Source organism: Rhamphochromis sp. 'chilingali', assembly GCF_963969265.1.
Source record: "Rhamphochromis sp. 'chilingali' genome assembly, chromosome: 16".
Classification (NCBI taxonomy): Eukaryota; Metazoa; Chordata; class Actinopteri; order Cichliformes; family Cichlidae; genus Rhamphochromis; species Rhamphochromis sp. 'chilingali'.
In genome coordinates this window covers 8,983,267-9,054,700 of record NC_137943.1, presented here as the reverse complement: position 1 = coordinate 9,054,700, position 71,434 = coordinate 8,983,267, and the positions used below count along the sequence as shown (strand labels likewise).

Below are 71,434 nucleotides of genomic sequence, written 5' to 3'. Positions count from 1 at the left end.
TCGACCTAGCCAAGACGCGCCTTCAGGTACAAGGTCAGGTGGGCGATAGCAAGTACCGAGAGATCCGCTACCGAGGCATGCTGCACGCTATAATGAGAATCGGAAGAGAGGAGGGGCTCCGAGCTCTGTATTCAGGGTCAGTAGGACGGACTCGCATGCTAGTGTTGTACGTGGGGTCTCCATAGCCTCGGCTCCCAAACGTAACTGCATTAAGATCTGACAAAGCTTTTCAACAAATTCCTTGTGTGTTTCTGTATGTTCAGAAATTTTTACACTTCCTCTCTTTCGGTACACTTCCTTTTTTGCTGACAGCCACATCAAAACCTCTTCCTCGACTCTCGAAAGAGAAGCTCTGTTTTAGATTAGCCAAAAACCTTCAGAGATACTGCTGAACTGGGTAATGAAAGTAAACTTCCTTTGTTGCAGGATTGCTCCTGCCATGCTACGGCAGGCCTCCTACGGGACCATAAAAATTGGCACATACCAGAGCTTTAAGAGGCTACTGGTTGAAAGGCCAGAGGGTGAGTCTCAGTTTCTCTTTCTCTGTCTGAAACAAACACACACACAACCACACACTCAGCCTGCTGTTTATGGCAACATGTGCACATTCCTCTTGAAGGTCACAGATGAGGCACAGATGTGCACGTGTGTGACCTACTTAAACATGTATCCTCACTTTTCCTCATCTGAGAGCTCTTTGTAACAGTCAGCGCCTGCAGTGAAACACTGAAAACTGACTGCTGCCCAATATCAAACGCAGCTTGTTCACAGTTACAGCCTGCCTCCCACTCGCTCTTCTCTTTCAGACGAGACGCTGTTGACTAATGTGTTGTGTGGCATTCTCTCCGGTGTCATCTCCTCCTCCATCGCCAACCCTACTGATGTGCTTAAGGTAACTATTTACACACATGAGGGTCGTTTCGGATCTTGTGTTCTCTTTATCAGATGGCAGTAGGACACGTCTGACAGGTTTTTGGAACTGTGGTGAGGCCTGGAGCCATTTTTTTTGCAGATACAGACTGCAGCTTTTTCACTTTTGTTCTGTTGTATAAGGAGTTGTAGTCTTGAGGAAGCAATGTCTTCTTTTTTCCCCCAAGTCTTAACTTTTGTTAAGTGGAATGAAGGGCACCGAGGTGTCCCTGTGACCTCAATTATGTGTTATTTATAGAGTGAAACCTCACAGTTTTAGCATAGTGTTCTGTAAATGATATGCGTGCAGGACTGCCAGTGCTTGTCTGTGCTCAGACTGTGTCCTGGCTAGGCGTGGCTTTTTTTAAAACTCCTTGTAAGCCACATGACCTTCTGTCTGCAGTCTATTAAGGGTTAACAGGGTAATACACGGGCCTGCTGTTGGGGAACATTATGTTTTGATCACATTGTGTACTAGCTGCGCATGCCAAGCCTTTCACTGAGCCAAGAAATAAACCAGGCCTGATTTGCTAACAAGTCAAGGATGGGCTGGAGGGTTCTTGGAAGTGGGGATTGGGAAAATACTTTTGAGTACTGAGCTTGCCAAAAACAATTCCAGCAAACTTTTAAATTCCAATAGAAGCCCAAGAAATACACACTCCCCTAAGTTGGCTTTGCAGCGTTACACATCGTTTGTGCACTCTTGCCCTTTTCAAGTTCAACTTCGTAACATTCACCTCTTTCTGTCCTCCCAGATCCGCATGCAAGCTCAGGGAAATGTGATCCAGGGCAGTATGATGGGCAATTTCATTAATATCTACCAGGAGGAGGGGACCAGAGGACTGTGGAAGGTGCAGAGAAGCTTCAAAAATGACAGCAGTATATACAGCATTGAGATAGTACAGGCACCCAACTTTAACCTTTTCTCTCTCCGCATCAGGGTGTCTCTCTAACAGCTCAGAGGGCAGCTATCGTGGTCGGGGTGGAGCTTCCAGTCTACGACCTCACCAAGAAGCATCTCATCCTGTCAGGTTACATGGGGGACACCGTGTACACACACTTCTTGTGAGTTTGAACTGGCTCCTCTTTGGCTATCGTGTCATGTGGTGCAATAACATTCAGGAAATTGCTTGCAAGTGGGGCGTATTCTAATACATTCAGGTGGACTCGAGCCAGAAAAACAGATCAAATACAGATTTTGGCTCATTGTTTGAAAGGAAGGGTTTTTTTTGTTGTTGTTTTTTTGTTTTTTCATAAAAATCCTTAAAATAAAAAGGTCTTCCTGAGAATATCTGTTATACAGACAGGTATTGTGCTGTATTGTAGAGATTACTCAGCACTCCCAGCGGAAACCATTTCACAGTATTCCTCTTAGTTATTTCAGGATGTCTGCTCAGAGCTGCAGTGATGCCAAGTTTGTACCTGCCAGAGACTTCAGTGATTGTATTTATAGCAGCAAATGCCATGTGGGTACTTGGACGAGGCTGAGAATATTTTCTGTTTGTACTGGTGGTGTACACACTACCATAAAGACTGTTTTTAGTACCAGCAACATAGCTAAGGGACATAATGCATTTACCCTTATGGTCAACAGGTCCAGCTTTGTGTGCGGCTTGGCGGGGGCTCTGGCATCAAATCCAGTGGACGTGGTCCGGACACGCATGATGAACCAGAGAGGAGGAGCGCTGTACCAGGGAACATTAGACTGTCTGCTGCAGGTCAGTCAGAACCCCTGAAACGTGCTTAGATTCTGTTGCCCTCTAGGTAAAGAGTTACTCCATCGATTTTTGAATCAAGTCTTCTCATCATGTAAACACAGACACAGTCTTGAAAAAGAAGGCACTTGGACTGCTTTAAGCTTGTGAAGATATTTCAGCTCTCATCCAAGATGCTTCTTCAGCCCTAAAAACAAATGTAATCGATGTTTCAAAGGAAGATTGATATTTCCGTCTGCAGTAATAATACGGTGCTGACCTTCTCGCCCTTTCATTCATGCACATATATGGAAATTCAGAATCAGCATGAAGGCTAATTTGGAGTAGGGTACAAAGTGGCTTGCAGATGTGCAGCAACTGCGGATAAGGTGAAGCAGCTTAAATGCTGTACTTTATATTTGATTTGTCATTAGAATGTGTAGGAGAGCATCGACAGGGCTGTCAGCTGGAGTGGATCGAGAATTAGGCTGAACGTCACTTTGTGACTGGCCTGAACTAATTTTGTGCTCTATTTGTATCACATGTAAAATGTGAGAAAATGATCCCTGATGAAAATTAGTGCAGGGGAGACAGTTAAGCAAAAAGAGAGGAGCATTCTGGGAAGTACAGGATCTAGTGGTTTGGTTTTTCATGCAAAAGCCCATCTTTATTGAGCTGTGGAATACTTTTTAAAATGCAGACATCTTCATGACTTTCAGCAGCTGTGAAGTTTAGACATTTCCATTAGTTGGTCATGTATGATTTTTTTTTTTCTTGATGGTACATAATTACTGTCATAGCAAAGTTGAATATCCAGATCAGACCTTAATTTCACTCGTTCTTCAGTTCCTGTAAATAGATGCGCAGAGTGGGTGATCATCAGAGAGTAAAGAGTGTTTGTTTTCTTCTTTCAGACGTGGCGCTCTGAAGGCTTCATGGCCCTCTACAAGGGTTTCTTCCCCAACTGGCTGCGCCTAGGACCATGGAACATCATTGTATCCTTTCCAACTCCACACAGATGTTGTGATCTGTATATATAGATAGATATCCTCTGTGGTGCGACACCTTCTAAACTGTAGGAAATTCTCTTATGTATTTGCTGCCTTTGTTTCACTGAGGAAGGCTTTGTTAAACGCTCGCTAACTCTTTTATTAACTCTGTGAAACTACTGCCTCACTGCCCGACTGGTACTGATTAGAGGCAAATAGCTGCATGTGATGGAAATAGGGAAAGGTGTGGAGAGTGAACATTATCAAAGGCTAAGACTGGATTAAAGGTGATTGAACAGGGAAATAAAGGCTGGCAGATACTCACTGTGCTCCAACCAGGCCTGAAAGATCTAATGAGATTAGTTCTTTTTGGAGCAGAAATTAAAGTAACAAGAGAGACTCTGTGGTGCCACTCATTCTGACCAAAAAAAACAAAGTCCACTCCTCTTTTTTCTTAAGTTCCTTTACTCCAATTTTCAGTTCTTCCTCACCTATGAACAGCTGAAGCAGATCAGCGTGTGATCAGCAGAACAACATGGCGGAGATGAGTGTGAGCGCACGCTCCAAGAGGAGCTGAGAGGACCAAGATTGGGAAAGCGAGCTTGATGGAACCAGCAAGGGGAAAGGGGAACGCACATGTAGACCTGCTTGAAGGGTCAGAATGTGAATTTGCCAGATTCGTGTCTGGAGTGTCTCCTGAAGCCTATGGTGAATGTGGACACAGCACACACACAGATCCATGTATTTCATACTTTTTCTCATCTAAATGCTACGTCAGGCTAAGCAACTTTACATTTGCTATACAATTCCCTCAGATTCACGTGGCCTGATTTACTGACTGGGAACCAACAGTCCCAGGAACTTTGCTTAAAGGTGGCTCTAAAGTCACAGGGAAAACACGAGGCTTCTACACTTTTTAAGTGCTCTATAACCGAGTGCCTTAGTTTGAGATGCGGGGCTGTCTGAGCTCTACGCTGCATAAGGACAGCAGCTGACAATCGCCATAATCACTCCCTTTATGAATAGATTGAAAAGATGTTTAGTGTGCACGAGGTGACAAACTTAAATGTGAATATTGTATTTGGGTTTTTTTGTTTAGTTTTTTTTTATTAATTTATGTGTTTCTAAATTTAAAGAGACGGGTGTGTGAAAAGGTAAAATTATTTCAAAGAGTTTTCCCTGAGGTGTTTAGCAAAGAGCTGGGAATAATCCTGGCGTGCTGTAATAAATGAGTTTCATAAACGGCTCCTTGTCCATATGTGGTGATTAGTGGTCTCTCATGCCAGCAAGTGGAGACGGTGAGTGTGACCTCAGGCAGCTGAGGGTTGACTGTGCTCCCCGTTATGTTATCATTTGGTCTGCTGGAGGAAAAAAAAGTTACATAAACCTACGTATTATATCAGCTCCAGGTTCAGCCCGCTGAGCCGGCTGCCGTGGCGTTGTTTATGCTTTAAGGCGCCCAAACTGCTGCACGCGAGCCGCAATTAACGCCAAATGTATTTCTATATACTGCATTTGCTGTAAATGTGAGCTTTTATTGTGAGGAATGAATATGCCGCTGGCTGTTATGTGTGTATGCGTGTGTGTGAGCTATTGCTGCTGCCAAAGTATAAGCCAGTGTAACTTTTGTTATACCTTGTTGATGTAAATGCCCCATGTATATTTGAAATGATTAAAAATAAAGGACATGGATTTTTCACAGTATTGTCCTTTCCTGGTACCACAGTGTGGCACTGTGGAGCTACACACTCACCTCAGCATAACTGAATACACCAGTATCTGTTTATTATGAGTTTTTGTTGTTTTAATTCCCAAACCTCAGCTTTGAGGCCACAAATCTAGCACAGTCGTGTTTCTCTGGGATCGCCTGGTTCCTTTCAAACGTGTTCAAGCGGCATCCCACGAACGTTATGAATTTTTCAGGGGGAATATAAGATGTAATTGTTTTATTTCTGTGGGTAAATTCCCCAGTTTTCCCTCATCAGAGCTGTTTGAGGAGCTCAGGGGAGTGGAAGGCGCCGCAGTGAACGCGCAGGTCTCTGCGTGGATCTGTGCCTCGCTGTGTTATTTAGGGAGCGCCACCGCGGGACTTATTACTTGTGTGAGAACTGATACTGTTGGGTCTGCTTCATCTCAGCCACTGAGTCTCAGCGCAGCGTTTGCTGTTGGCGTCCTGAGCGTGGCTGGGTGGAATAGCTCGATTCAAAAACAGTGCAGCAGAGTGTGGCAGGAGGACAGGTTTTAACACTTGGGTACGATCCACCCACAGCACAATTAGACCTCTAGGGCTCGAATCCGTGTCAAATTGAGGTAGAACAAGAATCCATGAGGCGAGGTGTAAAACAGAAATGAGAATAACGTGTGGCTTGATGCCAGGATTCGGCATCTGTAAGTTGGCAATTTAGCCATCTCTGGCACAGTCCTGGACAAGTATGACCACGGGGGATTCCAGCAGTCACAGACATGCTACATTATGGGTATTATTTGATGCCTGGCCCAAATGTGCGGGGGGGGTACCGGCTCTATTGTGTTCCAGGGATCAGAGTGAGCTTTTGTATCTAAGGGATAAGGCTCTATGCTGCTCCAAAACACCCTGCCCTTTTTTTTTTAATTTATTTTTTTCTCTGCCTATTTTTTTTGTTCTTTCAGCCGTTTCTCTAATGAAAATGCTGCAACCCACAGATGGACGAGTGGATGGAAATGCAGACAAGGAGACAAATCTATCGTAGTCTGAGGATCCATTCAGAGCAAGAACTCTGGCGCTCATAAGCCCCACTGTGCTGACAAAGACAGAAATCACAGGCCTATTGCCATTTCTTTTTTACTCACACTTATTTTCAGATATGGGACAAATCTCTTTTTTTTTTTCCCTTGTATTGTCTTGATGCTTATATTTGAGGGAAAAAAATGAATGACTTCCATCCTGAAAGCACATTGTTTGCAGGTCACGGATTTGGCATAACATCAAAATACTGTGCTTAGAGAGATGTCTGAAACATCTCCCCCCTGAAGGGGGGGGAAAAAGTGCAGCCTTCTGTAATTTGAAATCGTGGCTGTGGTAAATATTTTGATAAATTGCACAGCCATACACTGCCCGCGAAGAACAAGCTGACAAAGTGAGGCTTTGGAAGTGAGGAACACAATAGATCGTGCAAAGATGTCAGCTTATTCTTCAGGAATTCTTCCCTGCAAAACCACAAAGATAATTTCGGAGTACATTTCAGAAAAGAAAAATTACAGCAAACCGCTGCAGGATAAGAGAATAAAAAAGAAAACAAAAACTGACATTTTGGGAAATACACTTATTTGCTTTCTTGCTGGAAATTAGATGACAAATATCACTCTGTCTGTAAATATGGGGCTGAAGCCAGCATTTGGTTAGCTCAGTACAAAGCTTTCAAAGTATTTGTGCATAGTATTGCACAAAAGTCTTGAGTTACCCCTGATTGCTTTAGATTTTGCTTCCAAGGAGATGGACTTGTGGTCTTTAGCAAAACGTTGTTGAAAGTTTTCTTTGGACCTTGGCTGCTTTTTCACTCATTTTCAGTCCATTTACTGTACCTGACCATTTACAGAGGAATGTTAATGTGAGCCACTTAACTGACCTTATGAATCATTCAAGCAAGGAAAAGGCAATAACAAGTGATGAACCAGTCTACTGTGTACACATAGCAGAAAGCTTAGCAAAGAATTTATTTTAAATTGTATCTTTAAGCACTTCTCACAAAAACACACAATTTGTTCCCATTTCTTTGTTTGCAACTATGGAAAAAATCTCAAAGATAACACACCGTGACAGGCATGAAATGGTATTTAGCAGTCTCTGAAAAAGAACTACAACAGATGAACTGAAAGTATCTGAATGTCAAAAAGGAAGAAAAATCCAGCAAAGACCTGAGACCAGGATCTGAGAGCTGCTTTCTTTAGAAAGGAAAACAGGGAGAAAAGGCTGAACTGGACTGAAAGCCAGTGGCAATAGGTCTTATGGAGTGACGAATCAGAATTTGGTCGGGAGAGAGGTCAAGACTAATAGAATTATAAACACTGCCAATGCAGTAAAAGTACATCTAGATAGAAGAACATACATTAAAACACTATCAGTCATGGATCGGCCTCCCCAGAGCCCGGATATCAACATTGCTGAAGCAGCGTGGGATCATCTAAAGGCAGCCAACAGCCAAAGAAGAGCTTTGAATGTCCTTCAAGAAGCCTGGAGAAGTATTCCTGAAGAATACCTATAATCATTAAGTATGAATGAAACATGGATGTTGTTTTGTCTAGTTTAAACTTTGGTTGTACTGAAAGAAACTTTGTAAGGGGCAGCCGTTCACTACCTACTCGCCAGTGTTGTCATCCTTTTAAATACAGATTCTTTCCTTCTTTGACTTGATCATCAAAAGGACAATTCGAGAACGGCGCCTCCTTTTTCTGTTACTTTTATAAAAATCTTCAAGTGCCTGACTCAACCGTCCATATTGACTGAAACTCCTTTTCCAAACAAACAACAGGCTCGCTAGATCACAGCGCGGTCGACCTACATTCACACACCACTGGAAGGGGACTGGAACCCCAGGGAGACAGGATCACAAGGATGAGCCGCTGGTAATGCTGCTCCATTGTTCCATTAAGATGAGAACGGGCCAACAGAGTGAATGTTAAAGGAGATAAAGCGTGGGGAGATTTGTTCCGCATGCTGACTTCTTTCACTCTAAGGCTTCAAGAGTCAGGGGAAGTTAAGTCATGTCACTTGTGAAGCTTCTTGACGTCTTTATAAAAGTTAAATGACCTGTTAGTGTGTTCTGCTATTTTCAAAAGAACAGTTTGACATTTTGGGGACTATACAAATTCCCTTTCTTGCAGAGAGTTAGACAAGAAAATTCATCACACCTGAGCCCATGTGCAAATAGCCTGTTCAAAGCCTATTGATGTCATGGGGATGAATCGAGCTGAAAAGCTTTAAACGATTATTTACACCTTCTGTTTTTTAAAGCATTATATGATTGATTATAGGCCAGAACTGAAATCAAACATGATCTTTCCTTTTTTTAAAAACAAACAAAAAGAAACAAAAAATACAGCATCAGATTCGGGATACAGATCATTAGTGGATGATTTTGTGGTGGTCTGGGAGGAATCTTTTGCTGCTGAATGTGAATAAGAGCAGAGATGGTGATCGTCTTCAGGAGGAGGATGACAACTGTGTTGCTACGTGTCTATCCTGGAACAGCATGCCAAGTACCTGGGCATCCACGTCCACAACAGGCTGAACCAGAAGACCAAAAAAAAAAGACACAAGCAGGCTCGGGTTCTTAAGGAAGCCAAGTGCGTTCAGTGTATGATGGAGGTTTTCTGTGACTGAGTTGTGGTAAGCCCAATGTACTTTACTGTGGTGTACTACGGAAGCACTGCTTTGCAATTTTTCCTCGTAAATAAAGCAATTTATTGCTTTCCTGCTATCTAAATTTAGACAGTTTACAAAATATGACTGGATTGATGTGGCTCCGCCCCCCCCCCCCCCCCCCCCCGTGACCCTGATAAGGACAAATGGAGGAGAATGGATGGACGGACTGGACTGAACAGAGCCATCACAGAGCTCTTGTCAGACTCGTTCTGCTTTGTGTAATTCCCAAGCATAAACACTAGGCAGAGCTCATGCACTTTCTTCCCACTAAGACACAGGAGCTGAGGTGTAAACACACCATCTGCCTGTCCCCAACAGCTAGACTCTGTCTCCCCCTCCGTAACCCGCTCAGTCACAGCTCCCTCATTAATATCCCAGTTTCTGATAAGGAATAAATATTCAAATATGCAGCGGTATCAGTTTCCTTGGACGCCTGATTTAAAATTCCCTGCCCTCAGGCGCACAGGCACAGCATGCCCACAGAGTACACACAATCCATACAAAAAAACCCCCACTACACACACACACACACACACACACACACACACACACACACACACACACACACACACACACACACACACACACACACACACACACACACACAGGGGCCTCTGATGTATCCCAGTGGCCTTAGTGGGATTGCTGACACCAGAGCCCTCCCACATACTGTGTGAAGCTGCTGTTCTCCACTTCTGTTTATCTCTGGCATTTTTTTTTAAAGAGGCAGAGGCAATGGGGGGTAAAGTGAGAAGAGTTGGGAAAGACAGGTGAAAGACTTAGGTGGGGAATGGGAATAAAAATGAACTGATGGAATGAGATGTTAGATGGAGTCAACGGGGGAGATATGGGAGGGGGGAACTTTATTGGAACTCAGCTGGCATGGAAGCCGGGGGTGAGCCTGCGTAGAAAGAGAATAGAAGATGACAAGAGGAGAAGGGATCGGTAGGAGAGAGGAGAGGATGCAACACATGTCCTGATTCTCTGCTGCGCTCCAATTAGCATCTATATGAAGCCCGCTTGTCAAGCCGCTGTGCCGAGGACTCGAGACACAAATGCGCCACAAGACGAAGGCTTATTGGTCCTGACATTATTTGACTTGAGAGTGGTGTGAGAAAATGGGTAAAACTGGAAAGATTGGGGTTTTCTGGTGGTGCCTGATGCCTGCAAATATCAGCAGGTGGAATATTTACTCTCAATCTGAATGTGAAAAGAAGGAAAATCAATGTAAGCAACAGGAAGAATACTGCCTTAGAAGGATGCCTTATTTTCAATCATTAAGGTGCTTGTTAAATTGAGGAGACTAAAAGGAGAACCTGAATCACAAGTAGATCCAAACAGTACAGCCAAAGATTTTATCACTCATTAACTAATTATGTGTTATTTTGGAAAATCTAGAGAAAACGAGGTGGAAATTCAACTGAATTTTGCTCAGAAAGGTGAGTTAATTTATTGTAAGACGAAGCGCACAATCAGTGTGTTTGTTTCCCCTGGGTGGGTGATTTCAGGAGACTCTACACCACTTTCCACACCTGTACTGATGACACAGGTCTTATTGATGCTCTTTCCCCAAACTTCGAATAGCTCAGTCGGCATGAAACTATAATCTAATTTAGATGTTCAAAGGGTTGGAGAGCCACACATTTTAATTCTCTGGAACTTACCCGGAGCCAGCAGGCACTTAGAAATCAGTGACGTCTGTGGATCTCCCCAAATCTGCTTTTAATCATTAGAAGAAAAAAAAAGTAGTTAAAGCAGAGTCACATTTTGATCTTCACAGAGATTCATGCTTTTATATCCAACAGGCCAGACTATTGTAATGCTCTCCTATCTTGTCGACCCAAAGAAGTCATAAATCAGTTACAACTGATTTCAGCCTGAGGGCTGACAAAGAGGAGAACATATAACTCCTTTTTAAAGTCCTGACACTCGTTGCCTGTCAGACTCTGGATCTGTTTTAAAACTGCTTTAGTTTTCATGAACAAGTTTTTATTTCTTGTTTTTTAGTTATTGCGACGTTGGATTTTGTTTATTGGTTTCATTATTACCTTCTTTAACATCTTTAGTCCCTCCTGTGTGTGTCTCAAACTGTTTTACTGCTTATATTTGATATTTGTTAGCGGCTTGTCAGTCATCTAAAATCCCAGACAATAGGTAACATATATGTATTTTCTCTGGGATGTATTTCATTGTGCTTTGTACATATTCATTTAGTTGTCTTTGTTCTTTGTAACTGTAGTTCATAGTACAGTAAAAACAACTGTTTTTTTAGGTGCAGCAAATAATGGATAAGAAGTTTGAATTGTAAACAACTGTGCATGAATAACTTTACCGTATGTTTCAATTTTATACTACAATATATTTCTAACTAACCAGGCAGCTCATTATTTTTCTCATTTACAAGATACTTTCTATATAGATGTAATGATTTGGGGTCAAGCTGAAAGAAAGGCAAGATTTTAAATGTATAAGTGAGGTCAGAGGTCAAATGTGACATGATATTTGGGTGCAAACTATAATGTGATATTTAGAATCCCCATATACAGGATCATTTCCTAAATGTTGCCAGTACAAACAAAGGCAGCAGTATTTTAAGCAAAGATTTAAAGATAATAGACATTTTTTGAATTTTATGACATCCATGAAAGTTTGACCTTATTTGACCTTAAGGAAGAGGTCAGAAGTCCAAAGTAACGTGCTATTTGGAACGCCCATAAATCATTCCCTATATGCCTCTAGCTTGTCAGTACAAACAATGGCAGTGAGAAACATAATTCTATTTAGCATTTTTATCACTTTCACCTTCTGATCCGTTTATTGACTTTGAAGAAGAGTTCAAAGGTCAAAGGTGACATGATATTTGAAATCTTTTTATGGTACTTTCTTTATGTTAACAACGCACACCATACTTGTAAGAATCATAGTTTCTAAGGCTTTTTTTTTTAAGTTAATTTTCGACCAATGAATCATTACGTTGTTCTTGAAGACTTTGGTGGATGTGAGTCAATTTGTAATGGGTTGCTAACAACACTCTACACCTCTACAAAGTTTTGTGAAAAGTAAAAGTTTCTGATCTGTTGTGTTCGCACAATGGAAAAACAAAAGCACGGCCTCTTGGGCAGAGATAATAAAATAAGCAGTACTATGTACTGTAGCTTTTCAGATGCTCTTGGCGTCACTTCCACAGAAATGCATCTGTAATTGGAGATGGATTATTGCGATGACCTGACTTTGTTTGCGAGATCCCCCAAGTAATGATTCCAAAATGTAAAAAGTATGTTATCCATAGCAAAGTCACATCATGCATCAAACACCTAAGCTGAATTGTTACTGAAGTGAGAGCTCGGCTGGCTTGATCGCCATCGAGCTATGTTCACAGCTCCTCCAATAGCGTTGTGGGATATTTATGCTGCTGTAGTGTCCAGGGAACACATACTACCCCGATATTCCCCCTTAAATAGTCTGTATCTAGCACACTGCGGTTTCATATTATTTAAGATTTAGTGAAGATAGTGAAGATTCTCATCAAGAGAGTTTTCGTTAGTTGGCACGAAACAGCATCTTTTGACATGCGGGCTGATCAAATGTTCTAGTTTTGGGGTATTAAACAATTTGAATCACGAGCGCTTCCCTTCATGGCTGCCAGATCTCAATCCAAGTCAGCAACTGAGATTTGGCAACAGTGTGCTGGCCACATCACCAAAAACACCAGATGAGGGAATAGTGTTTTTACCTCCAGCAGGCTTTTAGGATACTTAAATGAACTCAGGTAGCCCAGCATAGACGGATGAGCTGAAGTATCTTCTGACTCATATTTGTGGCTGATTGCAAAGAGCTAAAGGTAAAGTCTTCATCGGTGTGCTAATGCTTGTACAGCCTTAATACCTGAAGTGAGTCAAATCTTGCACTGCTTAATGCGTTTAAGGATTTCAGTCTAAATCTGTCTGATGCCATTTGGGAGCAAAAAGAGAAAAAGAGAGAGAAAGCAAATGTGCAAACTCATCTCTGCTGTGTGGAGAAGCAGCCACCAAATGAATTAACATGGCTCTCAAGAAAAGGTGCATAAAGCAGAGCATACTCTCAAGAAACCATTTACTCTAGTTTTATTGCAAAAGTGGGAAAATTTGTGCCACTTTCACGCGTCTCCCTGCCTTCTCTGAGATATTTTTTAAAATGATTGACTTTGTATTGGTCTCATTGTGAGTTCCCCTCCCTGTGTCATATGAGTGAAGTAGGCCAGGCACTGTAGGGGATCACAGATCAATCATGGCACGCACACACACACACACACACACACACACACACACACACACACACACACACACACACACACACACACACACACACACACACACACACACACACACACAGGCATGTAACTCTTCTCCTATCTTAACCAAATAAGAGTCACATGTCTTCTGGAGGCATAAGGCTTCGCATCACACAGTAATCTGCTGAGGGAACAATCACGCCACTGTTGCCGCTGCAACTGTTTGACTGTTTGAGGTGAGAGGCCCATCACGCCCTCTCTTCCTCTCTCTTTCAGCTCCACAGGTGCAGTCTGACACAATGTCTGGCAGGAAGCTTGCGTTTCAAAGAACATGCCACAGTGTGATCTCGGGGAAGGGTTTTCTGATCGCATCCCTGATAACCTACTTATTGCGTTATGCGTTACGCTGGTGTAAAAAGGCAGCAGTCATGTGGCACTTAAAAAAAAAATAAAAAAACCCCCGCAAAAAACATGAACAATCATGTGATAATCAAAGAAAAGATCTCATTTGTGTTGATTAACAAGAGGCGATAAGAACCAGTCGTTCTTATTGCCTTTGTAAAACAGTGGACTATAGAAAGGCAGACAGAAGACAGAAGGACACAAACTTACATCCTCAAGTACTGCACAGCTCTAAAAACCTCCATTCACAGACACAGACACACAGACACACACACACCGAGTGGATTTATTGAAACTGTTTGCCAATAAGGTCACAACACCAATTAAAGTCACACAAGGAGTGCATCTCGTTTGCAAGCTCAGTCGTCTGACCTCCGCTCACACAGAGGGGCCAGTGTATTATAAAGAGGTTATGGTACACACTTGTGTGTACGTGTGGTGGTGGAAGGGGGTTGAGCTTTACTGCAAATTAACAAGAAGATCATCAACTGTAAAAACATAGATGGGTTTTTAGCTGTGTGTGCTGAATACAAAGCAAGAGTAGAAAGGGGGAAAATAGGATAAAAGCCGCCCATTATCATACAGTTACATGCCTTAAAGCACTGTTGTTGTTGTTGTGGTTGTTTTTTTGTTTTTTTTTAATGAAGTCTCTTTTCTTAATGACGTCCACTTGTTCTCTGTCTCTCTCTCTCTCACACACACACACACACGTATAAAGTTCCATCTGTCATGAATGGTGTGTGTGATGTGTTAACATTTAAGGGGTTGGGTGCTGAAGCCACATGAAGGACTGCTTCGGCTAGTTAGCGGGGTTTGTGAGTGTATTTCTGCACAAGATTTTTTTTCTTTCTTTTGGTGCATAAAAATCATCCATAGGCCCTCCTTCAATAAATCTCACTAAACTGACATTTCTATTTTAGCAACTTGACCACATGTCAGCAAGCAATTGTGTATTTCTGGCCGTCTCATAAATCTAAACCCAATACCGCTTCTTCTTGTAGCTTTAGTTTTTGGCGGTTAACAATTTGGAGGTGGTGGAGGGGTGTTTTGGGGGGCATCTGGATATTAAGCAGCTAATTGCTTTACTGTGTTTGCCAGCTCGGAGCGTCTATGCTATAATACATAAACAGGTCCTTAAAGCTGTCTGCTACTGCTGGTAAGGATGCTATTAAGAACAGGGAGGTTAAAACAAGGCTGGGTGATTCACATTAATATTTCATCATTTAATCCTAAGCATGCTTGGAAATGATCTTGTACTTTTTCAATCTATATGAACCCCCTGGATTGATATAATGCGTCTCCACGTTCACATGCCCCAAAAACGTCATTAAGAAAAGAGACTTCATTAAAAAAAAACAAAAAAACAACCACAACAACAACAACAACAGTGCTTTAAGGCATGTAACTGTATGATAATGGGCGGCTTTTATCCTATTTTCCCCCTTTCTACTCTTGCTTTGTATTCAGCACACACAGCTAAAAACCCATCTATGTTTTTACAGTTGATGATCTTCTTGTTAATTTGCAGTAAAGCTCAACCCCCTTCCACCACCACACGTACACACAAGTGTGTACCATAACTTTAGAGGACATTACGATACTCCCCATCCATAATCACTACTCGCTAAATGTCTTTACCTTAAAGTGAGGCTGTTTATAAAAGTAGAAATGCTTTTAACCCTCGTAAGGAAGATACAGTGTGTCCCCGTACTGTGACAGCATTAACAGAATTAGGTCCCAACAACATGAATCATACCTGAGGCACACACACAGACACGCAAGCACGCACTTCCATGGTGGATTTTTTTCTCCTCACACAGACGAGCTGTAATAGGAGGCATGCATCACTAATCTCGGTATTAAGATGCCATTCCAGAGTTCAAAGTGGGGTTTTTTCTCTCCCACTTTCATTTCCAGTTCTCTTACAGTTTTTTTTACAGAGGCTAGGACACATTTCTCAATACTTAGGTCACTTTTGCAAAACTCCTCACACAGTGAGCACAACAGAAGTCTATGTGGGCTAAACTGAGGATCAGTTATCATTGTTTTGGCACAAAATGCATTCAATAACTACATCTCTCAAATTTCATGAATTATTTTCTCACTCAGACACAACAACTGCCAAAAATCTTTGTACGTACAGGACATTTTGCATGTACTTACATACTGTTTTCAAAACTGTTAAACTTATGGTCAAAACAATAACATAATGCAAAACTGAATAAGACAGCAAAATCCAACAGCAATATTTTATTGAAACATATTTTAAATCTAAAAATGCAGTTTAACCAGCCACAGCTGATTCTCATTGTAGATGAACATCTACACAGGTGTTACTCCTTCAATGTCATTACAAAACACACACAAAGACAACTTTTACAAATTTACTACTGTAACATCTTATGTTGCCTTGTGGATTTATGTTAGAGAGTCATGGAGATTGAAGGCAAGCAAACACACCACATTTTCATCTTTGTGGATGAGGCAGGTTTCAACTTGGCCAAAGCACGGCGACGAGGGAGCAATGTGATTGGGAAGAGAGCCACAGTGAATGTCCCGGGCCAGAGGGGTGCCAACATCACAATGTGCGCAGCAATATCCACTGATGGACTGCTGTTACACAGACCACTGATTGGGCCATACAACACTGAACGGCTCCTTGCGTTCCTGCATGATCTCTATGGAAGGGTTGTGCTAGGTGAGGAAAGGGATGCGGAGAGAAGGAATCAGCCAACATTTATAACTGTATGGGACAATGTGGCATTTCATCACTCCCGTGCAGTCACCGAGTGGTTTGCAGCCCATCCCAGAATGGAGTCTCTTTTCCTCCCACCTTACTCTCCATTCCTCAACCCCACAGAGGAATTCTTTTCCTCATGACGGTGGAAGGTTTACGACCATCATCCACATGATCAAATGTCCCTCCTGGATGCAATGAATGCTGGATGCCTGGAGATATCAGCAGAAGATTGCCAGGGATGGATCAGGCATGCCAGAAGATTCTTTCCTAGGTGTATTGCCCTAGATGACATAAGATGTGATGTGGATGAGAACCTGTGGCCAAATGGAGAAGACTGAGTAGATTAGCATTACTATTGTATGTGTATCAGTGGATGGTGTGTATACAAATTCTTGTATTCTGGGATTTCTTAGTGCAAAAAAATAAAAATACATAAACAAATATTAACGAATTCTGCATGATGTCTGATTCATTCCAGCAACATATATTGAAATTATAAACAGAGATGTGTCCTTGTTTTACACAAGAAAACACTGTAATGCTACATGTTGCTAGTGTTTTTTAGGTCATTGTTTTGTGGGTGACAAAGTGTGTTTGTCGGCTGTCAACCTTTGCTAGTGTTCTGGAAGAATGAGTTTATTTGAGACCTGAATAAAGTGTTTTGGTAGTTGTAGTGCATTTTGAATGTGAAATGAACTGCTTTGCCAAGCTGACGGTCAGTTAGGAGGACTGTGTGAAGAGTTTTGCAAAAGTGACCGAAGTATTGAGAAATGTGTCCTAGTGGCTGTAAAAAACTGTAACATGCAAAAGACAGAATCCACAGACATGCAGTCAAAGACACACTAAAAATAAAAAAATAAAAAAATTGCCTGTGTTGGTATTAACTTGGCAGTCTGCAATAATAATTCATAATTCATCTTATTTTCAGAAAAGCAGGATGTGCTTTGTGACCATGTATCAAAAGATGGTGGTAACCTACAGACATAAATAAAAAGTACATAAAAACAAGTGATCAGCTAATAAGACATCATATGTGGTTAAATGATATCCAGTGTGTAGCAAGATTTAAATCAAAACCAGTCATCACCTAATACTGTCCTCCAGTTTGTACGAGTAACTTATTACACCATGGTGAGGTTTAAGGTGATGAACTCAGGGAGCCAGAAAGTAGCAGCCTGGAGGACGCTAGGGTGGATCGTCGAGTCAACAAAACACTGGACTGTAGCAATGGGGGCTATTTCCAGCATCAAACTGATAACCTCTCTTTTAACCATGACCATTCCCAAGCTTTCACTGATATTTCTGTTTACTTGCCTGCTCTAGTTGCTTTTTGAGGAAATGTAGTCAAAAATCAACTGACCAATTATGGGCATCTCACAAAGTTTTACCCTCCTTAAAACTCTTTCTCTCTCTCAGTCGGCAGAGTCCACATGGAGTAGTTTCCTGATACCTTTTTTTGTTGTTGTTTTTAGCTGTTGTGTACACAAGACTTAGTTTATCCAAATCTGTTTGAGTCAGGTTGGTAACACGTTGCAACCAACCCCACCCAGATCTGTAATCCAAGTTATAACTAAAAAAAAGGTGAAATCTGGTAAAAGCAAATCCCATGAAAGATTCTTTTTTTTTGACCTATTTTGTTTTTCTAGGTTAGAGAGCATGTTGTTTTAAACACAGTGAGCTAAATATAAATGTTAGTGTGCTGACAGTACAGGTTTTGCATATCACGATTGATAAAATATCATCTGTATTATTTAAATACAACATCAGCTAAAAACAACAACAACATACAAATTAAGTCAAAATGCAGAAGCAGTGTGTGAAAAACTAAGTACAACCTTCTGTTTCCATAGAAATTAAGACAGTAAATTACCAAGTCGCTGCAAATCACATACACTTGATTAATCGATCCTCTATAAAAGCATTCAGATGTGTGTTAACACAATGCCAAGAAGGAGTGATATTAGCAATGATCTTAGAGAAGCAGCTGTTGGGAAGCATTATAGGGCCATTTTCAAACAATTTGAAGTCCATCATTCTACAATGACAAAGATTATTCACAAATTGAAAACATTCAAGACAGTCGCAGGAGTGGATGTCACAGCAATCTTACCCCAGATCCAGACCAGAAAAGATCCAGAAAGAGACTTAACAGGTATAGCTTGTTTGTGATTGCCCCTTCTCACTAAAGTGAACATGTCAGCACAGTTTAGGCTTGGAAAGCTTCATCTAAGCTAAGCAAAAGGCTTTTTAAACAATGCCCTGCGGACAGACAACACCAAAGTGGACATGTTTGACCAATAATGCACAGTGCCAGGTTTAGAGAAAACCAAACACAGAATATCAGCACAAATGCCTCACACTAGTCGTCAAGCACGGAGGTAGAGGGGTTATAATTTGGACTTGTTTTGCAGCCACAGAAGCTGGATACCTTGCTTTTGCACAGCGTCAAATATGACGCCTCCTGTCTGGCAGCTAAAATCAGGGTGAATGGGACTATAATCCCAAGAACAGCAGAAAATATACAAAGAGAAAATAATCAAGGTCCTACAATTGCCTCTTCCAGTTTTAGGCTTTATAAAAGATGTGCGTAAATGTACCCCAAACCTCAATGAACTGAAGTTGTAAAGAAATCTGGACTGACCAGATTATTTTTTTAATCTGTCCTGCTTTATTAAACCTTAGACCTTAGCATACTTATATTTTGTGATCACTACTAAACACAAAATAGAGCTAAGAGTGGAGGGAATACAATTAGTTTTAAAGTAATCTGGTCAGATTTGAAAGTTCTGGACAGATCCACGATTGATGTGATGATAGCAGTGAATGAATTGTTTAAGCATTGTTACAATATATCCTGAGGGGGAATGTGTATGAAATTTAATTCAAATATACTAAGTTGTTCTTGCTATATGTCAGTTGGATCCAAAACATTAGGAAAGTGTAACAATATAGGTCACAGCAAGCCAGCTAACACTGCACACCAAGAATGAAGGCTGGCCTGGCTTATGTACAACAACTCCTGACCTTGCAAAGGTCTCCGCAGTGAGCAAAAGCCAGTCCAAGATCCACAAACGTGTAGCCTCCCCATGGCCACTCTCCCCGCTCTCTGCCTCCAGCCTTCATCATAAATATCCTCCTGAATCTCTTTTTTTACTCGTTCCAAATCTCTCAGCTAGGTAACAAAAATATGACCAAGAAGTAGGGCCAAAGCACAATCTGAATTTAAAAGACTGGTTTTAAAATGAATTGTACTACGACACCGCTCATGCATAATTATAAATTCTTACATACTTTCTCATTTTTTCTTGAATGTCAGCAGTGTGGGCAATGAACAGAGTCCAACACAGGTCGAAATACAAACAATGCTATACTGACAATAATGCAGAGACAAGCTAATTAGCTAATTCTTGGGAAAGCAGTTGCTGCTGAGTCCCCCTACATATCAGTTATTTAAACAAAATATTCAATGTTATGAGATACACACGCTTGACTGATTAGATCACCCAAGTTCATCTTTTGTTCTAATTTCTCTTTTTAAATCTAAACCTGCCCCAAAGGACGAGATGCTAAAACAACACTGGTCAAAAACAGATTTTTAAACCGCAGAGACTGCTGGTTTTGCACAGGAAAATCAATATCAGAAGGCTGTTCCTGATACTTTATGCATTCGGCATAATAAACTCTCCCAGAAGGAATGCAGAAAATGTACGAACATTTGGTTTGTATTTCTTTGGTCCCATAAGATTACCATCTGTGAGGCTGTCTCAGTCTCACCATCTCTCCTCTTCATCCAGGCGTGAAGTTGAATCCTGAGGAGTGTCAGGATAGCACCGACAGATATGTGGAGGAATACAGTATATATTTCTGCCTGCAGCGTATTCTTCTTCTTTTTTGCCATGTCAGTGTCGCTCCATTGTTGAGAATTAACAGACTAAGAACTAGCCAGCTGAACGTGAACACTATTAGGGATGCAATGTGTAAGAATAACACTGACAAATGATATAAAACTGAGAACAGACAGGGCTGGCACAGTGGTTGCAATGTTTAGCACCGTGGGTTCACAACAAGAAGATTCAGGCTTTGAATCCTTGAGCCAGAGGGAGAGGCCCTTCTGTGTGGAATCGCACGTTCTCTCTGTACCTCTGTGACTGCTCTCCAGATACTCATCCGCAGTCCAAAAACACGCTTGCTGGTTTAACTGGTGAATCTAAATTGGCTGTGGGTGTGAAAGATTGTCTATCTCTCTGAGTTAGCCCTGTATGGGCTTCCTCCAAAAGCTCTTTGGGTCCTCCTCCCATTCTAAACTCCTCCTTGATAGCCGGTCAAGATAAGACTGATCAATTGGTAACGTGTGATCTTAAGAGCTCAAAAAAAGGAAGGCGAAAAAAAGGAACATGTAAAGACATTTTAGTTCTCATCCAAGTTCTTCTTCAGTTCTGCAAAGAAAAAGTGATGAATCCCAGGTAAGTCTACCATGACCTGGATGAATGAGAGACTATGCAGGCATACTGTAACGTATAAGGCAGCGGTCTCCAACCTTTTTTGCGCCACGGACCGGTTTATGCCCGACAATATTTTCACGGACCGGCCTTTAAGGTGTCGCGGATAAATACAACAAAATAAAACTAGTACCGGTACCGAAAAAAAGAAAATTTATTCATAACACACGTGAAAAGACTCAGGAAAACAGAGTAAACGATAAAAACGATAACAAAATAACGCTGAAAACCGATAAAAACCCTGAAAACCATACATTTCACACCTGAGCCTCAACTCTCGCGGCCCGGTACCAAACGACTCACGGACCGGCACCGGTCCGAGGCCCGGGGGTTGGGGACCGCTGGTATAAGGTACAGTTTAAGTTAAAGCTTACTCAAGCCAGTGTTGCCAACTTAGCGACTTTGTCGCTATATTTAGCGAGTTTTCAGACACCTTAGCGACTTTTTTTCTGAAAAAAGCGACTTTTTAAAAAAAAAAAAAAAAAAAAAAGACGTGAAAGCGCGTATCGCTTTTACTCTCAACAAGCAGCGGGTGCTGTAACGCAGTCAGTTCTTCTTTTACTCTTTTACTCTTATGCTGTTTTGTGGATCACAAGGTTTAAAACTACTTATAAACACACACACAAAGTAACTCCACCAGAGTGCCTATTTCGGGTCACTTGCCGGTGTTGTGCCAAAAAGTGATTGTCTGCCAAAAACTGATTTCCAGTGTTTCTGTGTATTTTTTATGTGTAATATCTTTACGTATGTTCGTAAATAGACTTCGGTGAACAGGGGATACAAAGGGGTTACATAAAGAATTAAAAAATTATCTGTTTTTTAAGTATCTTTACAACTTGTACTTACATTATAACCAATCCGGTCCTTTATCCCCACTTAAAATATTTTTACAGAACTACTGTAATATTTGCTGACATTTCTGCTGTCCTGTTGGGCAACTTACTCTTACAAAATACATTTTTAATGTTAATGAGATTTTTTTTACTGCATAAATAAAGGTTATATAAAAGTCGCTGCCAAAAACTGATTGCGGCTTGTATCTTGCTACACGAATGTTGTTTGTGGCTCAAGATGACTTTATGTCATCCATAAGGGATGCATTTGACATATGTTTAACATATTATAGCCCAACAAGTTACTTATAGCACTTTAAATATGAGCAATCGCTTTTTGGCAAATACCGGAAATCAGTTTTTGGCAGACAATCACTTTTTGGCACAACACCGGTCCAAGCCCGGGTAAAGGAGCAGGGTTGGAATTGTGACATTAAAAAAAACAATAATTGCTCAAATAAATTCAATTTGTAGTTCTAAATAAACTCTAAATGCATTTAGGACGTTTTTTACTCACTTTATGTCTCTTCCACGATGTTATTTCTCTCTCCAACAAGGTAGGTTACAATTAGATTAGCATGACCAATTATGCAAATTAGGCAATGACGTCATTTAGCGACTTCTAGCGACTTTTAGGACAACCAATAGCGATTTTCCTTACTGAGGAGTTGGCAACACTGAATCAAGCTCAATTAATCACTATAGCCTTGCTCAGTTATTAGCAAGACAAGGGGTCAGAGTGTGTTGTCAACAGTTATGCAAGATGGTTTTCTTTCTTCAAACCTAGCTAACTGATGTAGCCTTTAGACTACATCAGTTAGCATGTCAACAAACAACTAACTAGTACTGTAATAATTATTCTTAAACTGGTTTAACTGCTGTGAGGGCACGAGACAGAGTGAGATGGAGGATCTACTGAGTCACGTTCTCTCACAGTGAATCCTTTGTACCTAACCCGCTGTAAGGTCCACATGTGTTAATTCACTTCTTTATCACTCTCTGACACACGATACGTTATTGTCTTTTGCAGGGCTCTGGCTGCAACTGTGTTTCTATCGAAGGTGAAAGTCCAAACAGACTGAAACACTCGAGCTGCTGCTGCTGTGTACAGATAAGTCTGACGCCACACGTCAAATAAACACAGCAGCTTTCCCAGGAGGTGAATGGGAAAGCTGAAAGAATGGAGAGCAGCAAAGATGGTGAAGATTAATCTTTTTTTTTTTTTTACATAAAAAAGGGAATGGAAAACAAGATATACACCTAAGGAAGGCAGGTGGTGTGATGTCTTCATGGTGAAAATCCCCAGAGGGTGGCTCTAGAAACATATAAAGTGCGGGAGTTCATGTGTGGAGGAGAGATGCAAGTGGGGAAAGAAGGAGCACCGCTGTGGAAAGAATAAGTCTTCCAGACAGCATAAATCAATGCAGACGTAGATATTTAACATCTGTTAAATGTTATCCAAAGCGCACGCAGATACACACGAGTACAATGCACATATGTGAAAGCGGAGGGCGTGTTTTCTATCGTAGACCATGTTCTGTTTTTATTCGAAGCCTTAATTCTTGTGTTTTTCTGCTTTTCTGCCGTGTGTTCACTCACAGCAGCCGTGGATGTCAACCAGCAGCACCCTTTCATGTGCAATATGTGGAATATTCCTGCTTGGCACCTTAATATCAGCTGGAGAAAATCTCTCATATTTCCAAGAACAGCAGCAGAACAACAGAAACTTGTTATTCCATCAGAGAGGTTTTTCAGCAGCATGCCATTCAGTGAGCCCTCTGTTCTTCTCTGTGTGTGGTGCTTGTAGAAAACTAGCGGGTTTTCTCTCTGTTAGCGGCGTGTTCTACTGCTCATGCTTCAGACCTTTAGACAACAGACACATACATAAGAGATTGTGCTGACCTCTAAGAGGATCATTAAAAAGGGAAAGGCAGAGAGGAAGATGGCCTTAAGGAGACTAAACACGCACACATGCAGATGCAATAGCACAGATACACAGATGTGCAAATGCACTGCATCCTGGCTAGCCTGAGGGCAGCGGTTTAGTCATTTCACTGGTGCCTAGTTGATGTGAGGAGTGTTAGAGGGGCACAGTGTCTCCTTTTTGTTTCAGTACAGAGGGGAAAATCAAACCCTGGAGATGGTTAGAGGGCGTGAAGCACAGAGAAAAAGCCTGGAGAGAAGACGGAGCAGTGAGAGAGAGAAAAGATGCATCAGATAAAATACAAGCAGGACAAAGAGAGAAAGGAAACATGGGAGACATTTTGTAACAGGCGATTCTCTAATGAGAGATATAACTGTGCTGAGTCCTATCAATGTGGGACAGCCTTCAAATTGCAATATATGTGCTGGCCTTTTCAAGCCGGATCCCTCTGAGAGACAAGGAGGGTGTTGTAACTGTAACAAAAAAAACCAAACAGTGATGTGCTTTTTTAGTGAAAATTACAAAATATGCCAAAAAGTTGATTAAAAATTCCTGTGGAAGCCTAGCCGTAAAGGTATACAGGTGCTCCAGCTAAAGTGCATGGCTGCTTTTATGCTCACTGGTATGCGCTGCTATTTTGGTGTTGCTTCAGCCAGTTATACACCTCTTGATTTCTGCAACCTGATGTGTTGCGCTGCTGCCACAGCTGTGTTGGAGTCACAGGTGTACAATCGTGATTTTATTGTCATTTTAACAATATGCCAGTGCAGGAGCTCCAAGTCACAGATTATACATTGGGAGATGGTGAAACATTAGATTTTGTGGAAAAACTAAGCGGCCAGCGCATAGGGTGTACTGGTGCCTTTACAGTGGCCAAAAAAGCAGGACAAGGAGGCTGACAAAATGAACAAAAGGAGCAGAGCCTTTACTTGGCTGTTGCAAAACTCCAATAAACAAAGTCTGAAAGGAAACATAACACAGGAATGCACAAAGCACAAAAAGACAGTCTGACAAAGAACAAATGGAAAGACAATACATAGACACAGGGATGATTATGCAATGTAGTCCAGGTAGGAAGAGGCCATCAAGAGGGGGCAAATATTCACAAGGAAGGAAGCCAAAAACCGTATAAGCACATGAGCACTTTCTGATAGCAGGATTGGGATAGAAGCAAACATTTTGGACTTTGCTATCTGGTACTGATGCAAATGTTCAGGTCATAAATCACCAGAGTTTAACTCAGTCATCAGCTGGGTACCCTATAACAAACTGATCTTTCATTCATCTTTCATTTCTTGTTTGTCCAATTTTGATTTTTGGTTTTTGGTCGTCAGACTCCTCAGATTAAGCGGAAATCGTTTGCATGGTTAAATTATTATGACTTAGGGCTCTGAAGTAAGCACAGGCCATAATTCATAAAAGAACACTAACTGCACTTTTTGCTTGATGCAATGATGCACCTAATAATCTTCTGAGGCTGTGGCAGAGACAGCACTACTCTGCATTTTCTCAAAGGGGTGGCAGAGATTGGATGGGAAGATAAAGCTCTGTGAGGTGTGGCTCTGAAGAAAATGAAGGACAAGCTAGTTTCTAGGGATGACACAGACTCATCCCTTCAAGCTGGGCTCAGACTCAGATCAAAATGGTTCCCAGTTCCCAGTATGCCATGTAGCAAGCTCCCAGCTTCCGCTTCCTGGCGAAGCAGGCTGGGAGTAACTTCACCAGAAAGTAAACACATTCCACCTGGAACATCAGACCAACCCAATTCAGATCAGCAGAGGAATGCATTCAGATGCAAAGTAGCAGCAAAGAAGACATACTGGTGAGTGGAAGGCCCTGAGTGAAAGTGGTTATCCCAGCTGGGCATTTGTCAAAGCTGGGAAGGCACCTAAAGTGCCAGCTGATCGAGGAGAGAAGGACAACCGCTGCCTAAGCAAAAATCCTTAGTGATGCCGTACGTGTCAGAAGTATCGGAACAGTTGAGACGCATTTTTTTAAACACCGGGTCTCTGTGGCTTTTAAACCCCAAAACACGCTGCACCAAAAACTGGTCCACCCCAAGGATCAGGTCCCCCGACACAAACAGAGTAACATAGTGTACGCTGTTAAGTGCCAGGCGGATTGCCAAGATTTGTACATCGGGGAAACCAAACAACCTCTGGCGAAGCGGATGGCACAACACAGAAGAGCTACCTCGTCAGGCCAGGACTCTGCAGTCTATTTACACCTACAGGCCAGTGGACACTCTTTCAATGATGAGGATGTAACATCCTGGACAGGGAGGAACGCTGGTTTGAGCGCGGAGTCAAGGAGGCCATTTACGTGAAAAGGGAAAGACCATCTCTGAATCGAGGAGGGGGCCTAAGGGTACATCTTTCGCCATCTTACAATGCTGTGATTGCAGCCATTCCCCAACTCTCTGTGAATGGGACTCATGGCCATTAATCAGTGGGCTTTGATCAGTGGTTGCTAATCAATGGTCATGACAGTTTGCATATTAATGATCAAGGAACTGACCTCACAGCCCATTGTTCATTCATCCCCTAGACTACTGATTCCTGCAAAGCTAAGAAACCATAGTGCTACAGAGTTCGACTGATTATGGGCAAAGTTTTCTAGATTCAAATCTCATGTCACGGATAAAAATCTCACTTGAAAGCCTTCCAATTCCACTACATGCATTAGCTTTGAATGGAAAAATAACTTCCTTTATTACCCATCAAACCAAACCCATCCATCTTATCCTGTCTAACCAATATGAAAACATATGTATTTGTTTCGGAAGCGTCACAGATAGTTCTAGGTCACCTATGGCTCATAAAACATAACTCTGATACTGATTGGGTAAAGGGAATATAACTGGTTGGAGTACACTTTGTCACACACACCTATGTTCCCCTAAAAAAATTGCAATCTAGCCAAGATTTTGCATAAAGACTGAGGTCTCTTCTTGCCACCACATCAACCTATGACTGTGCATGATCCCACAATCCACATTTCCCATAAGTTGCTCTAACCTGTCATGTCCTGAATGTGAGGTGATGTATAAATATATCTCAGAATCGTCTGTGAAGGTTCTCAGTCATCCAGGTCATCATAGTATAAGCAGCCTGGAAAGAAAAGCGTCTGGACTTCTTTAAGTTTCTTGAAGACTGAAGAAGCTTCTCGGATGAGAGGTGAAACATCTTCAAGAAACTTAAAGGAGTCCAGACGCTTTTCTTTCCAAGCTCCTTAGAATATCATTCATTTAGAATCATTCGGCCATCTTTTCCCAGGGTTTTTTTTTTTTTTTTTTTTTAAAGAAAGACAAGACACTGTACCCATACATTGACTACCATGAGTTAAATAGCATCACTGTCAAAAGTAAATCCCCTTTGCTTGCCATTAATTCTGCTTCTGAACCTGCGCAGGATGCCACTGTCTTCCCCAAGTTGAATCTGCACAATGCCTGGTAGGAATCAGAGAGAACAACAAATAGAAAAATTCCATCAACAAATCATTCAGACACTTTGATTATCTGGTAATTCCCTTCGGATTAACTAATGCACCTTGCTGTGTTTCTGTTGTCAGTTCTCCGTGATGGCTAAGCTGGTTTGTTTTTGTATATCTGGACAGATATAGCTGACATCCTGTTTTTTTCTGTAAAACAGGCAACACGGAAACTTTTAAAGCACAAATTATTTGTAAAAGCAGAGAAGTGCGAGTTTCATGTGTCTTTGTGAGCTTAATGGGTTATATCATCAAGAGTGGGCAGGTAAAAGATGACTAAGGGAAGGTGAAAGCAGCTGTTAAGTTGTCACGGTCCTGGGTCTCCTGACCCAGCGTTTTTAGTTCTTTGTGATTTTTGTATTATTGTACTTGTGTGTGATTTATTCTATGGCTTCTAGTTTTGATCCCTTGCCCTTCATGTCTCTCTGTGTCCCCTCTGTTCTGTGTAATTGTGTGTCTTTGCATGTTTGAGTTTCTTGTTTTCTGTCACTCTGCATTGTGCATTATGTTCTCATGGTTGGTTTTTTGTTACTCTCTCTAGTCTAGTCTCTTGTGTTCCCAGCTGAGTATTTCCCTGTGTATTTTGGTTCTTAGACCTCTGCCTTATGGTTTATGTCTCTGTATTTCTTAGTTGCTGTCTCCACTGTGTCAAGTTCGCGTCTCTGTGTGATACTTCCTGTTTTACTTTGATGGTCCGTGTCTCATGTGAATGCGTCCTGCTTTGCTTGTCTCGTCAGTCCTGATTTCTCCCAGCTGTGCCCTCCTTCTGTGTCTCATTCCCCTCGTTACTTCCCAGTGTATTTAAACCCTGTGTTTCTCTGAGTCAGTGTCGCGTCGTCCCTCATGCTGTGTGGATCTCCCTGTGTGTCTCTCTGTGAGTTTTCCAAGTTCCCAATTTAGATTAGTTTGTATGTTTTTTTTTCCCTGCCAGCAAATAAAGCTGAGTTTTGAGTTCACCTCCCTGAGTCTGTGAGTCCTGCACTTTGGGTCCAACTCCTGCCTGCCGCACAGCGATTCATGACATAAGTGGCTGCAGCACGCCAGTTAATAACATCTCAGTTTTGGGAGTACGCTCAATTCTACCTTAGGAATCTCAGGAATTACACTGTTAACTCTAGTAACTTCTGTCAGAATTTATTCCACTGTCAAAAAAAAAAAAATTCAGTTCAGATCCAATCCTTGTTCATCCTAACCGTACTGGTCCAGTCATTGTTAATCTCAGAATTGTTGATTATTGTTAATCACTATCCAGAGTGGATAACAAAAAATGGATCCATGAACCTTATAAGCCTTTTTCTGTCACAGTCTCTCCCCAGTGAATCCTCTATTCATCTATATGTGTGTGGTGCTTGTAGAAAACAAGTGGGGTTTCTCTCTGTTAGCGGTGTGTTCTGCTGCTCATGATTAAGACCTTTAGACAACAGACACATACATAGGTGCTGATGTCTAAGAGGATCATTAAAGAGAGAAAGGCAGAGAGGAAGATGGCCTTAAGGAGACTAAATACGCACACATGCAGATGCAATAACATAAATATACAGATGTGCAAATGTACTGCGTCCTGGCTAGCCTGAGGGCAGCGGTTTAGTCATTTCACTGGTGCCTAGTTGATGTGAGGAGTGTTAGAGGGGCACAGTGCCTCCTTTATGTTTCAGAACAGAGGGGAAAATCAAACCCTGGAGATGGTTAGAGGGCGTGAAGCACAGAGAAAAAGCCTGGAGAGAAGACGGAGCAGTGAGAGAGAGAAAAGATGCATCAGATAAAATACAAGCAGGACAAAGAGAGAAAGGAAACATGGGAGACATTTTGTAACAGGCGATTCTCTAATGAGAGATATAACTGTGCTGAGTCCTATCAATGTGGGACAGCCTTCAAATTGCAATATATGTGCTGGCCTTTTCAAGCTGGATCCCTCTGAGAGACAGGGAGGGTTTTGTAACTGATGTATTTTTTAGTATACGTGATAAAATGTGCCAAACATTGGGTGACAGTTCCTATGAGAACTTAGCCATAAAATGTGTTTGTATGCTCCAACTAAAGTGAACTGTCAGCATAGAGAGGAGGACATAAAAGCAGGACATGGAGGCTGACAAAAAACGAACAAAAACAGAGATCCTTTTTTGGGCTGTTTCAAAAGTCCAGTAAAAGAAACAAAGAAAGCACAAAACAGGGATCTGAAACAAGCAAGACGAGTGAACCAGAAAATATGAGCACGGTTAATGGACAAAGGAGAAACGGTAAATGGCAAATGCACTAGCGTCGAAAAGTGCTTTCCTACTCAACTGAGCACTAAAAGTGCTTTCTTACTAGAAGTCTCATTCACTCATGCACAAAAACCTTCATACAGACCCATGCCTAAGCATTTTCTAATATTCACATGCACACTAATACTGGAGTGGTTGCATCGGAGGCAACTCTGGGCAACTCAACTCCACTGTATCCATGGACCAAGGAGATACTTTATCATGTGGTCCACAGGAGCTGGGGATCAATCTACTGAACATCCCGCTTTACTATTTGAGCAACAGCCAGGAATACATATAGGGTAGACACAGGGAATTAAGAAGTGAACAAACCCAAGTAAAAGTCCAATAGATCCACAAGAAAAAGTGATTATCAAAATAAAACAGGAAGTGAAACCAACACAAAAACAAGACAGAGGTATGGAATTGTAGGGAAACACTGAGGATAATATCATCATAAGCATTACAAATGCATGTTAAATGGTCAAGTAGTGTCTTAAAACCCTAACCCTATACCTAATAGCTGTATTAGGAATACACAAAAAAATCTGCAACTTCCTGTTTAATACTCAGTCTTGAGTCTGGTCTTGAGTTCCCACTGTATTTTTGTCTTTATATTTGCCACTATTTTGTTTGTCCAATTGAGTACCACTTCATGAATGTGTCCAAGAATAGACTGTGTGAAAATGTGCACCATTGCACAAGCATGTAGAATTTACTAGGAATGGTGAGGACATGTCCAAATCAATAACTAGTATTACATCTGGTGGTAAGAAGTTGACAATCTCTGTTAACTAGATGATTTGCCAATGTTCTTAAATTTCTTTAACTTAAAAACCACACTGGAAAAAGTTGTGTATTTATTTTCTCAAGACTTGTCTCTTCTGAAATACAGAAAGGTCACTCTATAGAATCCAATGACAGTCCATAAGAATACCAATAGGCTTGTTTGCAGATTTAGCAGAGGGCACCTAATCACCCCAATTGGTTCATTCATTCCTGTAAGTTTTAGAAATGATTTTAGGATTCTGCTGAATATTTTTAAAGCATATTTGGGTCTGGCCCCGAGCTACATAGCAGAAATGTGGAACCCATATGAGCACATTTGCAGCCTCAGTTCCTCAGCTGGAATCCTTTTGGCTTTTAGAAATTCATTGCCTAATTTTAAAGGTGATCGTGCTTTTGCCATCAGAGCCCGCAAGCCAGAAAGAAACTGGCTGAGCAGATCAGGCTCACTGAAGTTTGTTTTCTCTTTATTATCTTTGAGTTGTCCGGTATGTTAGCTTTGTTATCTCCTCTAATGCGACAAATCGAAATCTAGAGTGTGGAACCAAAAAGTGGCATGACTATGGCCACGAAAATTAAAAAAACATACTGGATTTAATTTTGAACAACGTCACGTCCTTGTTGAACTCTTAACAGCTTCCAGTGAAGCTCCTAATTTTAAAGCATTCCCTTGTAAACGTTTCAAATGTTTATACACCACTATATTTAATCATTAGTTATTATTAATCACTGTTTCTCTTACACAGAGCATCTTTTTATATGAATAGATGAGGTCAAGAGAGTATGAAGTAACCCAAATAATGCAGTGCAGGTAAAACACGTCCAACATCGCAGCTTCTGCATTAGTGCATATTCAATACAAACAAACAATTGGTGGATGAATCGAACTTGAAATATAGCTCTAATAAAGTAGCAAATAATTACTCTTTATAAACCCATCACACCCTCTTGGATAAGGACACACTGAGACACATACAAACATATTTTCAGCTGGTAATCCCTTCCTACTGCAAAGTGGGAAGCAGATTTATCAGTCAACCTAGACCAAAACTTCTGGTCTCAGATTTGCTTAAAAACTTTTAAATTAATTAAAAATCCCAGTCTGCAATTAATACAATACAAAATACTTCATAGAGTGCACTATACAGGTCATCGGATGTTCAAGATGGGCTTTACATCTTCCAACAACTGCTCACACTGTCAAGGCAATACACCAGACAATTACATCCACGCTCTTTGGTTCTGTCCACCAGTGCAAAAGTTTTGGCGCGAGATATGTGAAGACTTATCAAAATGTCTGAAATGTAACATTCCAACCTCCCCCTTAGTGTGTTTGTTGGGCAGCTTAGATAATGTCACTTCAGAAAAGAATATAGCCCATATGATCTTCACTGCCCTATGCATAGCCAAGAAAACAGTCCTCATGAACTGGAAAAATAAAAATAATCTTAATTCTAACCAATATAGAAATTATCTATTAGATTACATTAGTCTTGACACAGCCTCTGCCACCACATTAGATCAATTGCTCTGGGCCCCTTTTATCAGCTCCATCACCTAGTGGGGGTGGGGGGTCATAGTTTGGTCCCGCCTTCACTGTTGTGATTGGTGAGGGGGTAGGGACAGGCTTAGGGCGTCGGGGGGTTCCCTGGAGGCATCTTCCTTGGGGGGCTCAACCCGGGGTAGCGGTCACGTCCGGTTGAGGGCTCTGTTGGCTCTCAGGTGACTGTTTCCTCGCGGCTGCGTGCAGCGGGGCTAGGGGAGGGTCTGTGCTGACGGACGTGGGTTACTGACCTGGCAACCTGGCTGCCCCTGGGTGGGTCCGGGATGGGCGTGAGGTTTTGGGGGCGCTCCGTCTCTGGGCTGGGGCCCGGGCCGGGCCTCGGGGGCTCGGGTCCTGGTTGGTGTGTTGCCGTGTGGGCGGGTGGGTGCATGGGGGCCCGGCCCTGGAGCAGGGTGCCGCCGGTGCATCGAGCCGCCTGGGGGGCTCTTCAACTGGTGGGGGGGATGGTCACATCTTGCAGGAGCTTTCTTCTCTCAGGAACTCTCTGCAGGAGGGGGAGATACAGGAGAGGTGGAGGAAGATCTCAGCCTGGGCGTTTACCGTCTTATGTAGTCTGGAAGATGTGTGGTTGGTGGGGTGGGTGCAGTTTTCTCTGTGGTGGGGTTGGGTGGACTGTCCAGGGCTCTGTGGAGCCGGGGGGCGCTACTGCACTGGGCCCCGGTCTGATGGGCCTGGGCCCCCCTTCCCTGGCGGGTCGCGGAGGGTGGGAGTGCCTACTGGGGTCAGCGGGGGAGCTGGCCCCAGGGAGGGGTTACCTGCCTCTCCCTTCCTTCCCTCCCCATCTCCAGCTGCCTCCCTCTTCCCGCTCCTCCACAACCACCCACACATGCAGGGCCTTGGAGTGGGGGTATGTCACCAGGGTGCAGAGGAGGCTACCCCCCCCCCCCCCGTCCCCTTCTGGCTGCCTCTGCCTCAATTTTATCCCACAACTTAGACATTCACATTATTCACACTCTCATTACACATACATATAGGATCTTGGGGGTGGGCACAATCACGGAGTCCAAATCACCATCAGGGTGTATACCTCACCCCTGACGTCGTTGCCCACCTCTCAATTTTAAATACACTTAGTCATTGAGGGTTAGCAGGAGGGACTATGCGCTTACCTGCTGCTCCTTGGCAGGTAGCTCCATGCCCTCCTGGGTTTTAATTGCACCTTAGAACACATATGCATCAACACTACAATGAGCGGGTGGAGGGAGGTTTGGAGTCTTCTCCCACCCCCATTCTCTGCGGCCTGCTGGAGCGGGAGGGCTAGTAGGAGGAGTTGGCCGTCCGACTGCGGTCTGGGGTGTGGGGCCTCCCTGCTGCTGCGGAGTCGGGGTGGTCTGCCTCTCCCCACCGCAGGGAAAAGGGTAACACCACCTGGGTCTGGGTGCAATTCCCCCCTCCAGGGGCAAGGGTACCTAGACCCGGTTTGTAGAGTACGCTTGGGGAGTGTGATTGTGTGTACAGCGTCTCTTTATGTCTGTCTCCACGTTGGTTGAGTGTGGAGTGAGTGCATATGAGAGCATGAGGGTGGGAATGGATGTTTGTGTCTGTGTGTGCCTGTATGTCTGTGTCTATATGTCAGGTTGGGTATCAGACGCCACCTCTCTGGGGACACCTCAGGCCCTCCAAGGTTTGGAGGCCTATCTCCACCCACCACCACTTCCCCTGCCGGTGGCGGACTCCCTCAGGTGTCGGTGTGTTGGTGGTTCTTTGTGTCTGGGGGTGGGCGTCCGGGTGCACACCGGCTCACTCCTTGGCGGCCGCTTGTCGGGGCCTGGGGCCTGGGGCTCGCTCGGGCCCCTTTGGAGGTGGGGTGCCCCCGGCCTCTCGGCCTAGGGCTCGGTCACTCAGGCGCAGCTGGGGGCCGGCGGAGCTCACGGGCGCGTCACTGCAACTCCCCCTGACTTCTGCTCCGCGGCTGCTGGGCGAGCCCTCATCTGGGACTCTCCTCAGCTCTTACTGGGACAGTGGCGCGGCTGCCCCTCTGTTGGTCTTCCATGGTCTCTTGTGTTCTGGGGGCCTCTGGATGTCTGGAGTTTTGATCTCCTCCAGACCCGCTTCACACCCTGGAGGACGGGGCTGTGGCCCCCCCCACACTCCCTAGCAGATCATTACATGGAGAAACCTTTGGAATGCAAGCATGCTGATCCACACAGGTATGCACACATGGGTATTCACAGACGCGGACTAAAGCTTTCTTGGCTGCTGCCTCAAAGCACACTGTGCGCTGTCTATCTTGCGTGCTGCACAATATCGTTTATTACTTAGTAAATACTGATATCTATGACTAGCTAGTTTATTGTGATGGTGCTTTGTTTTCTCTATTATGTTGCTCTTTGTTGTTTGCTGTCTCCTCTGTTTGTTTTTGTTTGTTTGTTTGTTTTTTTGTTTTTTTTCTCCATACAGGTGACCCAGGAGTTTTGTTTTTTTTTTCTCTCTCTTCCCCCCCCTTCTCACCGTCTCTTCTCCCCTTTGGTTTTCTTTCTTTCTCTCCCCCTCTCTCTCTCATTCATTCCCCCTGTCCTATTTATTAAAAAAAAAATAAAAAAATAAAAAAAATGACAAAGGATGAACTGAAGCTCTGCCATCACGTAATGTCGCATACTGCTGTTTCTGATGTCATTTAAAAAAAAAAAAAAAAAAAAAAAAAACTAGATGATTTGCCAATGTTCTTAAATTTCTTTAACTTAAAAACCACACTGGAAAAAGTTGTGTATTTATTTTCTCAAGACTTGTCTCTTCTGAAATACAGAAAGGTCACTCTATAGAATCCAATGACAGTCCATAAGAATACCAATAGGCTTGTTTGCAGATTTAGCAGAGGGCACCTAATCACCCCAATTGGTTCATTCATTCCTGTAAGTTTTAGAAATGATTTTAGGATTCTGCTGAATATTTTTAAAGCATATTTGGGTCTGGCCCCGAGCTACATAGCAGAAATGTGGAACCCATATGAGCACATTTGCAGCCTCAGTTCCTCAGCTGGAATCCTTTTGGCTTTTAGAAATTCATTGCCTAATTTTAAAGGTGATCGTGCTTTTGCCATCAGAGCCCGCAAGCCAGAAAGAAACTGGCTGAGCAGATCAGGCTCACTGAAGTTTGTTTTCTCTTTATTATCTTTGAGTTGTCCGGTATGTTAGCTTTGTTATCTCCTCTAATGCGACAAATCGAAATCTAGAGTGTGGAACCAAAAAGTGGCATGACTATGGCCACGAAAATTAAAAAAACATACTGGATTTAATTTTGAACAACGTCACGTCCTTGTTGAACTCTTAACAGCTTCCAGTGAAGCTCCTAATTTTAAAGCATTCCCTTGTAAACGTTTCAAATGTTTATACACCACTATATTTAATCATTAGTTATTATTAATCACTGTTTCTCTTACACAGAGCATCTTTTTATATGAATAGATGAGGTCAAGAGAGTATGAAGTAACCCAAATAATGCAGTGCAGGTAAAACACGTCCAACATCGCAGCTTCTGCATTAGTGCATATTCAATACAAACAAACAATTGGTGGATGAATCGAACTTGAAATATAGCTCTAATAAAGTAGCAAATAATTACTCTTTATAAACCCATCACACCCTCTTGGATAAGGACACACTGAGACACATACAAACATATTTCAGCTGGTAATCAGTTGGTCCTGCATCTAACAGAGCATGCTCAGAGGTCGTGTTGTGTTCTCAGTGAGCAGGGGCCCGTTCTTCGTACGTCGCTTACTACATCCAAGATCAAATGACACATCCAAGATCAAATCATCGCGCTAACCGTGAGCTCGCTAATCCGGTTCCCCGAACACACCTGCTGTTGACGATTAGTACAGCTGGACGCAGTAATGTGACATCACTGGGTGTCGTAAAAGGGGCCACGCATCGATAGTAGAAACATTGATCGGCAACCCTCTGATTGGTCGGCGAAAATGTCGACGGAGCGCGCTCGGCTCGGTATTTTTCGGCAGCAGAGCAAGAACTCTTGAGTGAGGGATTTCAGGAGTTTCAGAGTTTAATCAGAACGCAAGGGAACACTGCAAAGGCTGCAAAAGCAAGGAGCGAGGGCTGGCAGGAAGTTGCTGACAAATTAAACTCGTAAGTAATTTAATAATAACAATAATAATGGAGTGGATTGATATAGCGCTTTTCAAGGCACCCAAAGCGCTTTACAATGCCACTATTCAGTCACTCTCACATTCACACACTGGTGGAGGCAGCTACAGTTGTAGCCACAGCTGCCCTGGGGCAGACTGACAGAAGCCAGGCTGCCATATCGCGCCATCGGCCCCTCTGGCCAACACCAGTAGGCGGTAGGGTAGATTTATTATATTACACTATATTATCCAATATTATATTACATTATATTATAATATGTTATATTTTATCCTCTTTCACATTAGAGCCACGACAGGACCCACTAGAACATGGGAACAGGTAAAAGTGAAATATAAGAATATCCTACAGAATGGTAATATTTATCACTTATATTGCTTTTAGTCTCTTGGAAAGAGACCCTGGAATAATCTGTTTGTTTATAACAGCAACCAAGAAAAGGGCAGAGGAAAAAAAGACAGGTGGTGGTCCTGCACCCCCTCGTCAACAAGTTGGTTAAGTGAATAATACCCTCACGGGAAAATCGATATCTCTCAATGAGCACACTGTCGCGCTGAGCTAAAGGATCCTGTCTGTCCCGCAATATACGCTGAATTCTGAGGACTCTCCTTATCAATCTTGCACCTTCCGCAATGGGTGGCTCGCGTATACGGACAGGACATGGCTGCGACAGGCTTCCCAAATCCACCTTCGCTTTTATAGCCGTGGTCTCTCATCTTGATTACACGAAGTAATTTACAATTGCTACTCTGAAATATGAATTAAATCTGTAATAATCACATACATGTAATAGAATGTTAATAGTACATTTCCCTTTTTTAGGAAATGACCTGTGTGAAATCAATAAATGGATCAGGTGCTGCATTGTCTTTAGTTACATTGATGTTATTTATTTATGGTGAAACAGTGGTGGAATATCGCTGTTGCTTTCGTATGATGACGAGGACATACCTGCGTGGCCGCGATCTAATCCTGTTTACATAAAGTAAACCTGCTCCCGAGCAGGTTTACGCTTACGGCTCTGTTGCTATGACAGCAAGTCCCGGATGAGCTTCGGGGAACCGACTGATCCAGGATCACGCGAAATCGTCAACAATCTAATCCGGCTAACCTACTTTGCGAGGTACGAAGAACGGACCCCTGGCCTCACGTTGACACTGAATCTTTGCTTGTTCAAAAACAACCCGGCCCTTTGTCCTCACAGGACCTGAGGATAAATAAAGACACCCACTTTGGAAGATGAGAGGAGTTCTCCACACACTAACCAGCACATGCCGAACGCTCTCGTAAAAAAAAACGGACAATGCTGAAAGGAAGGATTCAGATGCTCTTTGCTTTAAATTGTAAATCTTTTTATTGGGACATGAGTCACAGTTAGACAAGGAGAGTGAGAACCTCTTACTAATAGCCTATAAGAGACAATAAAACATGAGCTTGAGGGTAAAAGGCTATAAAGAAGTATTTATGTAGACTACTTAAAATAAGAGGCAGTTGAGTTGGAGTTTTAGGGATATTTTTTTAAAGACTCTTGAAAAAAAATCTCAAAAATACAGCTATGACTCTTTATTTCACATTACTTGAAATATCTGTAAAAGAAAAAAATTGTGGGCTTGACAAAATAGCATCGAATTTGCATATTTAAACTAATAACCAGGATAATTGAAAGCACTTTAAATAATATTAATCAATAGGAAAGTTTTCTGATGTTACCTATCAAACCTTTGTTTTTTGTTTTTTTTAAACCGCTAAATTATTTTTACAAAAGTACAAATGTATGGAGTGCAGAGAGATCTGTTTATGCAGCACTTACAGCCTGACTTGTAAGAATATGAAAACAACTGTGCAGAAAATGTACTATTTTCATCTACTTATGGTGATCTCTGTTTGGTTTTTTTTATCCTGTTTACTTGTTGCATCCCCTGATTTATGCAATATTTTTCACTTGACATTATTTATAATTTATAAAGCGCTTTGAGTGCTCAGAGTAGAAAAGCGCTATATAAGAACCAGTCCATTTACCATCACTTGTGAGATTGTGATATTACTTAAACAAGTAATTTCATTGTTTCCCTAATTATTCAAAGGTAGAGTTAACAAGTCATGCCACTTATCATTTAATTTATTATCACCACCCAAGCTCTGCCACCTCCTAACTGTCAGTTCCTTCCCTCAACCTCAATCTGTGTGAGTCCTGGTAGTGGTACCGTGGGGTAAACTGTGAAAGCAAGCCAAGTAAGCACAACATTCATCTAAGTCAATTTGGAAATGAGCAGGAGTGTGTTCTTTGTGGTATCTAACCAACTGTGATCAGGGGACTGCATATGCGAAAACCCTCCTCACATGCCCATTAGAAAATAAGCTGGCAACCTCCTGACAGCAAGAACAAGAACTCCTTTATTTATTGTGTTTGGCTCAACATGAGAAGGTCACAAAGAAACAAAACGGAGTGTTCAATGACTTAAAAGTGATAAAGCCTAACATGTGTGATACAGTGTAGAAATATTCCCTTTGTATATGTTTCTCCTGTAATGGGTTTAAATTGTATTTTATGGTTCATTGTTTTTTAATGGCTAATTTAACTTCGGCCCAAGAGCTGGGAAAGGAAGGGAAGTCTAAAGTCCAGTCACGGTAAAAAAAACAAACAAACAGACAAACAAATGATTTTTTTTTCTGCCAGTTTGAACAAAAACTAAGCCAAAATGCAACATTAGTGTGTAAAAAAACACAATTCATGAGTCTTTTTCAGTCATTCCGTTCTAGATTTACAGCTGTTTTCAAACTCATTTAACTGTGGCAAGACCAAAATTGGGCTAAGCTTTGGCCGTTAAACAGACGGCCTCACATTTGACCCTAGAACACTTTGGTATACCGAGCAGTTCATGGTCGACTCAGTGACTGCAAGATGTCCAAGTTCTGTAGCTGCAAAAGAAACCCAAATCATCAGCCCTCCACCACCGTGCTTGACAGATGGTATGAGGTGCTTGTGCTGATATGCTATGTTTGGTTTTCACAAAACATGCCACTGTGCATTGTGGCCAAATATCCACTTTGGCCTCATCTGTCCAAAGTAAATTGTTCTACAAGTTTTGTGTTTTTATTCAAATGTAACACTTTTTTAGAGGCTTTCTCTCTGCAACCTTTCCAAACAAGAATTTTGTCATGAACTTTAACATTCAGCATACCAACTAAGGATATGTGAAAGTGAGTGTATTTTCTATTTACCATGGTCCCTCTAACATCTTAAAAATTGAGACTTATCCAATAATTGTCAGTTACCGTGTTCACTTCACACAGGGTATCACTCAATCAATATTTAACCAGATCGGGGGTTTTTTGGGTTTTTTTTTTTAGAAATTAATAAAGAAGTGGAGGAGTGACATAACATGTTTATCCTTGTTAAAGAGAAAAAGCAAAAACAGCCGGTGCAAATGGGCTGATATCAGCATAGGATGGAGGGTTTGGGTGGGAGCGACACACAGATGCACATAACTGATAAGTAGCTACTTAAACAGACAAATTTAAAAAATAATAGGTTCAACCACTAAAACTGGAGCACAAGCTTCTCACACGGTCTGTGCCTTACAGCAAGTCACATTACTTACCATATAATTACATGTAATTACATGAAAATGCTCCGAAAGCCACAAACACCATAAACAAGGTCAAGAAGTCATGTTGAGTGACTCGTGTAAGTGGAAGTAAGGCCTAGTATGTCTATCAACAAAAACATGTCAATCAAAGCAGCCACACCTTCAACTTTATCCTTTAACAAAATCCAAACGGCTGAGCCACAAAAAATTATGAAAGGGGTACAATATCAGAACTAAATACTTTTTGTATATTTGTACATGTCAATGTGGAACAACTTGCTTTAGGTCTCATGTGGCCACTCCAGGAACTCTGGGAATTTTTCACAGATGGAAGTTGGCCCATGGTGGCAATATCAAGACTGGTATCAAAAGGTGTCATACAGACAGTGGTTTTATAAGACTACTAGCAACATCTTTATCTCATCTTTACCCTCAACCCATCAGGATGGTGTTTAAATGTGACAAAATTTAACTTAAAACATAGAACTACTGATCTTAAAGTTCAAACTGATATTAAAATACTTTGTTTTGGACACTAAATTACTTTATTATGTGTAAACGTGTGTGGCAGTTCTCAACAAATTTCACTGGTGAAAGTTTGAGACTCATGGAACCATTTTTTGGAGTTTGTGTGCAGACTCTTAGCTGTCTGATAGTATGACAGGAATATAACTGTTGGGGACATATATTAAATGAAATACCTTCATGTCAGATATTGATAACTTGCACAGTTAGAGGAGAAATCGTTTAAACAGGCCAGATAAAACTGTGATGGTGAACCTCTGTAGGAATCCTAATGAATGTATTTTTTATTGTGAGACATAAACTACCACAAAACCACAGCGTGAACAGTTCACTCCTGTGAACTGATTTTACCACGTTTCTTTCATTAATGCTGGTGCACTTTGATGAATAACGTGAACATCCTGCCTATCTTCCCTCACTCCCTCCTCTAAATAAAAAGAGGAGGGGTTGGGGGTTGCGGGGTGTGGAGGAGTGGGGCAGGGATCAACCCTGCAGACTCTTGAGTGTACACCCAGACTCAGCGCAGTACTGGAGAGGAGAGCACAAGTAGAACTGCTGACTGGAGCCACTGAGTCACACAACTGTAAGTTTTTTCATTAACTTTGGCCCCAGTGACAGAGAGGACTGCTGCTGTTGGAGATGACTGAACTGTCACTGTTGGAACAATATTCCTCTGCTTTAGGAAATGTTCTCTGTTCTGAGAGCCTGAGAGTTACTGAGGAACTTTAAACTAAGAGACGCAGATATCGGAGAATTCCCACTTCAGAGTTTGGTAAGTAAGAACTTTAACAAGAGCAACTGGAGAGCATTAACTGACTCATTTAGGGACTGTGTTAAATTAACTGTTTAATCGATAAAAAGGGGGAAACCTACAGCCTTAGTGTATTTATGTCTTCTTTCACTCATCCGTTGTTAATTGAATAATCTAACAGTTGTATTTTCCTTGTTCAGGGTAGGAATTCTAAAAACAGCCTTGTAATTTACCCCTGAACATTTAGTACAATGATGCACAAACATCCACGAGAAGTGAAACTAACCAAAAGGCATTTTTGAATCTAAGGGGACGTTGACATCCTTCTACATTAGATACAAAGGTAAGCTGAAATAAAAACTCTCTCTCTCTCTCAAAAAAAAAAAAAAATGGAAATAAAAATGATCCTTTAGCCAAAGTTAAAATGTGGTGTGGCCCCACTGGTAGGGTGCAGAGCCCCTGAAGTTGGGGTGCCAGATGAAAAATATGAAGTAAAAATGATTTGAATTATTAATTCATCAAGGGGTTGTTTTTTTTTTTAGGGGGAATTTAAAAAAAACCACACACACACAAATTTTTTAAAATTAATTTCTGATCAAAGAAAAACTTGAGGGGTGTGGAGTGCAAACTGTTTTCAGCTTCTGAATGCCAAAAAAAAAGTCTAAGAACTGCTGCTGTAGTTCAACACCAGGCCTGTTCACAGTGTTTCTAATCTGTGTTCCAGGAGCTCTAAAGAAGATCAGCTGCAGGCTGTTTCTTGAATAAAATCCACAGTCAAAATCAAAGGATGAGGACTCATCTCCTCTGCTTGAAGTTACTCGCTTTGGCAGTCCACATACTTGTGGCCAGTGGACAGCTGGAGCCAAAGAAACAAGTGCCCCAGGAGCCTCTCACCGTTACCCAGAAACAAGGGCTCGTGGAACGAGATGTGCAGGGTGCGGTGCGGCCCAACAGCACCATGCCCCGCCGCCGCCTGCCACCCATGTGCACCGGACCCACAGAAATCCGAGACACTTTCAAGTACATCAACACAGTGGTGTCCTGCCTGGTTTTCGTTGTCGGTATTATTGGGAATTCCACTCTTCTGAGGATCATCTATAAGAATAAGTGTATGCATAACGGGCCAAATATACTGATCGGCAGCCTGGCACTTGGAGACCTGCTACATATCATCATCGCCATTCCCATTAATGTTTATAAGGTGAGAAAAACTGCAGAATAGCATAGGAACAGTACTTAAGTCATAGGAAAGCATGAGCTGCTTAACATTATTTTTACTTAACTATAACTTTGTGAGGTCATGCACAAATATTTAGCTACATCCCAGACAAGTACTCAAATATTCCTATTAAACTCGTGAGCACACATACACACACATGCTTGTAAAAGCAGGCTTCCACATAATTTTCAAAATGTTATTACCTTACTGGATTCTGAGCCCCTCCATATCCCCTTATGTCTCTGGTATGTTTTAATCTGTTGGGCTCCTTTTGTGTGAGTGAGTGAGTGAGTGAGTGAGAGAGACAGAACCAAGAGCGTCTGTATATTTGGGTAAGGGGGCAAGCATGTTAAAACAACTGGTCACAGCCGCATACCATAGCAATGACAGGACAGACGGGGTGGTACGGAGAGAAACATGTTCACATCTGATTTTAATAGGTTTTCAATCACATTCCAGACACCCATCCAAAGACAGCATGAAAGGTTCCATATCTTTCATGCTTAGCAGAGTTTTCTTCTTCTCTGCGAGTGTTCTCACTAGGTCACATTGCCTAGAGTTTAAACCGAGGCAAACAGGACTCGTGGTTTTAAGGAAAAGACCAAAATGTTAAACCTGGCAAGAAAAGAACGATAAGTTCAGGTTCACACATGCCTGGCCTGCACTGGATGCCTGAGGCTGAGTAAAAATGGGGGATAGTAAATTTGCTTCCTTTCCTACCATGGTTTAAGTCTGTCATCAACTCTTTCTCTCTCTATACAGCTCCTGGCGGAGGATTGGCCATTCGGGGTGACTCTGTGCAAGCTGGTGCCATTTGTGCAGAAATCCTCAGTGGGGATTACAGTGCTGAGTCTGTGTGCGTTGAGTATTGACAGGTAAGCATGAAGCCATGGCAAATGAACAACAATCTTTGCTTTTTTGTTTTTTCAATGCTGCAACTGCAATTAAAAAGCAGTGACTTTTTATCCTCACTTTTTCTCTTGTTCCCACTGGCTGCTGTCTACTTTGATGCATTAGTAAACTGACATTTTGTTAATGCCATTATTGAACGGTGAACATAAAAAGGGCTCAAATAAACCAAAACAAAAAAAAAGTGTATGAAAGACACCTTGGTGATAAATCCACAATTTTTCTTTTAAATTGCAAAAACAAAGGAATTAAAACAGTAACTTATGTCACACTGTATCGCAGTCACCATGGCGATGGTTTCTGGACTACTGTTTGGAAGCCTCAGGTTTAGCATTTTTGCCATTACAAGTAAGCAAGTTCATGTGAGCAAGCTGCAAACATATTTGTGTGTCATACAGATACAGACAGTGCTAAGCACAGACCTAATGGGTAGATCACTTAACTACACAGGAAGCCACTGTGTTTCTGTTAAAAATGCCAACACTAAAAATGTGGTTGAAAGACCCAGTTTAGTGGTGGACCTACCTGAGGTAAGGCTAACAGGTAGCAAGTGGCTCTAGCTGCATGAGTCATGCACTTCTAATGCAAAACTTTAAGAATAAATACATTTTAAACAGATGAGTTTTTATAATTGCTTTATTGTACAATGTAGTCACCATGTAAATATACCAGTGATAGCCATCTTATGAGCTGCCTCTCAATAAAAATACAACTAAGTACATTTCCCGAGCCATCAAACTCTTCCTTTAACTAACTGACTCCACATGTCACACATCTTCCAGGTATCGTGCCGTGGCCTCATGGAGCCGTATCAAAGGGATCGGAGTTCCAAAATGGATGGCTATCGAGATAGCGCTCATCTGGATAATATCCATCATCCTGGCTGTGCCAGAGGCGATAGCCTTCGACATGATCACCATGAACTACAAAGGAGAACATTTGAGGATCTGCTTGCTGCACCCCGTGCAGAAAACCGAATTCATGAGGGTGAGCTGTAACACACCGACTTTTAAAGGCCTGTGGTTCGCTGTGCAGAAAAATAGTACGTGTTGACATAGCTGTATGTCGTATAACACATACTTATATGGACAGAGACGCAGAGGTGAATGTGTACATGTGTGTGCATACGCTTATACGTACACTTAAAACCACAAGCACTCGTAATCAGACTGTGACAGCTTCCCCGCTAGATCGGGGTTAGGAAGAGTTCCCAGAAATGAAACACTGTCAAAAAGAAAAAAAGTCATGGATCATAAGAATTAGAACATCCCCCACTTGGGTGACAGAAAACACTACAGCGGTTGATTATGTGTAGCGTAATAGCTAATGGATTAATATAATGTATTTGCCATTACATTCGTCTATCTTCATGTAAAAAGAATAATACATTTATTCCCACTGGGGCCTTATGATAAATTGATTTGTAAAACCATGTCAACAGCAACTTGAAACACACCCTGGAGTCAACCCGGTCAGACCGTGGTTACACACCATTAAAATCCATCTGCTTCTGACATACTTCACCTTTAACTAAAGATTTCCAGCACAGATGTTTGTGCCCAATCCAGTGCAGTCCTGCTATGTTCTCTGTGCAGTTTTATAAATCAGCAAAGGACTGGTGGCTGTTCAGTGTGTATTTCTGCCTGCCGTTGGCCTGCACTGCCATTTTCTACACCCTGATGACCTGTGAGATGCTGAGGAAGAAGAATGGCATGCAGATTGCGCTCAGCGACCACTTAAAACAGGTAAGATGGTGAAAACTCACTTTATTAGGCCTGTTTGTTGACGACATATTTAGTTGAGTTAAAGTGATATTTTTCCTAATGTAATAGGACGATAAACAGACAATGCTATTAAAGTAATGTTCTGCACTGTTTTCGGCCTAATTTGCAACTCCCATTTCCTACTGAATTCAATTTGATTCCTGATAACAAATGTTTTACATTTTGAGGGGAAAACATGTTTCCAATGATGCCTAATTCCTTTAAGGCTTAAGTTTCACCACAGCTACTTCTAGGGCTGAACGATTATGGAAAATAATCTAATTGCGATTTTTTGCCCCAATATTGCGATTGCGATGCGATATGCGATTATTTTTTAAGGTCTTTGTCTTCTGTATTATTAAACAAAGACAAGCAATACATCATATAGTATGGCCAATACTATATTACATTAATTTTAAACTGTTCTTTCCTGGAAGACAGACCTCTGTTATGATGACATGAGGTGATGCATGAATTGATGACTGACATTTTTATTTAACTTCTTCAATCACAACAGTATATTTGAACATACACAATAGTTTATTTTTAGCTTACAAACATCTGAGCATAAAGTGCTGACAAGGAACCCTGGTGTAAACATTAAAATGAAAGTCAGTACAATGTGCAGATTGCAGAAATATACATAAAAAAAATCAGTGGCTTTACCACACTCAGTTTTTCGACATCTGTGAACTACTAGACAGTCATTAAATTAAAAAATAATATTAAATAAATAAAACTAATAAATAAAAAATACACACATCTTACTGATCTCTGCAGTCAGTAACATTACACATAAAGTGCAAACATAATAGCAATTGTATAAACACACACACAAACACGCCTTTAAAATTTAAAGGCGTGAAATTGGACGGTCTAGTTCTGATTAGCGTCACCGCTGTCTCGGTGGAGTTTAATAAACTCGGCCGTCTGCTTCTTGCTATCTAAAATATAACCAGACACTGGTGTAAATTCTCGACTGTCTCATACTTCTGTTTAATAAGTTTTCTGTTTGACGTTTAGTCAGCTGTGTGAAAACCAAGGAGGAACCCACCCGGGGGATTAATAAAGTTTTATTTTATCTAATCTAATAACTTTAATCTCAGCCAAACCGATTTACTCACGAACAAACAAAACACTGAAAAAAGCCCAACAATAACATTTTTAGGTTGTCTAAGTAGGGATGGGTATTGATAAGATTTTAACGATTCCGATTCCATTTTCGATTCTGTTTAACGATTCGATTCCTTATCGATTCTCTTATCGATTCTTTTTTTTTTTAAAAAGGAGAACACTAAAGTCGATTAGCTTAGAACTTTGTTTTATATCTTCTCTTTGAACAAGATAGAAATTTAGGAGTAACATGGCCTTACAAACCCAACAGTGAGATCTTAAGAGATCCAGCCTACGGCTCTTCAATGGGGTGTCACAGGGTCCCCAGGAAAAACATTGTAAATGTAAAATAATAAAATAAATATTCTTCTGTAGCAATAACAAAGTTTAACATAAATTATTCTGTAGCAATTACACAAGAATATCCAGTAATGTCCCTGCCTACAATTAAACACATTCACTTACCAAAGTGAAATTGGGGGCATGTGCTGTGGCAAATGGGTGCAAGCCTTTGACCACAAACTGAGTCACTGCTCGGTGACATTCGTCTATCCTGGCCTGAAAGGAGACGCTACCGGTAGACTGCAGCGAGAACTGCCAGCATCTGAGCCAGACTCTGTCTGCCTCTCTCATCATGGTCACTAAATGCAACGCACAGTAATAGCAGGTTTTGTAATAAGGTAAATCGCGCTAACATAATATGCAATGCTAATTGATTAGTTACCTGCAGTATTAACGGGAGAGGACGTGGAAACGCTACCGCTGCTGCTGGGTTGAGCTTCGCTAGTCCGGAGCGGATCAAAAACACGACATTCGTTGAAAGCAATCGCGTGTTTTTTGAGCAAATGCTTTTGCATGTTCGTAGTGTTTCCTCCCTCTGATGAAATCTCTACTTTGCAAGTATTGCACGTTGCCCTGTTGTCATCCTTTCTCATAAGTTGTAACCAAACTTTTGAGCGTTTGCGCCGCTCAGGCGCCGTGTTTCCTACTGGGTAAAAGACGCTACTCAACGTGATGACGTCATTCGGGGCGACTGGAATCGATAAGGGAATCGTTTTTAAAAGTGGCAAACGATTCCAAGGAATTGAAACAGTGGGAACCGGTTCTCAACAAGAACCGGTTTTCGATACCCATCCCTATGTCTAAGTGACTTATATATTACGTTTAACCCGAGCAGCGAAACTCCGCGGTGATCTGAAAATGATGTGCCGGGAATTGTGCCGTTCTCGGCCGCATCAGTAACCCTCGAGCTCCCGGCTAGCTGTCGAGCTGGTGGGTAGCAGACGCCTCTGAAAACGTCGAAGCACTTTTGCAAATATGGGATATCTTGATAAACCGAGCAGATATTTGATGTTTACACAACTACTTTCTCGCCTGAAAATATGTTAAAAGTTTATTTTGTGACCCAGAAAGATTAGTATGAGTAATTTTAAAACTTAGTAGCGGCCGCCATTGCTGGAAACTGGAGTTTGGCTGGGCCGCGCTATGAATTCTGGGATATGGTAGTAATTTGGACAGCCTTATAATCGCAGTATAATCGCAGCCTTTGTGGTTAGAAAATTGCACTTGATCATGTCGCGATATTATCGCAAATGCGATATATCGTTCAGCCCTAGCTACTTCGGTGCCAAACTGTAATTTATGTGTTTTTGTGTGTGTTCAGCGGAGGGAGGTGGCGAAGACAGTGTTTTGTCTGGTTTTAGTCTTTGCTCTGTGCTGGCTGCCTCTCCACCTCAGCCGTATCCTGAAGCTCACCATCTATGATGAAAAGGATCCAAACCGGTGTGAATTGCTCAGGTATGGAGGGGAAGTCATGATAATTTAGTAGATAAAAAAACTTGCCTCGAAGACAGTGTGAAGTGGAAGACTAATATACCACTGTGATATATTTTAGTTTCTTTTTGGTGTTGGACTACATTGGCATCAACATGGCATCTGTCAACTCCTGTATCAACCCCATCGCCCTCTACATGGTCAGCAAGCGCTTCAAGAACTGCTTCAGGGTAAAGTGTAACTCACTCAAAAAAGGCTTTACTTTTTGGTTATTGTGCTAATGTATTTTGTTTATTGGTGTTAAACTGCACCCACACAGGAAGTGATTCACATTGACTTCCGAAATGTGAAGTGACTAAAGGCAAAAAAGATTCTGGTACCTCAAAGTAGGCAGGTCCCGAAATAAAATATTCTCAACATAGAGACAAGCAACTGAAGCAACTACCAATGAGTGTGCAGAGCCCCTTTTCCAGTAGTACCTACTCAGATGGACTCAACTTGGAACACCTGGTTTTCCATTACAATCTAGTACCATGGTCATCATTATAGCAACGCGGCCGAGCCTCCCATAACACGAACGCTACAACAAAGGCGGACACCGAGGCAACAATATACCTGCTGCTCGATCTGTGGCTTTTCGTCAGACTCGTGGGAGTTGCTTTCTGTAACCAATTCCCTCGATGTCGGATATCAAAAATGGCAGTTTTGATTTCTGTGAACGAGACTCTCTCAGAACTGACCAGCCATTCGGTGGCATGCAGTCTGACAATGTCACATTTTAGTACATGGTCAGATTGCTTTGAACTCCATCTGAGCAGGTACCATTTTAGTACCTGATACCAGGTACTATCACTTAATGGAAAACCCTGAAAAAACCTGATCTGAGTAGGTACAAATGGAAAAGGAGCTTAGGATACCAGTGATCACTACATCCTAGCCAATCGACCATCAGCTCGAAAGCAATGCACAATGAACTAATCGCTCCCCGTGTGGACACAGATTTTTGTCTTTACAACACAAAATTAAGCCATCTGTTAGGCTACGTTCACACTGCAGGCAAAAGCGCATCAAATCCAATTTTTTTTGACCCTATATCCATATCCGATCATGGTATGACAGTGTGAACGGCACAAATCCGATATTTTCAAATCCAACCTGGGTCACTTTCGTATGTGGTACTGAACCCGATACATATCCGATGTTTTAGAAAACGACTGCTGTTTGAATGGTCAAGTCGCATTAAATCCGTCTTTTACGTCACTGACACGAGACAGACGCCAATTATCAGCTCCCGAGAAGCACCCGATAAGACATCGCAAACGCTTCCTGGCCATCCAGCGTAGATGTTAGTGAAACTGTTGGGAAGAAAACGTTGGAGAAACGTGAATATTTTATTTATACTGTATAATCTGCAGATTCTGACAGAAATCTGCAACTATCCTTTGAAGCACCGCTCCTCTCTAAAACAACAATAAGGATAATTATTAGGTTATTTTTACATTATTATGTAAATAACAAAAAAACTTAAAGCAAAAATTGGGAAACGTAAAGTCCAAAGTCTTTATATTAAGGGCCATCAGTCAAACAATACTGTTTGGTCTGGGTCTAAACAGAGCGCGTTGTGTGTGACGTCTTCTTTTGCACATGTGGGCCGCTTTGAGGGTTCACACCAGAGCGCATTTGCTGTCGCATTTTATTTGTAGTGTGAAAAAGCAAACAAAAAATCGGATTTGATCAAAAAATCGGAATTGAGCATTAAGACCTGCAGTGTGAACGTAGCCTTAGTTAAGTGATGACATATCACTCATAGTCATTTTTGGCCTCTTCTTACTGCTATATGATGCTGTTTGTCTCAGCCCACCAGATATCCTCAGTATGAACTTTTACTGAAAATAGTTTAATCCTCATGCTACATCTTTACAGTAGTATTGTATTTATTTTAGCTTAACCATAGCTCTAAGGCTAGCCACCAGATAGCACACTATTATATATCAACTAACCCAACTTCACAAACCCTCTGAATGATGTTCATGTTTATTTTTCTGCTTTTGTTTACTTCCAATGTTATACAGGTGTGTGTTTTAATTTTTTGTTTTTTCAGAAAAAAATTCATTCAGAAAATGTTATTTCATATTTAAGTGGAAACCTGCTCTGCCTAACCTTCCACTAGAAGGATGGCTACACTGATCATTTTATTGGAGATGAAAGAGCATTTAGTGATTTTAACTCTCAGTGACGCCTCAGTGTTTGGTCCCAGAAATTTTTCTTAACTTTTACTAACTTGGACTATTTCTAGACAAGGCTTACATTTCTGTGCCAAGCTAACTAGCTGCTGGCTTTAGCTCTACCATAAAGAAAGTAGTAGTGATACAACAAAAAGAGAATAAGCTTATTTCTTACAGTGATGAAATATTTCTAAGGCTGCAACAAAAAAAGGCTGTAAGAATCAGTCACTATTTTGTCAAAGTGCGAACAGTGTTCACACTCTTCCTCTTTTCTCGCAGCCTAAGCCTCACAGTTTCTTTTCTTCTTTAGTCCTGTCTGTGCTCCTGGTGCGTAACGACAGAGATGTTAATGGACGAAAAGCAGTCGTGCATGAAGCTTAAAGTCAGCGACCGAGGCTCCGAACAGAGCAACTCTCGCATGACCAACAAGTCCTCGACAGCCTGAGGAGAGGCCCAGAAGTGAGAAACAACCAAAAAACATCGAAGTATGCCTGCGTAAATGAGGACAGGGACCCATTTGTTTTTATCTACAGCATAATATGAAATGTCCTTAAACTCTTAAGATCTATTACATACCGCCGGAAATCAGCTCTCACTGCAACTCAATCTAACCTGAAACTTTTAGCACTTATCATGGAGTGCCACACTCATTCTGTCCAAGAATGAAGTGTCAGCACACCTCCAAAGCTGCACTCTTGGATAGGAAGTATCAAATTTATACAGGCATGAATAACATTAAAAATGGAGAACTGAACAGGAGCAAAGTTCAACTATGTTGTGTAAAATTGGGGGTTAAGGGTTGATAAGCTAAGACAGCTTGCCAGGCTTGCAGCCTGGATAGTGTATGCATTGTAGTGTATTTGTTACATACTTCAGCATCTTGTAAAACAGCCATTTGGGGATTTTGCATGTTTTTTCTGTAAAAAAAAATGAATGTACATGAGCATTTTACATGCTTTTGCATACTTGTTAATGCTTTGAAATTTATTTTCTTTGTGTATTCTCACTAGCAACAAAACTACTGACGCTGTGTGACTTCAGCTGTGATACCGTCAGCTATTGTATCATATTGTTCCATACTTGGCCTGTTCCTGAGGCTTTATGCATTTTGTCATTATATTAGTGCCTGATTATCTTAATTTGACTCCTTACCTTTGATGTAGGGTTTCTTTTTTCAATAAATATAACACATAAAATCATGACTATATTACAAAAAGAAAACAGTAAATTATTTTTATATTAATTTTTAAAGATTTCTTTTTAGGTCTGTCTGCTGTTGGCTTAAGTGTATGGTGTATTCTGTGTTTGTGGGAGTGTGTGTGTGTTAGTGTATGTGGGAGGGTGTTTGAGCATGTGGCCTCGATTTAAGTGTGACAGCAGGCAGCATCATGTGATGGCGAGTGCCAACACAGAACATTACTGTGATCTCTCTGTTTTTCTCCCCACTTCTTTGCCCCAAACACACACACACATTTCTGACCTGGGAATGTTGCTTGAGGCTAAACCAGTGTCACGCATGTCACATTAGCTGTCAAAGAAGCTCTCTGTCCTCTGATCTCTCACCACCCTTCCTTGTTTCATTTCTTTATCCACTCTCCTTGCCATCACTGTCTTTTTTATGTCTGTTTTTCTCATCTTTTTTACTACTTCTTTGTCCTCTCCCTTACTTTTTACTTCCTTATCTCTGCACATTCCTGTTTCGTCTCTCTGCCATAACCTTTCTGCCTTTGTTCCTCCAGCAAGTCTTCAAACAATCCAGTGTGGTTTGACATCAAATCAAACCCACCACTCCTGTAACTAGCCCTAACTGAACATAATTACATTCAGTACATTCCTCTCTGAATTACTTTTTTATCTGTTTCAAACAGAGGGTAAACTGATTTATCTGGTTTTGGATAATGCTGGCCCTCTTACTGGTGTGATTGATCACCTCCTAGATCAGTGCTACATAAAAAAATAAATAATTAAATAATCTGCTACACAACTTGGCTAACAGAGCGAATTTTGTTCAGTGAGCTACTTATCCAATATTCTATAATCAAACCACAAAAGTACTGTTTAAAATCAACTCATTTATTGACCCAGGCAAGTTTATTTTGGTAGTTCAAGAAGCTGTAAGAAAAGCTGTAAATGTAGATTTATGTGTCAAATTAGAAGTAGTCTGGTACTGCCCAGTGGTAAAAGAATCCTTTCCACACATTTTTTTTACATTTGTACAAAAAGGGTTCTAAAAGGGTGTAGCTTTACAAAAGCCTATATGAATATCCCCTGGTGAGCTATAGCTTAATGTAATGTATTGCTTTTCTTTTTTAGCTGGTTGGCTTTTTACAAATTCTTCCAGCTTCTGGGGGTGGATGGGGGAATGAAGCTACTAAGTGCCGTAAATATAGTTCCAATACTCCTTACCTTGTACCATAATGTCGTGTGTGTGCGTGTGCGTGTGTGTGTGTGTGTGTGTCTATATATATTAGGGGTGCAACGATATTCGTATCGATATTGAACCGTTCGATACAGTGCTTTCGGTTCGGTATGCATATGTATCGAACAATACAATTTTTTTCAATTTTTTTTTTTTCAATTTTTTTTTTTTTGTGTCCCGTTTGGATCTATAGCCATCAGAATTGTTGTCTTGAGGCCAAGAAAGATGCCAAGAGGATTTATTTTAAGTGGATCATCATATTGGTCCATTTGATTGACCTTTATTATAATTATGAATTTATTTTATTTTCAGTTGCAAACGGGACAGACATGACTGTGGGATAGGACAGGGGGAAAGAATGAAAGAAAGAGGGGGAGAGAAAGAAAGAAAACCAAAGGGGAGAAAAAAAAAAGAACAATACAAAATTTGTAATTTATTTTATCAACTTTCCTTCTGACGATGCTGTCTGTGTTGAGCGCTCAGTGAATCTGCATTTGACTACTCCGCCTAGGCTCGAGAGTGCAGCCTAGGCGGAGTAGTCGAACGCAGATTCACTGAGCACTCAACACAGACAGCATGGTCAGAAGGAAGAGCGCAGGGCAAGCTAGCGAGACAGAAGTGGACCTCCCCACCCTCATTCAGATCTGGCGTTTGGAATTATTTTGGTTTTCATGTGACGTATGACCCTGAAGGTAAGCGAGTCATGGACTAAAGTAAAACAGTATGTTGGATGTGCCATGCAATGCTCAATTACATGGGTGGGAGCTAGTGTGTTAGCGCAGTTAGCTCGTTAACGTGTTGGCCGTCTAGCCCCTCTGTATAGGGTAGCTCGTTAACGGAGATTTGCCGTGTTGTGGCGTTAAGGTTATTTCAACGAGATTAACCTGAAAGCACTAGTGGGAACACAACGAATATGACTGCACATTTACACCGACATCATCCTAGTGCAAAGACAAAAACAACAAGCATGCATGCTACAAACTTTAGCCGAGTCATTTAGACAGCTGTTAGCACATGATTCTCCTTATGGAGACCTGATATGTTTAATATGCTGCTGAGAATATAGCCCAGAAGAAGCGGATAGTATAGCTTTTATTTTGGAAAGAGACATTTCTCTGTAATAAACTCTCTTTTCCAAAGATGAGTGATTCCTCAATCAGATACAGGGCTCGCAATATCGCTAGCCCGACGTCCCGGGGCTATCTCTCCCCTGCCTGTCGGGCTATTGTAGGAAGGAAAAATATATGTCAATGCTTTTGCATTCTTTCAGAAATGTAGCTGGGTAATTATGTCATTGGGTGAGCCACTGTCAATATGTGACATATTGAAATCGTGTTTGAATTTGCGCTTGTTTTTTTGCTTTCACTTTGCAATCGCGCGAACTGTGTATAGAGAGCGACAGCACTGATCTGTGAGTGATGATAATTTGTGCACCAATTCCTCTGACATCGTCTTATTAATTGTTAGCTTACTATGCAAACATGACAAGTGAAATCTCCCGCAGCTTAAACATGTGAGAGGTTGATCGCGCAGAGAATCGCTGAGCTTATGTGAGTGCGGCAGGATATATATTTCACTACGATGACCTGGATGACTGAGAACCTTCACAGACAGATATATATTTTAGTTCTGCTGAGCCAAATAAGACAGGTCAGGGTGAAGAAGTGACAGCCAAAGAAAAGCTTACCACAAAACGGAGAAGTTATGACAAATCAGACTATAAGGCAAAAAGAAAGTGCAGCTTTATGGTTTCATGGACAAAAGAATTTCTGTGGCTGCAATATGACGAGCTAAAAAACAACACGCACAAGGGTTAGGGTTAAATTTAAAAACTGTACTTTTGTGTTAAAATATATATTTATAATTTTAATAAATGACAAATTAAAAAGGCATGAACATTTTTTTTTGTATCGAAAAAATATCGAACCGTGACACCAAAGTATCGAACCGAACCGAACCGAACCGAACCGTGAATTTTGTGTATCGTTGCACCCCTAATATATATATATACATGTATATTACAGATGGGTAAATTTTTTAACTGGAGCCCTAAGTTATATGTAATCTAAGACCTGGCTATTTTAAAGGACTAACAGGTATAACGTTTTATAAGTTTTCCAAAATAACACACTAAGGAGTTGGCCATTTAGTTTTTTAACTTTCTCCAGTAATTTACCCAGAAACTTTTTGATTTAAGCCTGTTGTGCTCTAACCAAAATTAGCATTTTATTTAAAATACCTCGCTAACCAAGCTGCTAGCCACCAATAGAATTAGTTGATCATTTCCCACCATTTGCTCATCCAAATAAACATCAAGGAGGGGACAGTCAAAATAACAAACCTGACATACTCTACAACCAATCCAGTCTTTAAGTGATGACGTATGAACTCTGCTTCCAGGTCCAAACTACTCTACCTTTATTAAGGTGTTGTGTTTTTAACATGTTGTATTGTATCTTGTTCTATTTAATCTGAACACGCTCCTAAAAAAAGGCAGTGATCACTGTCAGCTCTTTCAGTTTTTATTATCACTATTCATTTTAAAGCTCAGTTTTAAAACCTTACGATGTAATTACAGTCCAGCCCATGCAGCAGTAAATTAATGACTAACCTTGTATTGTGGATGGTTTATCTCAGTTCTTATCCTGACTGAAGTTTGATCTGTTTACAGCATCCTAAAATGCAATTACATTTGTCCCTAACCCTCATGTTAACTTTTATCGAGTGGAAAAAAGCGTTCATCCTCCAGCTTCACTGTGCTAATGTGTTTTATTATGCTAACCATAGCTGTGTAGCTAGCCACCACATAGCACATCATCATAGCCCAACATCAGTAACCCCACAAATGTCACTGCTATTTAGTTTCCTGTCTTTATTTATGTTGGAAGTGATAGCAGAGCTGTACGTTTTAAATTTTTCAGAAATCCCTCAGTCAGAACATGGTATATCATGTTTAGGTAGAAACTATCGAGCTGTTTTCATGGATGCCTGAAAACTTAATTGTTACACCTGGTAGAGCAGCAACGCTGATCATTTTATTAATGATAAAATAATTTAGACAGTTTGTAGCTCTCAGTGATGCCACAGTGTTCGTTTGACTTTGGGACCTGAAGCGAAGTTTGGACCCGGAAACGGCTAATGACCTCAGACTTAAAGATGACATCATTAGCCGTAGATAGATGATGTCACAGGGACTACATCATAAACAGTGGCTTTAAGGTGTATCAGGATTTATCATGTTCTTCACTCTAAATGTGTGCATAATTTGCAATAAGAATTGCTACTGTACATTGTAAGATAAAGCCCTTACAAATTAAAACAAGCTATTGAGTCCATCACCCAATAGCTTGAAGAAAATGTGTTTACTGTTCTAAAGTAAGAATTGGGGTCATTTTCTTTATACACTGAGTTACGTCAACTGGCTATGAGAAAGACTGCTTTAAAATAGTGGTTTCACTTTTCAGATCCAGAGGTTTTATAATATTCAGGTTGATCAGACAACATAAATGTGGTTGTGTTTGTTTGTAAGACAGATTGTTTTTAACCATTAGATAAGGCCAAGGTAGTTGTTCCCCCGTGCAAATTCTTAAACATCTTTATTTCCAAGAAAGACAGCTTCATGAAATACGTTCACACATATACAGAGTAAATGTGGACACCAAATAATCATAATCAAACCTACACATACCAGTGCAGTTTGTCCTTTTCTCTCCACAGTGTGTTGGATTGCAGACTTTATTGTTTCGAGTCTGGCTCTCAAGGGCTGGGGTGTGAATAAATCTGATCTGGTCCGTCTCTGTTGTTTTTTTCCCCTCCAAACATTCTTTTGCATTTTTCTACCCAATTCCATTCGCCGTTGTGCATATTTACACAGCATGTTCAGCAAGACTGCGCCAGCGAACTGCATTCAGAAACAATTAGGAGCATTTATATGATCATGATGTTTTGACTTCACTTTCAAATGTTTGAGAAGAGAAGCTTTTTGGCAAATTCTGGCCTGAGAGTATGGCAAACATCACTGCTTGGCACTTTTCAAGAATTTGAACCCATATAGGCATTTTCATCCAGAGCTGTCATACACAGCTTCTGACAGATGTCTAATAATCTAAAGGTGTATTCACACTTCTTGATGTATGTCTTGCTGGCCTCCTTCTTAGTCATCTAATATTTATTCAGGATTTATAGCACAGGGAGGAGAGCTTTCAGTCTGGTACAGATTCTGCAAACATTTGGGCAGAACAAAGAAAATATGCTTTTGTTGTGAGTGTGAAAACGTGTGTGCAGTTGGAGCCATGGAAGTACTTCAAGGGAAAAATGTTAAACCAAGTGCAAACTGAGACCCCCGTGCTGGCTGCGAGAACACAAAACGAAGATATGTGAGTAAGCACGTGCATAAAAACAAAACAAAAATGCTTTCTGCACTTTTTTTTACATTTGATATCTCTTTTGGTCGCACACCACTGACTTTGCACTTCAAGGAATGGCTGATAAATGACACAAAAACGCAACTCATCAGTCACTTTCACATGTCACACACTTGAGCACATGCATAGACAACACAAGCACGCCGAGCAACAGAAGACGCGGCAGAAGGTGAGCAGACGTGGCCAGCAGAAGGAATTCATCAGACTGACGTTCCATGGACTCTGGAGCTTTTCTTTCCTTCTATTTCCTCCTCAGTTCTACATCAGGGGACATTCAAGCGTTGTGTCACAGTCTCTCACTGTTAGCACACTTCCCCCCCTCTATTTTTTTTTTGCTTGTCTGACAACGTGATGACAAATCCATGGGGCTAGAGTACATGATAAAGAACGATTCATCAGTCACAGATACGCATATGGCGAGCAGGTTGGATTCCAAATGCTGGAAAAGTGAAAGTTGTCAGTGCGCAGCTCACATCAGATAAATCTGCAAATATAGTATACTGGGGTCACTGGGCTACAATTTATAAACCATAATTGAGTCTATACAGTGTGGTTAGCACTGTCACCTCACGGCAAAACGCCCCTGGGTTCAGATCTGCTGGGTTGTTTCCGTTTCAAGTTTGTAAGGTCACCGTACATTTCTCTCCGAGTACTCCGGCGCCCTCTCAAAAACAATCATGTTAGTTTAATTGTTTTTTCTAAATGGACCATAGGTGTGAATGACTGTCTCCATTTGTTATTTAATGTTGATATGATCCACAAGAGGATCAAATAACCTTCCTTTTAAATAAAAGGAATATACGGCCTCTTATCCAGCCCTCTTAAAATGTCCATTAAACTCTAAATGAATTATTGGCAGTCTAGCTGGACTGTGGGTAATGTATACACTGCATTTTAAGAGCAATGCTTGAAATAAAACAGAGGATATCCATGTTTAGGCTGCATTCCTGCACACATGCTCATGTGTCCGTGGTTTTCTTGCTAATTTTTCCTTAAGTTAAAAATGTCAAAATGTTCTTTTTTTAATCAGTCTGTGTCGTGCTCGTTTAAAATCCTAAAAATCTAATGTGCATCACCCCTAAAAACAAACAAAAAAATGAAGCAAAAACAATGGAAACATTTCTTGAACCCAATATTTGAGATTCAGTGCATTAACTGTCAGTGACAATAACAATGACCCCTCCTCTCCCCGGTCTTTCACACAGATAAACACAAACCCATATTGTAATAATCAAATCGTGTGCTCTACTACTTTACAAAAACATTATGGGAGTGAACCTCGTTTTTCAGCCAAACCAGCACATTCCTCACGAAGCTGCCCGCCGTTGCAGAAGTTGGGAAACTGAGTGAAGAAATAATGGAATGAAAGAGAGGCCTGATTTATTCCATCTTATCAGTCCAACCAAACCCAGCCCTGTGAAAGGTATAAAATGTCCTGACATGTGAAAAAAAATAATTAATTTAAAGAAGGCAGCTGTACTGTGTAAAATGGGGTGGGGGGGGGGGGGTGTCATTCTCCAATCTTGAAAGCAGTGGCACAGTCAGTGGGACTGGGTGCAGAAGGCCGCCATCCTCAAGAGAAAACACACTGCCAGCAATGGTGAGCCTCACTCACAGATTTATAGGCTACAAGCTGTCTCTGTTGCCGTTGTTGTGTATTAACAAAAAAGAAAGGGCGGGAAGGAAATGAAAATGTGGATCAGATGGGTTTTTTATTTTGAAGGCTGCTGATGCTGAGTTTAACCACTGGGGAGCGTCTGGGACTGGATAAAGTAGCTATAACAACCCCCTTGTTTAAACTCTATTATTCAGACTACTTTTCACTGGGATGTTATTATTAACTGCACAAAGCAACAGGTAATAATAATCTGAGGTCAAATTTAGTGATATCATCAGCACACACATATGCCCTCTGCGTCCACACAGCTGTTGCAGATTGGTTGCTTGGCTCTCTGCTGCTTTACATTGCAAATACACCCGTGTTTACATTTGCTCTGCACTGACAATGGTCACTATGGGTTACCTTGACTCACAACACAGGTAACCAATGAGATCTCGCAGCATGGGAGGGGAGGGAGGGGTGCGTGTGTTTGGGGGTGGGGGGGGGGGAGGGTGCTCAGTTCTCTGGAAAAAAGAAAAGAGGAAGCGTGAACTGACAACGACTAGAAAAAGAAGAAAAAAAATCACCATGATCTACGCTGATCTGTGATCTCACGTCTGCGTGACGCACTCTCTCTGGTGGCTAGACACTGACAGGAGGGAACTGATCCCACGCCTGTAAGCAGATGAAGGTTCTGTGTTTGCCAAAAGTAATGAGAACAATTTCCGTTTCCCTCTTGGATCTTGCAGGCAGCTGCTGCTCTGTCACATACAGGCACGAGCTGTAAACACAAAGGTAAGCAGACTGCTTCTTATTCCATACAACAGGCCTACTACTCTGTATAGTATAGAAAGGAGACACAGGAAAAAGACCAAAAGAAAAAAAGAACTAAATATAACAAAAGAAAATGTTAGAAGACGTTTGGGTGTATGACTGTATGCTGCATGACATGTGCTGAAGAGAAAGTGAAAGTACTTTTCAGAGAGTGTAGGGTTTTGAGCGCGGCTGTTTGACTCTCTATAAATGCTGTGCCAGAAAATGTAGATTAAAAGAAAGAAAGAAAGAAAGAAAGAAAGAAAGAAAGAAAGAAAGAAAGAAAGAAAGAAAGACCTTTCCAATGATTTACTTTCAGTGACGGCTAAACCACTCACGTTTGCACGCGAGAGAGATTGTAAAAACAGTATTGCGACCACCTCTGCTGTTCTCTGGCAGACCATATTTTACTGCGTTCATTTAACAAGGCCTGGTTACCCCAAGCAACAAGAGGGGCTTATCAGCTGCTGCCTCTCTTACCATGCTGTTATCAGCCTGGCCTAGTTCACGCACACACATATATATAACACTGCTCCTTTCTGTCAAACACACCCGCACGCTTTCTATCTCAGTCTCTGACTCTCTCTCATGCGCACACACACGTAAACTGGGGAATGAATGTTATGGGGGGCTTATCAGTGTCCTTAGGGGCCTGGCAGCCACTTCACAGACTCAGATCCCAGTGCAGAGGCCACAGAGACAAACCTATGTGACCAGAGTGCTGATGAACACCACATACTGTGAGAGACTGCAGGCTGCAGGGCACGGTAACAATGAACGTATACATGTGGCAGCACAAAGGCAAGGCCCTGGTGGCTACTACTAAAAAAAAAATAAAGAGAGGAAGGGACAAATGTTTCTTTTAATGTGTTCTGTTGGGGTGTGACGAGTGAAACTTCACCGCCTTGTTTACTTCAATAGAACAGAAAATGCAAGCTGCAGTCTTCATGTTTTGTACTTTGCACTTGTATTCACTGGAACTACGCAAGCATGGCAACTTGCCATGCTGTATAACCAGAGCAGACTTGCAGGTTAGGACGTACAAAAAAGCCATTAGTTATGTTCATTATGCAGTTTAGCTTGGCTACAAAAGGCAAAAAAAAAAATGTAAAAAAAACTAATCATAGTAATAATAATTTGAAAATAAAACCATCTTGAAATATGTTAGAGAATGACTAATTCAACTCGCCATTAACTACATTGCATACTAAAATGTCCATTATCAAAAAAACATTAACTTACATCAACTATATTACTAATATATGTCATAATAGGACATTAAACTCTATTTATTCTGCTTAAAATGATATTAAACACAATGGAAATGTTATTTATAAATGGCATTATTTTAGACTGTTACTCTGTTATTCTGCTAATTTACAGTATAAAATTATAGCACCGAGTGCTACAAATGTCTGTTCAAAGTAATTGTTAATTTAGTCATCTTACAAGTCAACAGCACATGCTATGCAACCATTAGATGGCTTAGTGATCAAAGACACAGCAAGCTTCTAAGATAATATTGAAATGAGGCTTAATGCTATTGCAATTGTGTTTGCATAAAAAACTATCTGATAACAAAATTTGTATTGGTAACTTTGCCAAGACGTAACACTATAATAAAACAGGATACCACAGTCAAATCCAGACCTCAAAGTATCATATTATTGCTGTTCTCACACTGCAGGCTTACTTGTGGTTCCTACAGGTTTGATGTAATGAGCATTTCTTCTTCACTCACCTCTTTCCTCACGCTGAGATGAGTGCATTTAATCTAAAATTAATGCATTCAAATAATTAAAATATTATTAAACTCTGGCACTTTCCACCATAGTCTGTCTCTTGCGCTCTCTTTTCTCTTTCCCCTCATCCAGTTGTTCCAGATGGCTGCCCTTCATTGCCGGAGGTTTCTTCCTGTCAAAAGGGAGTTTTTTGTTTCCAGTGTTGCCAAGTGCTTGCCACTAGGGGGTTGTATGATTGCTGGGATTTCTTTCTAATGCTGTAGGGTCCTTAAATTACAGGACAGAGTGCCTTGAGGTGACTGTTGTTGTAATTTGCTCCTATATGAATAAACTTGGATTGAATTGAACTGAAATGAACTCAGGCACAGTCATTAAAAAGCCACAACAACATACCATGTATGATTTACTGTAGGAAAAACACAGTACTAAAATTTTTTTACAATTCACAGAGTGATACTGGTGATATTAATTTTTTGTTACTAAACTGCTGGTTCCAGCCCTAACATCAAGTGATGCATATTACATATGAACAAAAAAGGACTACTTTTCCTTGCTGACTTCTTCTTGAACTTCTCTTGGTTTTGGGAGTAAACTATCCCCCAGTTCGCTAATGTCCCACCTAAATCATTGAGTGCCAAGTGGCTGCAAACATCACAGGAAATCGAAAATGAGAGGACCACTGCTGGCAAAGACATGCTGGCAGTGGTTTGGCGCAGGAACTCAGGAAGCGGTGCCTCCTAACTGAGCTGTGCTTCCTGCGTGATAACTGACCCAAACATATTTTGCCTCTATCTCTCACACGCATACACCAAGACAAAGAAAACCCACACGTTCTCCAACTATTTAAAAAGGAAAAAGAAAAAAAAAAGGACCTGCGATACTATTTAGGTTACAGAGGATTTACAGGGTTAGAATGTTTAGAATGGATTATCTTTGAAGCCATTTGGTCACAGTGCCACAAAACCTAAATGTTGGGATGATCTTCAGAACAATGATGCTGAAGGTAAGTGACGGAGTGGCAACAGTGTTCGGAGCCCACGGTAGAATTTTGCAGGAGGAGGCAGCTGTACTGCTAAATTCGCTTAAAGGTTAACCGAAACTTGGGAATTATTAAACAGCGAGTACTGAAGAGAAGGGGTGGCATTAGAAGCAAAGGGAAGACAAAGGAATTCAAGGGAATTAACAATGTTGTGATGGCCAGATACAAGAGGAGGGACAGAAAAACAAGCAACTGGGAGAGAATGAGAGGGAGTAATGCAAAGGAGTTGAGTGGGGGGTTGCAATTTTGTGCTAAACGTCCCCTTCACGGTCATGTCGTGAGGAATGTGCACAAAATGGCCCTGAAAGCCAAAAGCTGAACATTGTGCAAAGACATGATGTTGTCACCCACCCAACCAACCCCCTCGACTCACACCGCACACACAGCCCAGACACACATTTCACTGCAAACGCTTCCTTCCTGTTGCTGGTTTAGCCCAGTTTAGAAGACAGATAAGAGCAAAAGAATGAGACGTGTGACAGAGGGGGGAAGCAAATTACGATGTTCATTTCTCTGCATCTGAGACCAGAGACATTTCAAACACATAAATAAATAAATGTTCGGCAATGCCCAAAAAAGTAAAATTGTTCACAGCCTAATTTTAGCGTCTGCAGGTGTGGTCATGGTGTTTGTTTTTGACTCTAACAGCTCTTCAACTCCCCCACCTCACCCACATATTTTTGTGTGTGCCTCTCTGTTCTTCTCTGGCAGGTTCAGTCAGACCACAGGACAGTTTAGCACTTCCTCATTGAGAGCCGGTGCAGAGTGAGCGGGTGAGCGCTTCCTGTGACGCCTCTGCATCTCTGGTCAATAATTACACTCACATCACTCTACCACTACCAAGCCTCGCTGCATGGAAGGACGCAGGCTGCATCCCATCCAGGGGGAAGTTCTCTGACAAGTTATCTGCGTGTTCATCGGAAGGATTGTCTCCAGAAACGGGACCTGCCTTGATTCGACAACACATCAGACCTCTTCACTTCTTACCAGACTTCAAGGAGACGCTGTGATGCTATCCTCGCCCAGTTAAGAGTTTGTACGTGTGCTTTGGGACATTCAGCCATGCTGCAACAGTCAGAGCTCATCTTTGACTTTGCCAGTGACCACTTTAACATGTCACAGGTGAGTCAGAGCTAGACGGTGATGAACTTCTTTGTGTGGAATTGCTGGCAAACTTCTGATGTCGTCTAATTTCATGCCGTTTTTGTGTCCTGCAGCTGGGGGGTTTCACAGATTGCCCTGCGGTGATTGTAGAGCAGGTTCCACATTCACACCTGTTTTCATATACAGGTCTAGCGTGTGAACAGTCACAGGATCACCAGCAGCTGGTCAAAGGTCAGCACACACACACGAAGACATACGCACTCACTTCAGCCTTTCTTTACCTGTCAGGCTCACATTTCATGATAGAAGATCCCCTGTCGTCTGCGACACGGTGCAATTCTTTTTTTTTCTTTACAAAAAGAAAACGAAAGTTTCTATTCAAATTTTATTTAAAAAAATTAAAAGTAATTCGCGGTTTTGAAAAAAACAAACAAAACAGCCTTGCTTTGCACATGCGTATTCTGCCCCTCGCGCACATGGACCACCCTCCGCTGAAATTCAGGAAGTAAAAAAAGAAAACATTCCTGGCTTGTTCCTGGGGGGGAAACAACAGTTAAATGAATCATATTAGGATGTAGACGTGGTCAAAGCGAGCTACAGCACACATGCTATAGCTTGTTCCTCACACGAACATTTGAAAAGTAAGTGATATCGCCGTGTCGGGTTATATTTCCGTCAGTGTTCAGGTTGGAGGGAGCAGCTGAATCGACGCATGGCGAGGAGGAGGCTCGGTTAACTTTAGCTCACAGTAACAGCAGCACTTGTGGATAATTTACAGACACTTTACTTGAACGTTACAACCGTTTTGGGACAGCAGCCCATCTCGTATGTTTCTCTAAACGTGGCGGTTTGTTGTGACAGGCTGTGGGTTTGCTTCTCCCGACGGCAGAAAGTGTTTTCGAGTCCACGACAAAACAGCTGTTAGCTAGCAGATGTTTTCTAGCTCACTGCTTCTTCACGGGCAGCTCATCACACACACAAACAAGATGCGCATAAAAAAACACACACACGCAGATTCCCTTTTGATCATGTTTAGCCTCGAGGACATGCACGTGGGGAGATGTAAGCTGTTAGACAGCACAGCGTCGTTGTGAAGCTAACAAGCACCCGAATATGAGTCTGTCAGTGTTATTTACCTGGACGGAAAGCACTTGAGGTCAAACTGCTTGGAGTCGGTGACCGAGACTCTGTGTCATTGAGTTTACTCAAGAGCTGCACTTCACTAAGCTCTTTGTTGTCTGTAAGAATTCCAGCTTACTCTGTGCTCTTCCATCCGGCTGTGTTTTGGAGGCAAATATTCTTTGGACTTCTATTCTAGTTTTTTTTTTTTTTAAATTAATTATAGAATTGGCTTCATTTGCTACTGATGTGAACATTAATGAAAGTGAACTAATGCTGGAAGAGCTTGTAGCATCTGCATAATAATTAAATGTATTTGTGTTTTTCTTCTTCTTTTTTCATTCCCAAAAGAAGGGAAGTGTAAAACAGAGTGCAATTATTTGCTGTCACGTAAGCCTTTTTTTATTTAACTGAAATCAGCATAGCAAAAACAAGCCAGATGTTTGTTTTTATCCAGCCATCACACATAAGCAGCACATATAAACTATAAACTTTGTGTACTAAGTCATGACTTGGCTTGAGCATAAGCAGTACTTATATGTACCCATGCTGCATTCTGCTCATTAAATATATTTTACCCTGCAAAAGGAAGCAAATGAATAAATACATATAAACATCATCAAAATTATTCACATCAGTACAGCTCAATAAATAGCTTATATTTGGATAACCAAATGCGAATTACGCAGTTCGAAATGTTGTCTTTCATAATTTACCCTCAAAATTAGATATACATCTATTATATATAGCATATATAACCATCACTCATGCATTAAAAATCTCTGTAAACATTCTGCGAGTGTTTAGAGTTCACTCTAAATGTTATTGTTGTTTTTTTTTATTTGTTTGGAAAATGAAATTTGATAAAGGATTTCAGCAGTTTGATGCCTGTGTTGTATTTTAAAATGTATTCAGATGTTTTAATGGATGGTGGGTCTGGACTGCAGACGGGCCTGTTTAACAGCCACCCTCTTTTACTAGTGATCCACGCTGTTGTAACATGTGAAGAACATTGTCTGGATTGTCTCGGTGAAACAAAAATTGTTAGTCATCATGTTGTCCTTCAAAACCTGTTTATCTGACTCAGCGTTAGTGATGCCCTTGCAGATGTGCTGGTTTTTGTTGTCATGTCACAGAGGTGACTGTAGCTCAGAAGGTAGTTTTCCACTAATTGGAAGGTTGACAGTTTGATTCCTGGCTGCTCCAGTCTGGTTGCCAAAGTACCCTTGTGCAAGATACTGAACCTGAAGTTGTTGTCTGTCCAGCTAAGTATGAATGCGTGTGAATGTTAGACAGAATGCACTTTGCCATAGAAAAAAATACTTGTGTGAATGAGACATGTATGTATAAAGTGCTCTACTAGAGTAAAAAAGCCCTATGTAGGAGTAAGCTTGAACCAGAGAGCGGAAGCCTTTCTAAAATTTGCTAATATGTTGAGGGTTTTTATATATAAATATATATATATATATATATGCATGGTGGTTTTAACCTTTGTGGCTAGAAAGCAGTTGAGTTTACTGACAACAGTTTCAAGTGTCCAAAAGCACATGTTTCGACTTCTACCACAGAACTGTCCAGTCTGTTTTTAATGCCGTGATGTTCATATTCATTTATGCCAAATTTCTAAACGTTATAATTGTTGCTAAACTTTGCCTGTTTAGTTTTATCTCAATAACGTTTTTGATGCCTCTCCCAACAATAAGAAAAAAAAACCCTAATAGTTTGTAAATAGAAACTACATCTGCAGTTACTAAGGAGAACCTGGAAACGCTGTTTAGTAGCTCACTGTTATATAGTTGTAACTATTTGCATTGGACACACTCCAATTTTACATCAACAAAAACAAGTTTTACTCTTTGATAATTCTTTGTGGTTGTTATTTTTTGTAGTGGAGCCATGTGAAAGTGGGGAGGAAGAGACCATGGAGACGCTTGTCTCTCCTGACTCGTTACTCAACATGGAGTGTGCTGACACCCTCTCCCTGGAACACTACTGTAAGCACGGCTGTGTTCACCTCGAGCATGCTGTTTCCTGATTATTTTGGTGCAAGATTTTATTTTTTAGGCATTACAGTGCTGCTGTTTTTTTTTAGCAAATCTGTTTCTGAACCCCTGCAGCGCAGACCTTCTTACCATCGCTTGGCGATGTCATCACTACTCCTGTTATGGGGGAGGAGCTTGTGGGAACTGTCAATCAGTCAGAGTGGTCGTCGTTGCACAGAAACAAGCCTGCGTCGCAGCTGCGGTCCAAAAAGAAAAGTCAGTAACTTTCCTGCTCAGCTTCTTGTACGGCTAGAATTTCGAGGATAAAATGTTTGTGACTGACTTTGGACTGCTTGTGTGTGCAGGCAGGAAACCTCGACATCGAAGAGCAGAGTCTCCCACGCCAGAAATTACAGTAAAGAAGGACAAATACAACAAAGGTATTGTCAAACAGAGCAAGACCTTGTTCCCTATAAAGCCACAGCACAAGTCACTTGACTGCACCTGAAATGATATAAATGTGTGTGCACCTCACCCCTACCAAGTTCTGCAAGTAAAATTATGCAACTGTGCTTGTTTTGGGGAAGCGTGCTATGAAAGTAGGTCTTCACCAAAGTGATTTAACCCAAATCTCATCTGTTGTTTTTCTTTTTCGTTCATGCGCTTTAGGCGGAAACACCCTTTACCTGTGGCAGTTCCTGATGGAGTTGCTGCAAGATAGACAAGTCTGCCCTCGTTACATCAAATGGACTAATCCTCAAGCGGGGATCTTCAAGCTGGTCAACTCAAAAGCAGTGGCCAGGCTGTGGGGCAAACACAAAAACAAACCAGATATGAATTATGAGACAATGGGCAGAGCACTCAGGTACAACACGGCAGCTCCCAGATAGAATTGTAATGTTCTTTGAAATTTCTCTCTCTGTAATTTGAAAAAATAAATAAATAATAATAATAATAATGAACAATCATAGATGTCAAAAGTGCCTTTTAAGGTCATTTATGCTAATTTTCCTACATTTTAACTCGGGGGGTTTTATTAAGCACAACTTGAAAGCAAAGACATAAACAGCCATTAATACGTTTCCTAGCTTTGGCTTTGTACAAGTAATGGCACATTTAAGAGTGTGAAGTAATCATTCAGTTTACAATGTTTAACAAATTTATTAGAATACCACTAAATTAGCAGTATTGTTAATTAGCAAAATTATTTTTTAATGTTTGTGTTTTAATGTTAGTCTATGAGCACACACAAGCATTAAAGCATTAAAAATGATATTTTTAATGCTGAAATACAATAATTGTTGTTAGTCATGAATTTTCAACAGAGCACAATGTTGTTACTTTTTGATTAAGATGCCAAATAATGCTTATTTACTTACATTCCTGAACATAAATAATAGTTTTAGTGCTTGAGCAATATGCCTGATTCGTTCCCGGCTTCTCAGAAAAGTCCGGTGTGTTGCCCCAAATTTGGGTATAAAAAGGTGAATTGAGTTTGCTGTTTGTCTAACATGTAACAATATCATTTGTAGTTTTAAACAAACTTTTGGCAGATTTCAAAATATTTGTGTTTTCTTGTTTTTATGACAGGTCTAATAAATAGTAGTGCTTAATAAAATCAAATGGAAGCTTATTGTACAGTCTACTCGAGTTTGATCCTGCTTGTCAGTACTAATTTAACCTTTTTTCATTTTTAAACCAGTTTAACTCATTTAACTTTTAATTTATGCATGTAAATGCAACTGTTTATCCAATCTAGGCTAGTAAGAAAGGGGCAGGTATGGAACCTAATCACAGTACACCAAGAAAACGGTATTCTGTATTCAGTAAGACAGGATTAAAATGCATCGATAAAAAGTCAAAAATATATTTTTGACAAAAAACAAAAGGGTTTTTTTGTCATTTTAATTTGAGATTTTACAAATGAGACGTGAATAATTAAAAACTGTAGCAGGTTTGAAAGCTGTCGGTTTCTGCTTTTTCCATGCAGGTACTACTACCAGAGAGGCATACTGAATAAGGTTGAAGGCCAGCGCCTCGTTTACCAGTTCACCTCTCTCCCCAAAGACATGATTTACATCACCGATGGAGATGGCATCAAAGAGGAAGACGACGAGGACCACGATGACAACAGCGTCAACGACGAAGGCTTGAGCGACGACTCTGACAGTACCGTATCGTCTAGTGACCATTCAGCGGAGGAGCAGGAAGATTCTCAGCCACCGCCAAAGAAATCGTCCCCCGTCTCCGGCCGCACTCCCGCTTCACAGCGCACCAGGCCCGCTCCCAGGCCCTCAGCTCAGCGCGACACCGTCCTGCGTCCCACCAGCTCCAGTTTGATCCAGGAACAGCATCTGCCTATCGTGTCGGCTGAGATGCTACGCACGCTCCAGAACCTGCAAAAGGTCCAGTCTCTCAAACCCGCCGGTCATGCGTCAGTCTTCAAAACGGCTCAGCTGCTGGGGAGTCTGTGCGAGCGGCAGGCCGCTGCCTCTGCCGAGGTAGCCATAGGGAGAAAAGGTGCGCCGGAGATGCCCGAGAAAAAGTCGCACCCAGGACCAAAAACTCCACAGCTTATGCCTCTGATTAGCTCTGACCAATACAAATAACAGGTGCCCACTTTCTATTGAACACACAGATGCCTGTACACTCCACTGACTCAGGACCACTTACAGGGCTGCACTTTGCTATGACAATGCTGATTTAAAAACAAAGGGACTTTTGATGTAGAATATTATTTTAGATCATAAGTACAGATCAGTGCTTTCTCGCAGCGCTGACAGGAACCAAAATCTCACAGCAGTTTACCTTCTCAGCTTTGAAATCTGATCATTTCGCCTTATTGTCATTCTGTGTAGCCCTTTGTTAAACCAACACCAAAGACAGACATGCACTGGAATCTCTGGCCTCTCTGCACTGCCTGCAGACACTTTCTCTGCTTGCACTTCAGCTCCAGTGTCCTGGAAGCAATTATCTTATCACCACACTGTGCCCTTCGTCTCTGCCTTTTGCTCTCACTTTCTCCTACGTTGTTTAGTTTTGTGTCTTTATGCTATCACGTGCTGAAGCATTCCTTTGCCTTAAAAGTGGCTTTGCACTAATGTTTACCTCTGCTGTATATTTCTTCTGAAGTGCCTGAAGATGTCAGTCCATCCTATTCCTGGTAATCATAAGGGAAAACATTCCATATTGTTATTGTTATTATTATTGTTGTTGTTTTTTAAGATTGCTGCCTTTTTTTGTCTGCATTGTGAAATGTTGAAAACAAGGGATCACTGTTATTTTTTTCAAAGTAGTACTTTAGCACTTGCGCTGTTTATTATTTGTTTATCGACACCATTGGACTCTTTTTTTCTATTTTCTTCATGACAATCACCAGTGAAGTGGCCTTGTAGCCACCCTGCCTCCTGTAAAATGACAGTGCTACTATTTAGCTTTTCCCTTGTGCACTAGCTATCCATATATGAGTGCATATATTAAACTCAGAATCCTCTATCTGTATGCGTCTATTACGCACTGTAGGGCCTCAACATTAAAACCACTGTGCTGGCTGAAGTGAACATTGGTCATTTCGTTACAGTGCAATGTTTGGCTGGCATTCACGTGGGTTTAGCATCGAGCTCAGCGTTGCAGAAGGCGCCAGCAGCGGCATCTCTGCACAAAGCAGACCTACATATTACCAGGCTGGTGGTTTTTAATGTTTTGGCTGATCTTTGTGTACTGTATACCTGTGAAAGCGCCTGACTTGTTCTTTTGATGCCATTTTTTTTCCTTCCCTCAGGTTTATAAAGCATTTTTGTGCTGCACATATTATGTACTCTATGCAAGAAGTAAAAGTGAAATTGTTAGTTTATTATTTTCTCTTTGGCCGGTCTTAGCGTAGGCTCACGAAGCTGGCTTACAAACTTCACCTCACTCCAAATTAAAAAAAAAAAAAGCGACTGAAAGTTAGGCTGGCTTTTTGAGAGGCTAAACTTGGCAAAGAGATGCTTATAAAGTAACTGTGCCTGCAGGGAACTCTTATGCAGAACTATTTTCACTTTGTTAAACCATGTTTGTTTGTTTTGGGATTTTTTGCCCCTTGCTTTTCAGTGTGTGTCCTGGTAATGTCTTACCTTAATAGATTTGTAAGCTTGTAGCAGAGTGAGCTCTGCTACAAGCTCCCTCCATGGAGCTTGTTTTTTTTTATGCTGTATTGTGTTTTCTTTCATGCAGTCCAGTGATGTTAAAGCTAATCGTCTATTATATGAAATAAATTTACATTTGTCATTGTGTGAAATCCATCATTGTTCCTTTGAAAGACTCGGAGCATCAGTAGACATGATGAGTGTATATGTCACATTTGAGCAGTGCGTTCGACTGCTGCTTTATTAGTAAAGGCCTAATGCAATGATACAGATCTGCCAGAACTACTTCTACAGAATTCTGACACGATCAGTTTGTTTTTCTTTTTTTTTTGCTGTTGTCAGAAAGGTGTTAATTCTATTTCTGATTTGGCGAAGTTGTTTTTTGGCTTAACACATTAACACTGAACAAGCTGATGTAGGTTTTTCCAACTGATACCATAGTTTGCATCTCTGTTACCTTGTCAGAGGTCAAGCTCTGTGAAAATCTTGTGAATAAAGTAACTGAAGAAAAATGTCACATAGGCTTTTCAAATTGATACCATTGAGGAGATTGTAGGTGGCTTAGGGGTAGCAAATGGCGACCACCAGTCTTTTTAACATACCAATGGTGCTAATCTGAGGTGGCAGAAGTGCAGATACCTCTGTTAAAAAGTGCTCTGGTAAAAGTTAAAGTACTGATTTGACTTCTTTACTCAAGTAGAAGTGAAAAGTACAGGCTCTGAAATGTACTCAAAGTAAAGTAGCTCTTTGGAGGACATTTCTAAACCAGATATTTTTGTGCAAAGCTAACTGAGCTATAGTAATATAATAAAGTGACAGTAGTACATGGCAATGCAGTCTTTATTATATAATTCCTGATCTAAATTTTATTTCTAATGAATGTATTCAACTTGAATCAAGTATGCAGAACATGAACATAGAAAAAGAAGAAGTTTATTTTGTGTTGCCTGCAGTGTAGAGGGTGACTTTTCCTCTAAACAAGAAAATGTGTACAGTCAGGGGTTAACCCTCTCAGGCTCAAATTAAACTTTTTGTTGCTAATGCACAACCAAGTCCTGCAGTGGTACTTCTGAGTAAAAAAAACTCATAAAATGTGTATGTGGGGTAATCAGGTTGTTAGTTTTTAACTGTTTCAAATTGGCACTGCCTGCCTCGAGAGGGTTAAAGTGGATTCTGCACATGGGGAAACCCCAAAATCCACTGTAGAGGTTTAGTGTGGGGAAAAGAATGAGAACTCACAATAATTTCTTCTGTGAGCTCCAGCAGATTTTCTTAGTGTACCGGCTGTGATCAGTTGACCTGCTGGTCTTTGTGGACATACGCAACAGGATGTTACATGTTACACATACAT

General features: G+C 41.3%; 3 protein-coding genes and 1 long non-coding RNA gene across 9 annotated transcripts in view; all 4 read left to right on the top strand.

Moving 5' to 3' along the window:
- The window catches only part of LOC308383436 (kidney mitochondrial carrier protein 1), a 5,629-nt gene extending 345 nt beyond the window's left edge, over positions 1 to 5,284 (top strand). Inside the window, exons 2-9 of the mRNA XM_080861389.1 lie at positions 1 to 136; positions 427 to 521; positions 807 to 892; positions 1,665 to 1,760; positions 1,850 to 1,974; positions 2,504 to 2,627; positions 3,518 to 3,598; positions 4,073 to 5,284. The exon at positions 1 to 136 is cut by the window's left edge and continues 12 nt beyond it. Of these exons, the coding sequence (XP_080717515.1) occupies positions 1 to 136; positions 427 to 521; positions 807 to 892; positions 1,665 to 1,760; positions 1,850 to 1,974; positions 2,504 to 2,627; positions 3,518 to 3,598; positions 4,073 to 4,114 (785 nt within the window). The 3' untranslated portion in view covers positions 4,115 to 5,284. The remainder of the gene's footprint in view (positions 137 to 426; positions 522 to 806; positions 893 to 1,664; positions 1,761 to 1,849; positions 1,975 to 2,503; positions 2,628 to 3,517; positions 3,599 to 4,072) is intronic.
- Positions 5,285 to 20,732: 15,448 nt separating this feature from the next.
- LOC308383305 lies at positions 20,733 to 26,956 on the top strand. Its single transcript, XR_013969116.1, has 2 exons — positions 20,733 to 20,868; positions 22,768 to 26,956. It is a non-coding gene; the product is annotated as an uncharacterized lncRNA (long non-coding RNA).
- Positions 26,957 to 40,426: 13,470 nt separating this feature from the next.
- LOC308412524 (endothelin receptor type B-like) lies at positions 40,427 to 50,914 on the top strand. 5 transcript variants are annotated; one of them, XM_080906946.1, is made up of 10 exons: positions 40,427 to 40,544; positions 40,644 to 40,733; positions 41,022 to 41,055; positions 41,437 to 41,913; positions 42,694 to 42,806; positions 43,623 to 43,827; positions 44,436 to 44,585; positions 47,380 to 47,513; positions 47,611 to 47,719; positions 50,025 to 50,914. In XM_080906946.1, exons 4-10 carry the CDS (start codon positions 41,500 to 41,502, stop codon positions 50,157 to 50,159), a joined length of 1,260 nt encoding a protein of 419 aa, XP_080763072.1. In that variant the 5' UTR covers positions 40,427 to 40,544; positions 40,644 to 40,733; positions 41,022 to 41,055; positions 41,437 to 41,499; the 3' UTR covers positions 50,160 to 50,914. The 5 variants fall into 5 exon arrangements, with proteins under 5 accessions (XP_080763072.1, XP_080763071.1, XP_080763068.1 ...); XM_080906945.1 differs by having other exon boundaries at positions 40,428 to 40,544; positions 40,960 to 41,055; XM_080906942.1 differs by having other exon boundaries at positions 40,428 to 40,544; positions 40,913 to 41,055.
- Positions 50,915 to 58,695: 7,781 nt separating this feature from the next.
- LOC308412856 (ETS-related transcription factor Elf-1-like) lies at positions 58,696 to 69,410 on the top strand. Of its 2 annotated transcripts, XM_080907491.1 has the most exons (8): positions 58,696 to 58,952; positions 62,463 to 62,873; positions 62,969 to 63,086; positions 65,864 to 65,968; positions 66,092 to 66,232; positions 66,322 to 66,396; positions 66,626 to 66,821; positions 67,947 to 69,410. In XM_080907491.1, exons 2-8 carry the CDS (start codon positions 62,814 to 62,816, stop codon positions 68,563 to 68,565), a joined length of 1,314 nt encoding a protein of 437 aa, XP_080763617.1. In that variant the 5' UTR covers positions 58,696 to 58,952; positions 62,463 to 62,813; the 3' UTR covers positions 68,566 to 69,410. The 2 variants fall into 2 exon arrangements, with proteins under 2 accessions (XP_080763617.1, XP_080763618.1); XM_080907492.1 differs by lacking the exons at positions 58,696 to 58,952; positions 62,463 to 62,873; positions 62,969 to 63,086 and adding an exon at positions 63,338 to 63,496.
- The last annotated feature ends 2,024 nt before the right edge of the window (positions 69,411 to 71,434 follow it).

What these genes read in the sequence shown, in the direction of transcription:
- LOC308412524 (XM_080906946.1), top strand. Translation starts at nt 41,500, where the DNA reads ATGAGGACTCATCTCCTCTGCTTGAAGTTACTCGCTTTGGCAGTCCAC. An exon ending in TTCCCATTAATGTTTATAAG is followed by an intron (nt 41,914 to 42,693) that starts GTGAGAAAAACT and finishes CTCTCTATACAG; the next exon opens with CTCCTGGCGGAGGATTGGCC. An exon ending in TGTGCGTTGAGTATTGACAG is followed by an intron (nt 42,807 to 43,622) that starts GTAAGCATGAAG and finishes CACATCTTCCAG; the next exon opens with GTATCGTGCCGTGGCCTCAT.
- LOC308412856 (XM_080907491.1), top strand. Translation starts at nt 62,814, where the DNA reads ATGCTGCAACAGTCAGAGCTCATCTTTGACTTTGCCAGTGACCACTTT. An exon ending in TCACCAGCAGCTGGTCAAAG is followed by an intron (nt 63,087 to 65,863) that starts GTCAGCACACAC and finishes TATTTTTTGTAG; the next exon opens with TGGAGCCATGTGAAAGTGGG. An exon ending in GAAGGACAAATACAACAAAG is followed by an intron (nt 66,397 to 66,625) that starts GTATTGTCAAAC and finishes CATGCGCTTTAG; the next exon opens with GCGGAAACACCCTTTACCTG.